The sequence below is a fragment of the Euleptes europaea genome, chromosome 21 (genome assembly GCF_029931775.1).
Source record: "Euleptes europaea isolate rEulEur1 chromosome 21, rEulEur1.hap1, whole genome shotgun sequence".
Classification (NCBI taxonomy): Eukaryota; Metazoa; Chordata; class Lepidosauria; order Squamata; family Sphaerodactylidae; genus Euleptes; species Euleptes europaea.
This window is the reverse complement of record NC_079332.1, coordinates 1,465,586-1,532,342: the sequence shown is the minus strand read 5'-3', so window position 1 is coordinate 1,532,342 and position 66,757 is coordinate 1,465,586. Positions and strand designations below refer to the sequence as shown.

General features: G+C 58.4%; 4 protein-coding genes across 4 annotated transcripts in view; 2 read left to right on the top strand and 2 right to left on the bottom strand.

Annotated features, from left to right (window-relative positions):
* The window catches only part of COG7 (component of oligomeric golgi complex 7), an 11,811-nt gene extending 4,827 nt beyond the window's left edge, over window positions 1-6,984 (top strand). Inside the window, exons 7-17 of the mRNA XM_056866427.1 lie at window positions 960-1,158; window positions 1,954-2,081; window positions 2,631-2,785; window positions 3,144-3,260; window positions 3,709-3,774; window positions 4,316-4,499; window positions 4,636-4,773; window positions 5,183-5,266; window positions 5,412-5,526; window positions 6,151-6,294; window positions 6,800-6,984. Of these exons, the coding sequence (XP_056722405.1) occupies window positions 960-1,158; window positions 1,954-2,081; window positions 2,631-2,785; window positions 3,144-3,260; window positions 3,709-3,774; window positions 4,316-4,499; window positions 4,636-4,773; window positions 5,183-5,266; window positions 5,412-5,526; window positions 6,151-6,294; window positions 6,800-6,966 (1,497 nt within the window). The 3' untranslated portion in view covers window positions 6,967-6,984. The remainder of the gene's footprint in view (window positions 1-959; window positions 1,159-1,953; window positions 2,082-2,630; window positions 2,786-3,143; window positions 3,261-3,708; window positions 3,775-4,315; window positions 4,500-4,635; window positions 4,774-5,182; window positions 5,267-5,411; window positions 5,527-6,150; window positions 6,295-6,799) is intronic.
* Window positions 6,985-9,226: 2,242 nt separating this feature from the next.
* Window positions 9,227-18,584, bottom strand: SCNN1B (sodium channel epithelial 1 subunit beta). Its single transcript, XM_056866430.1, has 13 exons — window positions 18,269-18,584; window positions 17,378-17,669; window positions 16,902-17,092; window positions 15,262-15,365; window positions 14,695-14,858; window positions 13,673-13,771; window positions 11,886-11,978; window positions 11,328-11,445; window positions 10,946-11,021; window positions 10,756-10,813; window positions 10,395-10,456; window positions 10,202-10,277; window positions 9,227-9,610 (listed from the first exon to the last, which is right to left on the bottom strand). Exons 1-13 carry the CDS (start codon window positions 18,577-18,579, stop codon window positions 9,227-9,229), a joined length of 2,028 nt encoding a protein of 675 aa, XP_056722408.1. The 5' UTR covers window positions 18,580-18,584.
* An 11,647-nt stretch (window positions 18,585-30,231) lies between these two features.
* On the bottom strand, window positions 30,232-41,280 carry SCNN1G (sodium channel epithelial 1 subunit gamma). Its single transcript, XM_056866546.1, has 13 exons — window positions 40,926-41,280; window positions 40,099-40,426; window positions 37,760-38,057; window positions 36,717-36,910; window positions 35,758-35,861; window positions 34,540-34,703; window positions 33,457-33,555; window positions 32,993-33,110; window positions 32,603-32,681; window positions 32,051-32,108; window positions 31,617-31,678; window positions 31,421-31,496; window positions 30,232-30,636 (listed from the first exon to the last, which is right to left on the bottom strand). Exons 1-13 carry the CDS (start codon window positions 41,278-41,280, stop codon window positions 30,232-30,234), a joined length of 2,340 nt encoding a protein of 779 aa, XP_056722524.1.
* A 2,140-nt stretch (window positions 41,281-43,420) lies between these two features.
* Window positions 43,421-62,404, top strand: USP31 (ubiquitin specific peptidase 31). Its single transcript, XM_056866545.1, has 16 exons — window positions 43,421-44,047; window positions 52,442-52,579; window positions 52,938-53,026; window positions 53,979-54,071; window positions 55,027-55,162; window positions 55,527-55,671; window positions 55,901-56,069; window positions 56,596-56,707; window positions 56,865-56,959; window positions 57,260-57,337; window positions 57,653-57,782; window positions 58,150-58,269; window positions 58,649-58,874; window positions 59,462-59,620; window positions 60,126-60,278; window positions 60,882-62,404. The coding sequence occupies exons 1-16, from the start codon at window positions 43,421-43,423 to the stop codon at window positions 62,402-62,404; spliced, it is 3,993 nt and encodes a 1,330-aa protein (XP_056722523.1).
* The last annotated feature ends 4,353 nt before the right edge of the window (window positions 62,405-66,757 follow it).

Here is a 66,757-nt window from a genome sequence, read left to right as displayed (position 1 = left end):
AGCTGGTGCCGCTGGGTGAAGTGGGCCTTTTTTTCTGGTGGAGGCGGGGAGGGAGGCTATTATTTCACCAGCCTGGAATGCAGAGGTTTTGTGGTGCCCACGCGTGTGGAGGGATCCCCAGTATCAGCTGACATAACAGCCAGTGTGATATTCTCACAGAGGAGGGGCTCTCGAACCAGATATTCTGGACGTCTCGGAGCCAAGTCACCGGGCTGTGCAACGGGCCGAGGAAAGTGGTCTCAGTGTTTCTTCTCACATCGGTTTGTGAGGTTGCTCCTTGGCTCTGTTCAGGGCAAGGCTCATGGGCCGTGTCCAAAGCCTTCCCCAAAAGCTGCTTGGGGAGCCTCTGGAGGGGCTGTGGCTCAGTGGTAGAGCATCTGCTTGGCATGCAGAAGGTCCCAGGTTCAATCCCCGGCATCTCCAGTTAAAGGGACAAGGCAGGTAGGTGATGGGAAAGACCTTTGCCTGAGACCCTGGAGAGCCGCTGCCCGTCTGAGTAGACAATACTGACTTTGATGGACCAAGGGTCTGATTCAGTAGAAGGCAGCTTCATGTGTTTTCATGTGTGGAGCCAGCCCCACGCCCGTCTTTGTTGCTGTGGCCCCACAATTACCTTTCAGCAACCATGCCGACTTTCTCTACCACCTGAGGAAGAATCAAACCAACTTACAATCACCTTCCCTTCCCCTCCCCACAACAGGCACCCCTTGAAGCAGGTGGGGCTGAGTCAGCTCAAAGAGAACTGTGACTAGCCCAAGGTCACCCAGCTGGCTTCGTGTGGAGGAGTGGGGGAATCAAGCCCTGTTCTGCAGATCAGAGTCCACCATTCCAAACCTAGCCTTGAAGTAGCCCTTTCCTTGGAGTCGCAGGCCCTGCGTGTGAGTCCTGATGGTGCTGCTGGTGGGCTGTGTGTCCCCCGCCCCCGATCTCATTCTTTTCCCTCTCTCTGCCTCCTGCAGGTGTTCCAGAACCCCCCGCAGGTGGTGACCGTGCTGCTGATCCAGGCACTGGGCGCTCTGGTCCCGTCCATCCCCGTCTGCCTCAGCACCGCCATGGAGCGGGCCGGCCCCGAGAACAAGCTGGCCCAGCTCCTGGGTCTGTACGTGGCCACGGCCTACTTTGCGCGGGGCCTGGAGGCGGCCCTGCAGCCCAGCTTAAGTAAGCGTCCCCTCTGGCCCTCCCTCAGGTGGAAACACCCCCCCCCCCAAGCCATGGGTTTCTGTGCGGGGGAGTTTTTACGGGAACGCCGCTGCTTGTTAGGGCAGCATTGTTGGTATTTATAGGTTACATAACATTTGTACCAAACTTTGTTTAACTTACTGTGGTGGTATTGACACAGTTCTTGGTGGTGTTTGCCGAAGTGGAACATTTCTGATACTACCTTGAGTAAATACTACTTAGCACTTCTGCTCCTTGCAAACACCGGCGACCCGGCCCCTTGGAGTCAGGAGGCGGCTCCATCGCGCCAGGCTGGGGGTGGGGAGAGCAGCACCAGTCGAACCTTCACTGAGGTCGCTTGGGGATAGGGAGGGGGGGTTAGAGGGTGCTTCCCCTGCCCGTGTTTTCATACATGGCAGCCGGCCCTCGTGTGCCTGAAGAACTCTTTTTGGGTCCTGGCAAGCAAGGCTCTGCCAGGCTTTTTTCTCAGCATGGCACGTTCAAGGAGAACGCCCGGTTGGTTCTCTGTGAAGGGATGCCCTGTGTTGGCTGCTTGGAAGTTTGGGGCGGGGTGGGGGGGTTACATCAAAGCCCCTGCTCAGAATCCATAACCTCAGCAGGGCATAAGCAGTTTTTGTCCTTAATGTTTGGGTTGACACATTATTTGTATTGCCTCGGGTCCCGGGATGCCCCGGAGAAAGACGGGCATATAAATATACTGAACCAATAAGTGTGATGAAAATGGGGAAGGCCGGCCCCTTCCCCGGTGCTGAGCATCTCTTCTTGTTCCTCGAGGGGAGTGCAACTTGGTGAAGGTGACGGAGCTGGTGGACGCCGTCTACGGGCCCTACAAGCCCTTCCAGCTGCAGTACGGGGCCCTGGAGGAAGAGAACCTCCTCATCCAGATGAGCGAGGTCCCTCTGGTAAGCGAGGCCCGGTCCAGGCGCTGGGCTTTCCGGCACGGGAGGTTACCCGAACGAGCCACAAACATTGCCAGCCAACAGGAGAGCAATAAAACCGGGCCGTCCGTGGCTTCATGCGAGCTGCAGCCAGGTGGAAATCTTTGGCCTTTGTGATGTTGCTACGGAGAGCCAGCCCCCCCCCCCCCGCTTGGCTCAGAGCAAGTGAAAGGGGAAAGCCTCCCAGGCAGCTCCCGGGCAGGGAGTAGTTGCCAGGCTGGCTTGGGTAGGCAAGACCTTCCTGGTACTGTTGCAGCCCCCGGCCGCGTTGTGCACGTGCTGACCTTTGCCCCTGAGGGCCATTTTGCAAGCGGTGGGCTCTCCTGCCTCCCGGCATCGTGCCACGTGAAGAGTCTTGCTGTTTGCGGAAGTGCCTGGAAGGCCGGCTGTAGCCAGCCTGGGGAGACCGGTTGGCGTGGGGGCCTTTGGGAGGGTGAACTGGTCCTTTCTCAGGGGGGCAGTAGGGCTGTCCGGGGGGCGGGGGCTTAAGGGCGCTTTGTGGCTCTTGCGCAGGAGCACGGCGAGGTGATGGATTGCGTCCAGGAGCTGTGCCAGTCGGTGAACAAGCTCTTCGGCCTGGCCCTGCAGGCGGTTGACCACTGCCTCAAGCTGACCGACGGCCTGGGGGTGGGCGGCCTCCTCAAGGCCCTGCGAGCCCTCTTTGGCAAGTAAGTCCCTGGCCGGGCAGGGGCATGCAGGCCTGGCCTTGGCAGTTGGCACCGGCAGGGAATTAGCAGGACATGTGGGGTGGGGGGGTTCTTACTGCTTGAGCACAGATCCACCCCCCAATGGGCCGGCAGCTCTGCTTCCTTTCTCCCCCCAAGAGAGGTGGGAGGAATGACGGGTGGGCTTTTGCCTGGCTTTCTGGGCAGCCGTGCTACAGCCCTGCCTCTGGGGAGGGGCTTAGAGCCTTTGTAAGACACAGGAGTGTGGCTGAGTCCTCCCTCGCCCCACACTTCTTCTGGACCTCTTGGGCCAGCGGTGCAGCTTCTTGGCCAGCTCCCCCCTTCTCCACTCCTCCCGCAGGTACGCCTCGGACTTCGGCAGCGCCCTACAGTCAATCCGGAAGAAGTGCAAACTGGACGAGATCTCTCCGCATTCACTCTTCCAGGAAGACTGGACGGCTTTCCAGAGCTCTGTCCGGTAAAAGCTGTGGGTGCAAACTGGGATGCATGTCCTCCCAGTCTTCTTCTGTGCCTATCGCAATGGGGGGGGATGCTGGGGTTGGGGTCCTCTCTCCCCTTTCTCCTTCCTGGATTAAGCCGAGTGGTTCCACCTGCAGCAGGTGCTGCAAGCAGAGAGCGAGAAGGTGCTTCCCGAGCGAGCGAGCCAAGCTGGGCATTTGTGGCAAGGCAGGGGCTCTTCGGGCTCCCTCCCAGCCCCGATCCCGGCATACAGGCCAAGCTCTCCCCCAGCACCCTCCCAGGGGAAATCTCATAGCCAAGACTCCTCCCATTCTGATGGTCCCGGGTGCCCCCAAGGAAGTGAAGGACGCGGGTTGGTGGTCCCTCATGAAACAGTGTGGCTGCCCTTGTGCAGGTGGTACCTGGTGGGCTCAGGGGGCTCACGGCTGCTCTTCCCTCCTCCTCAGAATCATGGCTGCCTGCGGGGAACTCCTGCGCCAGTGTGGAGACTTGGAGCAGCAGCTGGCCAACAGGTGGGGGGCCGGGAGTGGGCTGTGCCGAAGGGACAGGGTTTTTTGGGGGGGGATCTTGGACAGTGGCCGTTGGGGGCCTCTCTCGGTGCAGAGCAGATGTTTAGAGACAGAGGGGCTTAGCAAGGCCTCTAGGCTGAGAGCTGGAGGGGGGGATGACTTTCTAAAAACCAGGGCTCCATTCCAGCTCCCCGTACGAGAACCTACTATCTGAAAAAGGAGGGTGGTCCTTCATAGCCAGGAGGGAAAGCAGCCCTTTTTCTTATGTGTTTTCTTTCACCAGTATACTTTTGTTTTTAAAAAAGCCTACACCATGAGCTGAGTTTGCAGTCCACACCGCAGTTGATTAATCTGCTGGCTAAAGCCAGTTCAGCCGTTGTGGCTGCGCCTGCGGGGTCTGCTCAGCCGGGGAGGCCTCTCTGTGCCACCTGGTGTCCTGCCTGGGAAGCCTGCAGTGTGTTCATGCTGAGCCCACGGTTGGCCCTTGGGCCCTGATCCGGAGCCATGTTGAAAGCACGCCTTTCCCTCGTCCTGTTGCTTGCAGGATCCTCTCCACAGCAGGCAAGTACCTTTCGGACTCGTACAGCTCCTGCGGGCTGGGCAGCCTCCCAGAGTCTGGCTCAGAGAGGCCGAGCGCGGCAAAGAACCCCTGGCAGGAATACAACTACCTTCAGCAAGAGAGCCCTGCGGAGTATGCCACCCTCCTGGAAACCCTCTACGCCCTCAAGGTGGGCAGGTCTCCCTGGCATGGGCCGTGTTGGGTTAGGTGGCTCCTGCCTCCGAGTCTCTGCCCGGTGCTCGAAGCGATCTGCCCCCCTGTAGTCTTGCCGGGCTCCGGCCTGATGGGCGCCTTTTGCTTCCCAGGAGAAGGGGACCACCCACAACTTGCTGGCGGCCCCGCGCTCAGCCCTCACCCGCCTCAACCAGCTGGCCCACCAGCTGGCCTTCGACTCTGTCTTCCTCCGCATCAAGCAGCAGTTTCTGCAGGTGCCCAGGATGGAGGTGAGTGTCCTGGGCGGGGGCTGCCTTTGTGCAGGTGGGGGGGAGAGGTGGCCCCCAAACACCCTGCCCAGCTGACCTGCTACGCCAACGTGGTGTAGTGGTTAACAGCAGTGGCTTGGAGCCGTGGAGTCTGATCTGGAAAACTGGGTTTGATTCCCCAGTCCTCCACATGAGCGGTGGACTCTAATCTGGTGAACTGGGTTGGTTTACCCACTCCTCTGCATGAAGCCAGCTGGGTGACCTTGGGCTAGTCACAGTTCTCTTAGAGCTCTCTCAGCCCCACCTACCTCACAGGGTGTCTGTTGAGGGGATGGGGATTGTAAGCCTGTTGGATTCTTCCTTAAGTGGTAGAGAAAGTCCGCATATAAAAACCAACTCTTCTTCCTCTTCTTGTTCGTCTTCTTCAAAGGGCTGGAGCACGGCCGATCCGGGGGAAATGCTGACCGAGGAGCTGCCTTGCTTCAGCCTCACGCCTCTCGAGTACATCAGCAACGTAAGAACCACGCGGGGGGGGGCTCAGCTGTCGCTTTGCAGCACTGCCTGGGCAACCTTGCTGTCTACCCCGAATGGGGCTTCATGTCATGCCGGGCGGCAGTCTTCCCTCCAGTGCCACTGTGGTCCCCTCTGCTTCCGCCTAGATCGGCCAGTACCTGATGTCTCTCCCCCTCCACCTGGAGCCCTTTGTGGTTCAGGAGGATCCTGCCTTGGAGCTGGCGCTGCACGCCGGGAAGCTTCCCTTTCCTCCGGAGCAAGGTAGGTGGAGGCTTCGGGGGAGGTTTGCCTGTGTGGCCACCGGCCTCCCTGGGCCATTGGGCGCCCCACTGTGGCATCTTCTGCTTTGGAGCAGGGCCCCAACCCCCATTGTGCCGTCAGGATGGCAAAGAGGCACTCTTGCCCCCCCTCCGGAGGGGGGGTCTTCCAGCGTGGTGTAGTGGTTAAGAGCAGTGGTTTGGAGTGGCGGACTCTGATCTGGAGAACCGGGTTCGATTCCCTACTCCTCCACATGAGCGACAGAGGCTGATCTGGTGGATTTGTTTCCCCGCTCCTGCACACAAAGCTAGCTGGGTGGCCTTGGGCTAGTCACAGCTCTCTCAGCCCCACCTCTCTCCCAGGGTGTCTGTTGTGGGGAGGGGAAGGGAAGGTGATTGTAAGCCGGTTTGATTATTCCTTAAGTGGCAAAGAAAGTCGGCATATAAAAACCAACTCTTCTTCTGGCCTTCTTTCAGAAGAGGCGAGGGAGAAGGAATCATCCCACAAGCGGAAGCGGGTGGGGGTGGGAAGCCGCAGCTTGGCCTAGACACTGCGGGGACAGTTTCCCTACCTCCCCCCCCGGGTGCCAGCGTGACTCTCAGAGCCGTGCACTCTCTCTGCCTGCAGGGGACGAGGTGCCAGAGCTGGACAACATGGCCGACTACTGGCTGGGCTCGCTGGCCAGGGCCACCATGCAGACCTACTGCGAAGTCGTCCTGCAGATCCCAGAACTGACCCCCCACTCCGCCAAGCAGCTGGCCACGGACATTGGTGAGCCAGGAGGGAGGGGGGTTGGAGAGCCAGCATGGTGTAGTGGTTAAGAGGCGAGGTTTGGAGCTTATGCTGTCTGATTGTGTTAGAGCCAGCGTGGTATAGGGGTTAAGAGCGGTGGACTCTGATCTGGAGAACTGGGTTCGATTCTCCCACTCCTCCACATGAGCAGCGGAGGCTAATCTGGTGAACTGGGTTGGTTTCCCCCCACTCGTCCACACAAAGCCAGCTGGGTGACCTTGGGCTAGTCACAGCTCTCTCAGCCCCACCTACCTCCCAGGGTGTCTGTTGTGGGGAGGGGAAGGGAAGGTGATTGTAAGCCGGTTTGAGTCTCCCTTAAGTGGTAGAAAAAGTCGCCATATAAAAACCAACTTTTCTTCTTCTTTGTGGTGGCCCCTGCCCTTCTGGGGAGATGGCCTCTTCCACTCCTCTGGGGGCAGCAGAGCCCACGGGGGGGGGGGGCTTGGCAGCGGCTCCCTGGCTGAGTCTCTCCTCTGCTCCGCAGACTACCTGGTCAACGTCCTGGACGCCTTGGGCCTGCAGCCCTCGAGGGCCCTGCAACATACCCTTCTCCTGCTGAAGGCCAAGCCCGAGGACTACAAGCAGGCAGCCAAGCCCGTGCCCCGGCGGCTGGCCAGCACCATTGCGGCCATGCGGGGCCTGGAGCCCTGAGCCCCTGGGCCAGAACTCTGAGGGGTGGGGGGACTGCAGGGGCCCCAAGTGGCTGGAAAAGGACAGAGGACTCAATAAAAGCTTGGAGCAGGCTGCTCGTCCTTTGTGTGAAGAGGGTGCCAGGGGCTCCTGGCGGGGGTGGCATGCATGCCTGGGGGGGCCGGGGTGCAAGGAGGTCCCTGGAAAGGAGTTCTGGAGTAAAGCTGGCTTCAAATAAGCGGGGCGGGGGAGAAACAGGGCAGGCCCCCAGGCGGCCTTCTGCAACCTCGGCTGGAGAGCCCCATTGCTTGAATGTGGGCCAGTTGCAGGAGGGCTGGGACAGTCAGTCTGTGCCGGCTCTGGTGCCCGGGGCGGGGGGAGAGACTGCCTGCCCCCGCTGCCCCTTGAGCCAGGGTGTCTTTGGCCAGCATCCCGTGAGGTGCTGGCCTGCCCCGGGCAGGAAAACCTGTTCTATCAGGTGCCCCGATTGACCAATGCCCCCTCCCGTGCCGATCCTGTGAAATGGGGGCACGTCACCTGCATGTCCTCTCCTGGGGAGTGCGGCAGCTGGCTTGCCCCACGTGTGTGCTACAGCAGTAGACTGCAAGGAAAGGGCTTCTGGGAGGAGGGGGACGTGCTGCTGTCCACAGGGAGAGCATTCCAGACCTCAAGGTGCAAGTCCTCCCTAGGACAAAGGAACGGGGGTGGGTGAGCTGAGCCTGGAGGGCAGGGGCTGCTGGAGAGGCAGCCATCAGTCAGCTGTGGTGTGGTGGTGTCACCGTGGACAAAGCTGTCCCAGTTTACCAGAGATGCCCGGTGTTCAAGACGGCGCGAATGCCGTTTGAGGGTTGGCACTTCGAAAGGCCAGTTGTGGGCTGTCTCTCCCCCCCCCTCTCCTGCCCAGCAGTGCCTGCCATTTCCTTTACATAATATAAGAAAGGCCCTGCTGGATCAGACCCAGGCCTCTCAAGTCCAGCGGTCTGTTCCCACAGTGGCCAACCAGGCGCCTCTAGGAAGCCCCCAACAAGACGACTGCAGCAGCATTATCCTGCCTGTGTTCCACAGCACCTCATGTAATAGATATGCTCCTCTGATCCTGGAGAGAATAGCATCATGACTAGTATACATTTTAACTAGTAGCCATGGATGGCCCTTTCCTCCATGAACATGTCCACTCCCCTCAAGCCTTCCAAGTTGGCAGCCATCGCCACATTTTGGGGCAGGGAGTTCCACAATTTAACTATGCAGTTGTGTGAAGAAATACTTCCTTTTATCAGTTTTGAATCTCTCACCCTCCAACTTCAGCAGATGACCCCCGTGTTCTAGTATTGTGAGAGAGGGAGAAAAGCTTCTCCCTGTCCAATCTCTCCACACCATGCATAATATTATAGACCTCTATCATGTCTCCCCTTAACCGCCTTCTTCCCAAGCGAAACAGCCCTGAGCATTTTAACCATCTTACCTGAATCGAAAACTATGGGCTGATGCCAAGAAACCATTTTTTACGTCACCCGGGCTGGGCCAAACTCTTCTTGACTTTCTTAAAGAAGCAGGCACTGCCCCCATCCTTGGGGCTGTGCTCCGAAGGGTGGGCCCCGATGCTGGCCAAGCCCCCCTGCCCCTCCATACCCAAGTTTATGGAGCATTCCCCCTCCCACAGCCCCAACATAAACAGCACCACATCTCCCGCAAGAGCGCTTCCAACAACCGGCATCTTTATTGGTGCGTAGAATGCTTTTGCCAACACGCATGAAAGGGCGTGCTCTTTCCCACGGACAGCGGTGGGGAGCAGAACACAAGGACATCTTTGACTCAGCCCTATTGCTGCCTGCTAGTGGGCCGGATCCAGGAGACGCGCTGCTTCCCACCAGTGAAGGAGCAAGGCTGCGCAGGGGCGGGGGGCTTCTCCCCATTGCAAGCCCAGATCCGTTTCTGGACCAGAACACCAAAGCTCTCCCTCTGCCCCACACTCAGACCCACCCACCCAACTTCCCAAAGCCTCCACTGCTCGGCCTTTGGTTGGGGCCAACTATCTCTCTTCAAGGGTCTGATGGAAAAGCAACAAGGGGCGATTCCCCCAAAGCCCTGACCCCCCCACCCCTCCCCAGTGCCGGCCTGCAGGAGCAGAGAGCCCCGTGGAGCTCTGCTGGATCACCAACTCCAAAGCAGCTGCCCTCCCGAGAAGGAGTCAAGCAAGAGTGGACGGTTAAACCCCAAAAAGGCCTCTGGAAGACTCCCGGGCTCTTTGGCCCTGCTTCACGGAGGCAAAAAAAAAAGGCCTTTAAATTATCTTCTGGTCGGATAAGGACCCCTCCCCATCGCTCTCCAGGTCGCCCATGTCCACAGAGGAAACGCGGAGGGAGTCGTAGTTGGGCGGGGGGGTGCCCGGTTCACACGTGCCTTCGGCCTCCAGGTTCTCTGCCGCCTCCTCTTCCTGGAATGCCAGGTTGGAGTGAGCCTCCACCCTCCGTGCCACGGTGGGGACGGCATCAGCTGCCGGGGCCTCGCCCTTCCTCTGCTTCAGCCCTCTGCACCAGCCAATCAGCTTCAAGATGGTGATCCACAGGAAGTCAATGATGATCTCCCCAAACTCAATGAGGCATAGGACAGAGCCCCCCATCCAGAAGCCAAACTGGCCCCCCAGGCTCGAGAGGAGCCACACGATCTGCAAGGACAGGGAAGGTGAGGAAGCCGCCCGGGGGGGGGGGGGGAACGGCCAGCCTCCCCCGCCCCGAGCACCGCCTGCTCCCTGGACTTCTCTTGCCAAAAGCCAGCAGGCTCTCGGACTCCAGGATCGACGTCCAGGAATACGGCCATTGGGCAAACGGGTGACAACGCAGCATGTGAAATTCAAGGCTGGCAAGCGTAAGGTGATGCAAACCGGAACTACAAATCCTGACTTTAAATATAAGCCAAAGGGGTCTAAACTGGCTGAGAGGGAAAAGAGATCTTGGGGTTGTAGTGGACAACTCTATGAAGATGCTGACTCTATGCAGCAGCAGTGAAAAAGAGAAACCCTCTGCTAGGAATGATTTGGAAAAGGGCTGACCAAAAAATGGCCAAAATCGTAATGCCCCTGTGTAGATTATGGTGTGGCTTTTGCCCTGATCTCTCTCGTCTTGCGAACCCTCAACAATACACCTTACAACAGCTGTATTAACCAAAGGGTGACGAAGCAGCCCCCCCGAAAGCAGCTTTCGGCCGAGACCAGGCACCGGCGAGCCAGCCGAGGCCGGAGTCTGGCTGTGCCCCTTACCGTTGTGGCGGCTGCCTCAGAGATGGTTCGGTAGTTGTACTCTTGGAAATAGATGTTCAGCTTGATGATGCCGCTTCTGCAGGGGGTAAAAGAAGGGTCGGTAAAAGACAGAGGCCTGCCCTCCTGCGCCCTACAACCTCCCAGCTATGGGTCATCTGCCCCATGGCTCAGGGAGGAAAACGGCTTTACTCACCTGTTCAGAGTTATGGTTTCCGACCGATCCCTTTCATAGGACAAAATGCGGAAAATCCAGTCCTAGGAAAAGAAAGCAGCAGCGCTCAGGCCAACTGACGGGGGGCAGCCGGGGATGTTCTTTGGGAGGGCTTGAGCCCATGGGGGGCAGACCTGAAGAATGCCCCACTGCAGGTCGGGCTGGGAACAGAAATCTGCCTGCCCCATGGAGATTTCCCACAGTCCTGGCTGCAGGGGCTAGAACCTGCTCTTCCTTTCTCTCCAGGATTAGCCATGGGGCAGAATGAGACATGAACACCTGAAGCTGTGGTAGGGAGCCAGGACAGACTCAGAGGAGTCAAAGGGGGGGGGGTCTCACCCACCTCAGAAGCTTCGGACGGCCAGTCAGCCATGGAAATGGTCATCTTGTACTGGGTGTTGCTGCAGGGAAAGGAGGTCGAAGAAGGGGAGGGAGTCAGAACAAAGGACTTCTGCCTTGCTTGTCACCCCCCCCGCCATCTGTGTCCTTGGATCTGTGGATCTCCCCACACTTATAGCTCCCACCGGACTTACTTGCAGGTCTCCTTGCAAGACTCGATGCAAAACTGCCGGTGGCTCAAACTCCCTCGCAGGGAGGAATAGCAATAGGCTGTGGGGTGAAAGCAGAGGAGTTGGTCAGTGACGGAGGCTCCCTGCGGACTTGTTGATGGTGCTGCTGCTCTGAGGAACGTCAAGCTCCGAGTCGGAGGAAGAAGAGGCAGCCGTCTTTCCAGGGCAGCCTTGGGCTTGCCAGCTCCCACCCTAGACCCCAAGCAAAGGTTTTCCCCCAGCCAGGCTCCCCTTTCCCCACTGAAATTTAAGAGGAACACTTGCTGGGCGTTCCCACCCAGCCGAGGACCTCTGCTCTTCGCAGCCTCGGCGTACACTGGCAATGCCGACTCTGCGCCACCCTTACCCCAATCCGGATAGTCTTTGTTGTTGCAATACTCGGCTCCTTCGGGCAGAGGGAAGGCGGAGTGGCCGCACTGGCACGTGTCCACCATCTGCCGCTGGAAGCAGGAGCGAAGGCAGGCCTGGAGGGGGAGAGGATGCTGAAGGCAGGAGGCCAAGAGACAGGCCCAGGGCCAAGCCCCTCCCTCCTGCCCCATCCCCAAAGGAGAGGGCTTTTGGCGGCAGCAGTCAACACATGAACACATGAAGCTGCCTTATCCTGAATCAGACCCCTGGTCCATCAAAGTCAGTATTGGTCTACTCAGACCGGCAGCGGCTCTCCAGGGTCTCAGGCTGGGGTCTTTCACATCACCTACCTGCCTGGTCCCTTTAACTGGAGATGCCATTGGGGATTGAACCTGCATGCCAAGCAGAGGCTCTGCCACTGAGCTAAGGCATGGCAAAGCCTTTGGCGTGGCACCGCAAGAGCGTTCACCAACTGGCCCCTTCCCAGCCCCCTTCAAGCGAGTCTGGGCAAAGAGTAGCTCTTGGGGCTGTGCCCCACCCGCCCCGTGCCCCTCACCTGGATGGAATACGTAGTTCTCCGCTGGCTGTTTGCAGTGCTCCTCTGAGTGGCTTCCTCCAGCGTGCAGTTGGCACAGTTCTTCAGTTCCATCTAGAAGAAGAAGAAGAAGAAGAAGAAGACAACTTGGAGAGAGCTGCCCTCACCTGTCTTGAGGGGTCCTGCCTGCCTGCCCTTCCAGGGGGTTCGAACACTTGACATTTCCACCATCCCTCTTCTCCCCCCACCACTCCCCCCCACAACCATCTATTTTGTGCTGAGGTCCTTTCGAATGCACCCTTTTTGCATTGTAAGAACCCTGGGGTTTCCAGGAGAAGGAGGAGGAAGACGAGGAGGAGTTGGTTTTTATATGCCGACTTTCTCTGCCACTTAAGGGAGACTCAAACCGGCTTACAAACACCTTCCTTTCCCCTCCCCACAACGGACACCCTGTGAGGTAGGTGGGGCTGAGAGAGCTCTAAGAGAGCTGTGACTAGCCCGAGGTCACCCAGCTGGCTTCGAGTGGGGGAAACCAACCTGGTTCATCAGATTAGCCTCCGCCGCTCATGTGGAGGAGTGGGGAATCAAACCCGGTTCTCCAGATCTGAGTCCACCCAGTCCATAGAAGGCACATGCTGAGGGAAGCCACAAATTAGGATATGTTTGTAGAATTTATCTGGTTTCTGCCCTCCACGGGCCAGCCCTGCTGTAACAGGACGTTTTACTCCCGCATCCAGTTAGAGAATCTGGACTACCAGTTCTACAGGACTCTGCATGTTCTGCAGACGGCTCCCCTCCGGCCCCTGAACCCCTGCTAGTCCTGCTCGGCCACCCTCTGGAACTGGTGAAACTTAGGCCTTTGGGAAATGAAAGCCAAATTTCATGCCTGACCGTAAATCCCGGTTTTGTGCGCTGACTGGCATAGTGTGTGCCGTGCTCGGGAGGCACCAGAGACACCCGTGTTCTGCTCCTCTTTCTTTATCTGCTTTGCCAGTTGCGGGGCTGCTTGTTTTGTGCAACGGACAGGAATGCTGGGAAACGAGCCACGCGACTCGCTTCCCCCAGAGCAGAAGGGGAGCAAGCAAAGAACACAGCAGGAAGGGACACCCCCGGTAAACAGCCGGAACAAGGAGAGTCTGCCCTCGCCCCCGCCCCATGATCCAAACAGGCTCGCAGCCAAGCCCCTCCTTGCCCAAAACCCCCTGGAGGAGACACCTTACTTTCCCCTATGTTTTTCTTTCTCTTTTCATAGAATCATAGAGTTGGAAGGGACCACCAGGGTCATCTAGTCCAACCCCCTGCGCAATGCAGGAAATTCACAACTATCCCCACACACACACACACCCAGTGACCCACTACTCCATGCCCAGAAGATGGCCAAGACGCCCTCCCTCTCATCATCTGTTTAAGGTCACAGAATCAGCATTGCTGACAGATGACCATCTAGCCTCTGCCTAAAAACCTCCAGGGAAGGAGCTCACCACCTCCCGAGGAAGCCTGTTCCACTGAGGAACCGCTCTGTTAGAAAACTGTTAGGAGAACATTAATCCTTTCCTCCAGTTGCTTTTTGCCCTGTTTGGGGAGGGGGGGCAAAATCCAGGTACCCACAAGTGTTCTTCAGCACACTTTTCCCCCCAAGGGAGAAAGGCACACAAGTCTCCCTTCAGACACTCATGATCCACGCAGTGTGTTTGCATTTCCTGTACTTGGACAGGCGACTGAAGTTCTGCAGCTAGTGGAGAGGAAAGCGCCCCTGCCCCCCGCCCCGGCAAGAGACAGGCCACGCTCCGTGGGAGGGGCTCCATCACCTGCAGTGCCAGGTAGTTCTCATAGAGGTTCTTCACATGTATGTCGGACCCGTTCCTGGTGCAGTCGTTGTAGGGATTCCCCATCCGCTGCAGTTCATCCTGTAGAGGAAGGAGAGAGACAAGTCCTCAGGGGAGTGGATCGGGACCCCCGCACGGCTGCCGTACTCGGAAAGAGAAGCGCCAGACCTCTGGAAGGAGATGTGGGGCTTCAGCTAAGAAAAAGGTGTGTGAAGAGCAGCCCAACGGAGCAAGAAGCATCCGTGCAAACGGGGAGGAGGAAGCCAGCCACTCCGCAGGCAGCACCCGAGGAGAGTGGGGAGTGACGGGGGGGGGGGCTCCACCCAAGGCCAGCTCAAGCAAGGAACACCCGCTGCCTCCCTGCGTGCTGGCGGGGGCCACCTGAGCCCCCTCCCTCCTCACTGGGCCTCCCCAAGCAGACAGGAGTCCGAGGGAAGTAGAAGAAGAAGAAGGAGTTGGTTTTTATATGCCGACTTTCTCTGCCACTTAAGGGAGAATCAAACCGGCTTACAATCACCATTAACGCCTTAGAGGCCAAGAAGATTTTGAGGGTATGAGCTTTCGAGTCAAAGCTCACTAGCCGGTCTCTAAGGTGCTACTGAACTCAAATCTAGCTCTCTTGCCTCTCAGTAGAAAAGAGCAAGAGTCCAGTAGCACCTTAAATAACAAAATTTATGGCAGGGCATGAGCTATCTGAAGAAGTATCTGAAGAAGTGAGCTGTGGCTCACGAAAGCTCATACCCTGCCAGAAATTTTGTTTGTCTTTAGAAGAAGACGACGAGTTGGTTTTTATATGCTGACTTCCTCTACCACTTAAGGAAGAATCAAACCGGCTTACAATCCGCCCCCCCCCCCACAACAGACACCCTGTGAGGTAGGTGGGGCTGAGAGAGCTGTGACTAGGCCAAGGTCACCCAGCTGGCTTCGTGTGGAGGAGTGGGGAAACAAATCCAGTTCACCAGGGGCGGGCGATGGGCACGACCCCCTGACCCCGCTTGCCTTACCACCATCACCCCGATGGAGGTCTCGGTCCCGGCCATGGCGAAGATGCCCTCGTCTTTGAGGAAGGGGAAGCTCTTCTGTTCATGCAGCATCAGCCGGGCCCCGGCGGTCGAGGTGAGGAAGGGGAGGAAGTCCGTCTGGTTGATGTCCAGGATGAGCTTCAAGCCTGCAGGCGGGAGAGCTCAGGGTCAACCCACCCCCCAGAGGAAAGCAGTCCTCACAGGGCTCAGCGTAACCTGCCAGCGGCCAGGGGAGAGAATCCTGCCCTCCTCCTCCTCTTGGCAGAGTCGTCTCTGGAACCCTGGCTGTATGGAAGTTTGCAACAGAAAGGAAGGGGTAGCCAGGCCCCATTTGCCATGGGGTGGCGAGGGTGGCAGCAGCGGTGTGGGGTGTGTGCGCCAGGACAGTCTGCTTTGCGCGGAGCCGGCCTACAGAAGCTTCCGCGGGACCGCCAACCTTGTTTTCTCCAGCAGCCGGCTGGATCAGGGGGTCAAACGCAGCCCACGCTGGCGGTGGGCCCTCTCCCCCCTTGCACCCCCCGAGGGGCCCCGTGGTGCCAAAGTACCCACCAAACTCTGCCCCAGGATTTGAGGAGATGAGCAGCTTCTCCTCCATGCCCCAGTTGAAGATGTAACAGTTGCCGTGGTCTGGGTGGTAGAGGTGGGTGAAGTTTCTGAAGGCAGGTAGAGAAGAAGAGTTGGTTTTTATATGCCGACTTTCTCTACCACTTAAGGAAGAATCAAACCGGCTTGCAATCACCTTCCCTTCCCCCCTCCCCACAACAGACACCCTGTGAGGTAGGTTGGGCTGAGAGAGCTGTGACTAGCCCAAGGTCACCCAGATGGCTTCAGGTGTAGGAGTGGGGAAACAAATCCAGTTCACCAGATTAGCCTCCGCCGCTCATGTGGAGGTGAATCGAACCCGGTTCTCCAGATTAGACTCCACCGCTCCAAACCACCGCTCTTAACCACTACACCACGCTGGCCACAGTGCTCCCCTTTTCCTCCTCTGGCACACAGCAACGTTCCCTTTGGGCCCGGCTCCTCCGCTGCCCTATCCTGGCCCCAACCCAGTGCTCCCAATGCAGAATGGGCCAGCCGCTCAACCTCCGGAATCAGGAAGGGGCCCCGGGCAACCTGAGCCAACGGAGAGGGCCAAGAAAGAGGGATGCTGGCGAAGGGCCGCCTTTCACCCTGGGTTCGAGGGCTCTGTTTCCCAGGGCAGAATCCAGATCTCTTCAAGAGTGGAGGAACATGAACATGATGCCCCCCCCACCCCAGCCATGCGGCTGTACAAGCAAAAAACCTGCCTCTCCAAACAAACAAACTGCTGCAACATCAGAGGGCAGCCAGCCGGGCACTTCAAAGAGAGGGCTTGGAGACCGGCCGGCTGTCGGGGGGCCAGGAGCCTCCTCCTCCTCCTCCGCTCTCATACTGGAGCACCGGGCAAGTGGCTGGGCGGGGGCCGAGCGAGGGTGACTCAGTGCCCAAGGAGCGCATTCTCAAGAACCCAGGCCTGGCACCGGGAACTGGTTTGGCAGGTGAGTGGCAGCTCAGACAGAGCCCCAACCACTTCCACCCAAATTGCTCTTCCGATTAGAGGTTTACCCTGGGCCGGAAGAGCCCCATGCAGAGCGAGGCTGGCGGACAGGCAGCAGCGACAGCCCACCCCCTGGCTTCTGGCTCTCCGGATTGAATCATAGAGTTGGAAGGGACCACCAAGGTCATCTTGTCCAACTACACAATGCAGGAAATTCACAACTACCTCCCCCCACACCCCCAGTGACCCCTGCTCCATGCCCAGATGATGCCCAAGATGCCCTCCCTCTCGTGATCTGCCTAAGGTCACAGAATCAGCATTTCTGACAGATGGCCATCTAGCCTCTTCTTAAAAACCTCCAGGGAAGGAGAGCTCACCACCTCCCGAGGAAGCCTGTTCCACTGAGGAACCGCTCTAACTGTTAGAAAGTTCTTCCTGATGTCTAGACGGACTGCAGGGTTCTGGTCCCTTGGAAAGGAAGCCAGAGCTCAGTGGGGTCAGGGAGCGGGCCCTAATCCGGGGGAGCAAGGGTGTGCGCACTCATGAAAGGCTGAAGGGCCACTCCCGAGCCAGCCAGAGGAAGGCCCCTGGGAAGGCCCTCTGTGCCCCAACCCTGAGCCTGTTGTGTTCCCCACCCCGGCTGACCAGGGTGTCGATCCGGCGTACACACCTGACGTTGCAGGGCCGTGCCCCGTACAGACAAGCCAGGATCATGTCCTTGGACTGGTAGCCTGCCCTGATCTTTTCGTTCATGGACATCTGGGACAAGATGCTTGTGGACTGCAGGACGTACCACTCGGTCACCGCCTGAGCAGCGCTGGTGAAGTTCCGGTATTCACACTCGGTGCCGTTCCGGCGGCACTGGGGGGGCAACCAGAGAAGGGGAGGGGAGTGAAGGGGAGGGGAGCGATGCAGAGAGCATGTCGGCCAGGAACCGGAACCTCCTTATTCAGGGGCAGTGTACCACCAAAGTCTGGATAAGACGGGATCTGGCAGTCCTTCCCACTGCCTGCCAGGGGGCTTTTGGAGAGGGGATGCTGGAAGTTCAGCACAGAGCGAGGAGTTCCTTTCATCTGCCGCCTCTGTTGCCTGGCGGGCGGGCAGCTGCCCACCTACCCACCCCTGGGGCTCTCCCAATTAACTCACCAGTTTTACAGCCAGCTTGTACTTGGGTGCTTCCAAGGGGGCATCAGAGGAGGCGCCGGCGGGCAGCCCTCCAGAGCTGTTCCCCAGAAGGTCAATGACGACTGGATCCGCTCCCTGGCTCTCTGCGATCACCACCAAGGGAATTTGCCCCCACAGCTCCATGTTCAGCTTCCGGCTGGCATTGGCCGGGGGGCCCGCAGTCCCGTTCTGCGGCTCGGACGGCAGCAGGCGCTCCAGGGCCGCTTGGACGAGGTTGTCCAAGTCCTTCAGGCGGTTCTTCACCTTGGAATATCTGAAAGGTCGTCAGAAAGCTGCAGAATTTGGGGGCGGGGGGAGCGCAGGCCAGACACGGCCTGAGGAGGGGGCTCCAAATAGTTCCCCCTTTCCCCCTCCCTCTCTGCCCCTGGCCAGAAGGGCTCTGCACAAGCCAGGCTAAAATCAAGGCAGGGGGTGCCCTCTTGCATGGCTGCCGCTCATTCCCAGGTCTTGTGCAGGAGAACTGAACACATGAACACATGAAACTGCCTTCTACTGAACCAGACCCTTGGTCCATCAAAGTCAGTATTGTCTACTCAGACCAGTAGCAGCTCTCCAGGGTCTCAGGCAGAGGTCCTTCACATCACCTCCTTGCCTGGTCCCTTTAACTGGAGATGCCGGGGATTGAACCCGGGACCTTCTGCATGCCAAGCAGAGGCTCTACTACTGAGCCACTGCCCCTCAACTGAGTTGTGCTCTCTGTGCTGGACCCTAAAACCTGGCTTCTACAGTAACTCGGTGGTGCTTCTTTGCCCAAATTCCACCCTCCTGCCTCCACAGACGCTTGAAGCCTGAGCTCAGAGGCCACCTGGGACCAGAGCGCCTCAGCCAAGCCGGGTACCCGTGGGGACTCACTTGAAAGGGCTGGCGCTGCAGATGGTGACGGCCGGGAAGGTCATGCTCTTGAAGCCGATGGCCAAGGAGGCGGTGACGTTGTAGGAGAGGTAGGCGTTGATGAGGATGCCCCATTGCCAGACCACCAGCGAGGCGAAGAGCAACGTCAGGATGAACCAGACGAACTTCTTCTTGGGGCCTTCACGGATGATGCGCTTCGGGCCATGGGTGTTGGTGTTGTTGCAGTACCAGACCAGCAGCTCCCGGTAGGTGTAGCCGGGGCCCTTCTGGAGGCGATGCAGGGCCTTCACCAAGTACTTCTTCAGGGTCATTTTGGAACCTGCCCCCGAAAGGAAACAAAAAGTCACACCGGTCCTCAGGCCCCTCTGCAAAAAGGTGCCGCGTGCTTCAAAGTCAAGGCAGAAGAAGAGTTGGCTTTTATATGCCGACTTTCTCTACCACTTATGGGAGACTCAAACCGGCTTACAATCACCTCCCCTTCCCCTCCCCACAACAGACACCCTGTGAGGTAGGTGGGGCTGAGAGAGCTGTGACTACCCCAAGGTCACCCAGCTAGTTTCGTGTGTAGGAGTGGGGAAACCAACCCGGTTCCCCAGATTAGCCTCCACCGCTCATGTGGAGAAGCTGGGAATCAAACCTGGTTCTGCAGATCAGACTCCACCGCTCCTAACCACTACACCACGCTTGCTCTCAGGAAGAAGCCACCTCCGGCAATGGCTCTGTGGTGCTGAGAAGGGCAGCTGAGGGGGATGGGATGGCCCTGATCCAGAGCGCAGCTCCCCATCAATGCTGCCCTCAGACTCGGGGGCTTCACCAAAGGACAACTCTGAAGCGAGATGACCTACCCAGGATCTGCACAGCACTGGCTGGCTTCCGCTCCTCTCCAACTGCCCCCCCCCATTTCAGCCCCTCTGGCTGGGCAGGGACCCCCCATTTTAGGAAGCTGGCAGTTGCCTGCCTGTCCCCCAGAGACAGCTAGCTGAGGCAGCAGGAAGCCGAACTACCCGAGGGGAGTTGGGGCAGAGTAGAAGCCGTGCCGGGAGGCAACAGGTTGGCCCCAAGGCCGGTTCAAGGGACTGGGTCCCCTCGAGCAAGGCCTGCTGGCCGGATCCTATGGCAACCCTGCCAGGGCTTGCTTCGGCCTGGGCCAGTGGCAGCGTGAGCCCTGGAGGGAACGCCCATCATCTGCTGCGGGTTGCCACTGCACGGCCCGCGCTTATCTGGAGAATGCGCACACCGTCGAAACCCTCTCCCTGCTTGTGACACCAACACTCCCAAGGGGCCCAATCCATGCAGCGCCTCGCTCCCCGGCCCCACAGCCAGACTTCCCACAAGGCCTCTGGGCACCTGGGGTGTGGGCTGCCCCTGCCAAGCTGCCCGCCCTGGATCCCAGGAGTCACAGTACGGACCTCTCCCCGTATCCCGCAAGGGTATTGACGCCTTGGGTGAAGGTTGGGCAAGCAGGCTGCACACCCTGGGGGTGGGTGGGACCCCAAGGCCGCCCCCCTCCTCTTTGCTGAAGAGGGAAGATTCCACAGAGCCCGCCCCCCCACCCCTGCCTGGCAGGGACAGGACGGGAGTTTCTGTTTTCTGCATTCTTTCCTCCTCAAGATACCATCAGTACATGCTGTTCTGCGGATGGAGGGATGTGGCATAGCATTGGCCGCGCGAGCCCTAAAGAGTACATCTGCCTGCATATTTCGGAATCTTTATTTCCCCAGGCAGGCAGTGAACGCCACTGCTGTGGAGACAACGGTTCAGAAGGTTATGGTTGAGAAAGGGAAGCTCGAAGCCACCCAAGGAGCAGGGAGAGAAGCCGCTGGGGAGGCTTTCCGTCTCAGGAGCAGGGTGTCACATGAACACATGAAGCTGCCTTCTACTGAATCAGATCCTTGGTCCGTCAAAGTCAGTATTGTCTACTCAGACCGGCAGGGTCTCAGGCAGGGGTCTTTCACATCACCTCCTTGCCTAGTCCCTTTAACTGGAGATGCCGGGGATTGAACTTGGGACCTTCTGCATGCCAAGCAGAGGCTCGACCACTGAGCCACGGCCCCTCCTCTTGGCCTACCAAAGAGGGTTACTTCAAATCTGCAACCTGCGGGTGAATTCTACTCAGTAAGGCGGAGTGGTCACACATACACATGAAGCTGCCTGATACTGAACCAGACCCTCGGTCCATCAAAGTCAGTATTGTCTACTCAGACCGGCAGGGGCTCTCCAGGGTCTCAGGCCGAGGTCTTTCACATCACCCACTTGCCTAGTCCCTAACTGGAGATGCCAGAGATTGAACCTGGGACCTGCATGCCAAGCAGATGCTCTGCCACAGCCCCTTCCTCATGAACACATGGTGAACGAAGTCCTGCAAACGGGCTCCCCATCCTAATCCGAGCCCGCCTCCAACTCTGCAACTTCCCCCGAATTCTCTCTGCGCTGGAGAAACACCCGTTGCCGGAAGGAAACAGGCTGAGCGCATCCCAATTAGCCATGGCGTGTTGCCCAAGATGGAGGCTGCTGAGCCAGCCCAGCCGGCTGACAACGCAACGGCGGAGTCACGCAGGGAATTCCAGAGAACATGGCAGGAATGTTCCAGGGAAAGAAAGAGCCGCCTCCCTTCCGTAGAAGTTGACAGCCAGCCTACTGGAAGAAGCTGCTCCGATGGGCAGCTCCACACAACAGCCAGCACCCCAGAGCATGCCCAGGCGCTAGCAGGGTCCTGGGGGCGGGGGGAGAGAGAGCCTCTTCTATGACTCCTCTCTTCCCCATTCCAACCAGTTTGTGCTTTTCTTTTCTCCCAAGGAACCACGGGAAATCCAGTTCCACAAGATGCGCAGACTTCACAACACGTCCACTTCACAACACTGAATGGGGGGCAGGTCCTTTGCGTGAGAGTCACAGCAGTCATAGAAGGGGCCACCAGGGTCATCTAGTCCAACCCCCTGCACAATGCAGGAAATTCACAACTACCTCCCCCCCACACATACCCAGTGACCCTGACTCCATGCCCGGAAGATGGCCAAGGTGCCCTCCCTCTCACAATCTGCCTACGGTCATAGAATCAGCATTGCTGACAGGTGGCCATCTAGCCTCTGCTTAAAAGCCTCCAGGGAAGGAGAGCTCACCACCTCCCGAGGAAGCCTGTTCCACTGAGGAACAGCTCTGATGGTTAGAAATTTCTTCCTAATGTCTAGGCAAAAACTCTATTGACTTAATTTCAACCCATTGGTTCTGGTCCAACCTTCAGGGGCAACTGAAAACAACTCGCCACCCTCCTCTATGTGACAGCGCTTCATGGACTTGAAGAGCTTCCCATGTGCCCCCTTTCAAAGATGCCAGCCACACATGAAAGCTCAACATGTCCAGGCCAGACCTCCACCTGGGAGCAGACGGGAGCCGGGCTCGGATCTGTGGGCCGAGCTGAAGCCCTGGAAGCCGGAGGGACTTCCCTCCCGGTCCATCTCCACATGCCTTTTGTGCAACCCCTTCCTTGCTTCACCTGTGAGATGACTGCCTGGCAGCACTGACAAGAGAAGAGCAGGCAGAGCCCGCCCGCTGCCTCAGCTGCAGAGCTCTTAACCACCACCCCACGCTGGCTGGTGTCATCGGGGAGGGCTGCACTCAGACTCTTTGGCTTAGCCTCAAGTGGGTCTCCTCCACGTGGGGGGCCCAGCAAGCCTGGCCAGAAAATGGCAGGGCCCCCCTTCCCCAGTTTGTTCACAGCAGCAGCCGCAGAAGCCCATCGGTTTGCAGACGGAGCCGCTTTCTCTGCCCTTACCCGGTTCGCTCTCATCTTCTTGCGAAAGCGGCGGAGGATCCATTGTCAACTAAGCCAGTGACCCGGCGCTTGGAACGGCACAGGGAAAGCGAGACCGCTGCTGGGGCTCAGACGTTGGGCCGGGCCCCCGAGAGCCTCCGTCAACAGCCTCCTGATTGGCCTGGACCTCTCCGACCTTCACGGCGGGACAGATCAAGTGTCCGGTCTCTCGCCTGGCAAGCGCAGCCGGCTCCTGGCACCCGGCAGGCGTCTCCTGCAAGGCAGAAAGAGGACGGGCGATTGAGGGACCCTCCGAGCCCCTCGTGAGACCGTGCCACTCACGACCCAGTCGGCAAGGGCACACTGCGGCACAGTCTCGTGGGCTGCCTTTCTTTTCGAGCGGGGGACGCCCTTCTGGCAAAAGACCATTTCCCTTATGAGGCTCGCTGGTTAACTGCTGGGTTTAAGTAGCTGTGGGAAGTTCTTCGCTGCTACAAATCCCTGGATGTTGACTTCCCCTGAAAACCGTCCCCACCATGACCTTTCAGAGGAGGAAGGGCAGAAACCAATACCCAAAAACAAATAGGCAAACATTCAGTGAAGCTGAAAAGCGGCTTTACGGTTTCCTGTTTTTTCCTCCCACCTTGCGTTGCAAAAAAGAATCAGGAGAGCAGGTTCATCCGCAAGACCAGGGCATCTCCTTGCCCAGGGGTGACGCACAACCACCCTCCAGTGGCCGATGCCTCCTGTGCTGGGGCTACCCGGAGCTGCCCCCCCCCCTGGCTTCAGGCAGAACACCCAGCCCACCTTCCGCCTGCAGGAGCCCCTTCAGCTCAGAGCAGGGCACAGAGCCTCCCTGGGCATGGCCAGCCGGGTGTGGATGGCCAGCCTGGTGCCCGCTGGGGAGCCGGCCGGTGGGTGCCCAAGCCTGGCTTGGGCGTGTTCTTTGGGCAGGGCCCCTGGCAGAGATTGGCATTCGATAGCGAAGTTTATGAAGGAAGTGGAGGAAACGTCCTTCTCACCAGCACAGCCGAAGGCGCTCCAGGAGGGCCCTTTCCTTTCTCTCTGGATCAGACTCCAGATTTTGGCTGAGGGGGCGTGATGCAGCCCACCCCCTGGCTGAGGCTCAGCAGGCCAATGCCCGGAGAGGAGCCTTCCTGGGACCCAGGGCCAGTGCTACCATTAGGCGAACGAGGTGGTCGCCGAGGGCGCAAACCTCAGAGGGGTGCAGAACTGGCCCGAGGGGCCCAGTTTTCAACAGATTAGTTTCTTGGGGTGGGGAATGCAACCGACCATTTATATATTTTTATTTTAAGATAAGTACCACAACAGTGCTACGGAACAGAATTAATTAGAGCGTCTTTATAAAAAAAGTTTTGTGCTTTTTTTCTACAAGACACCTGCTTTTCAAAATTGGTTAGCAATTGGGGGGGGGGGGGCACAAGCAGTTGGCCTTGCCCAGGGCGCAAAAATGACTGGCCCCGGGTGGGACCCCTGCACCCCCCACCCCCGCAGAGGGTGCCTACTGGAATCCCATGATGGAAGTCAAGCGGGGTGCCAGCGGCATGAGCTGGAGGGTGGGCGAGTGGGTGGGCGGGCAGCCCCCTTGGGATGGGCGCCAGGGCTGCTGCAGCGGCATCCTGGGTCGCTGAAGCCAGGGTGCCCACCCCGCCCCCTTCCCCAGCCTCGCAGCCCCCCAGGCCGGCGATGTGGGGGGGGGAGCCGTGCCCCCCCGTCTCCAGACCCGTACCTGTCGTCCTCCCCCCGCCGAGCCGCGCAGCCCCCCCCCTGCCGGCCAGCCAGCCTCACCTGCGGCGCCCGTCGGCTGCGCCTTTACGCGGGGCGGGTGGAGCTCCCGGCCGGGGCTGCAGCGCCGCTCCCCCGGGGCTCTGCCGGCCGGTCCTCCGGCGGCTGAGGCGAGGCAGGCCTCCCGGTAGCCAGGAGTTCCGCGGGCGGACGAGAAGAGCCCCCAGCGCTCGGCCACTGGAGCGGGAGGCGCAGCCCGGAGCCGCGCGCTCCTCCGCGCCGCGTGCTCGGGCCGCCGGGGGCCACGCCCCCTCCGCCCGGGCCACGCCCCCTCCGCCCCGCCCTGGGGGGGCTTCGGAGGGGGCTTCGCCCTCGTGCCCGGCACCCTGGAGGAAGGGGGCTGAGGGCGGGAGGGGCCCGTGGTGGCGTGCCTCCTGCAGATGGTGAGACCTCACCTGGGGTGCTGGGCTCCGTTTCAGAAGGATGGAGACAGGCTGGCAGGTGTCCAGGGGAGCGCAGCAAAGATGGGGAGGCGCCTGGAGACCAAGTCCTAGGAGGAAAGGTCGAAGGAGCTGGGTGGGTCCAGCCTGGAGAGGAGAAGACTGAGAGGGGATACGAGAACCATCTTCAAGGACTTGAAGGGCTGTCCTATGGAGGAGGGGGCCGAGTTGTCTTCTGTGGCCCCAGAAGGTCGGACCAGAACCAACCGCTTGAAATTAAATCAGAAGAGTTTCCATCTAGACATTAGGAAAAGTTTCCGAACAGTTAGAGCGGTTCCCCATGTGGAACAGGCTTCCTCTGGAGGTGGTGGCCTCTCCTTCCCTGGAGGTTTTGAAGCAGAGGCTAGATGGCCATCTGTCAGCAACGCTGATTCTGTGACCTTAGGCAGATGATGAGAGGGAGGGCACCTTGGCCATCTTCCGGGCATGGAGCAGGGGGTCACTGGGGGTGGGGGGGGGAGGTAGTTGTGAATTTCCTGCATTGTGAAAGGGGTTGGACTAGATGACCCTGGAGGTTCCTTCCAACTCTATGATTCTGCGATTCCAGACAAGAGGGAAGGTGACGGCACTAACAAAACTCAGGCGGGAGGGTGTGACTCTTCTGCACCCACGCCTCGGCCTGCTTCTGCCATGCTGGCCTGTGATGTCACCACATCTCCTCCTAAAGAGCACCTTGGCCTGAATTTCCTCCTCCCAGGAATGTCTCTCCTCCCTCTCAGTGAGCCTGGTGTTTTGCATGAGCCAGGGAAGAAGCTGCTGCCTGGGTTTTTGTTTTCCACAGGGACATCAGAAGAGCCCTGCTGGATCAGACCGGTGAGGGGTCACCTAGTCCAGCATCCTGGCTTACACGGTGGCCAACCGGTTCCTCTGGACGTCCAACAGGACATGGAGGCTGAGGCCTTCCCCTGATGATGCCTCCTGGCACTGGAATTCAGAGGTTGACTTCCTGTGGACATGGAGGCTTCCTTTAGTCACCTTGGTTATAAGCTACAGCTGGGCCTCTCCTCCTGCATGAATCTGGCTAATCATAGAATCATAGAGTTGGAAGGGACCACCAGGGTCATCTAGTCCAACCCCTTTCACAATGCAGGAAATTCACAACTGCCTCCCCTCCACTCCCAGTGACCCCCTGCTCCATGCCTGGAAGATGCCCAAGATGTCCTTCCTCTCATGATCTGCCTAAGATCACAGAATCAGCATTGCTGACAGATGGCCATCTAGCCTCTGCTTAAAAATCTCCAGGGAAGGAGAGCTCACCACCTCCCGAGGAAGCCTGTTCCACGGAGGAACCGCTCTAACTGTTTGGAAACTCTTCCTACTGTCTAGACGGAAATTCTTTTGATTTAATTTCAACCCGTTGGTTCTGGTCCGACCTTCTGGGGCAACAGAAAGCAACTTGGCACCTCTACATGTGACTTGACAGCCCTTCAAGTATCAAAGCAATAGCTTCTGGTAGGAAGTGTCCATTGACCCCTGACCTTCTTTTTTTATGCGGCTTCTATCTAACCTTCAGTTATGGGGAGGGTGTAGCCCCAAGAAACCACAACAGTGCTGTGATTTTCCACATCGGATATCCTGGAGCTACTATTGTTTTTTGTTATTACAATAGACATGAAACAGGTTTGGGAAAGCTGGGAGGACGACTGAGGAAACACTGGAATGCCACTGGCTACAGATGACGTCATCTGGATTCTCCACGGCAGCTGTTTGTGAGTGGTGGCAATTCTGGACTGGCCTCCCTGGAGGAGGCAGCAGTGTCTTCTCTTGCACACGCAGCCTGAGTAAGAGATTAACAAGAAGTGTTGCTACGTCTCTGATTAATTCTCACAAGAAGAGCTTGTGAGTCCTTTCTTGCAACTGGGGAATTTTTCATGTAAAACGTGCCATAAGAACATGGCGACCTCTTAATAGCATAGGCTGGACTTTGGTGACGCTTCGGACCCAAACAAATCTTCAGCCCAGCATCTTCCTCGGCAAGCTCCTTTTCTCGCAGGTGAGAAAGGCCCAGGAGGAGAAAGCCCTTCTTTGGGGAACCTGGGGCTGTCAGGAGAGCTGCCAGACAAACGGCTTTGCACAATCGAAGAGCAATAATTCAGCCCTGTTTCCACAACACAACCTTAACACTTTTCAGTGAACACAATTGTTTGGGGACAAACAGGCAGTCCGCAGCTGTGTTTGTAACTGAAGCACTGGACCATTCCGGGAATGGGGTGTTCTTCAGGCGCTCCCCTGTGGGGCTTCGGCTTGGGATTTTGGGCAGGGGGGCTGCTTGGTCACCCTGGGAAAGAATTCCCCCCACCCTGCTGGTCTGCAGACTGGGCCGATCATCTTTAGGTTAGGGACAGAAAATTGCACAGAAGGGCTAATCCCCCCCCACACACACAGAGAAGGCCTCTTTCCACCAAACTGTCTTGCCAACCTGTCACAAGGGCATTCCACACCTGGATGGCGGTGCCCACTTTCTTGGGTGCCAGGAGGGGGGCTCAGAAGGAACCGATGACTGGCTGGTCCAATTCTTTGGCCAACATCGAGACCTTTGGGGCTGAAAGCTTCCCGGCGGCTGCCTCTCCTGCCCGAACCTGTAGAGGAAGGCGGTCCTGAAAGCCCAGTGGGTTGCCAAACCTGCCCTGCTCGTACCTCCCTCAGTTTCCCTTCGTATTCTGCCCAAACCTGCCTTCCTTGCTTGGCTCTGCTTGGCCGGTTGTGCCAGAGGGAGCCGGGAGTAGGCCTTCCCCTGACGTTGCCTCCTGGCGCTGGGACTCCGAGGCAGACTGCCTCCGAATGTGGAGGTTCTGTTTAGTCAGGGCAGCTAGTAGCTACTGATGAATCTGTCTAATCCCCACTTAAAGCTGTCTCTGCCTGAGGCCATCACAGCATCCTCTGGCAGAGAATTCCACATTATAATCACTCAAGAAGTTATTTCCTTTTGTCTGTCCTGAATTTACTGCCTGTCGGCTTCTTTGGATGCCCTCGAGTTCTAGTATTTTGGGAGAGGGAGAAAAAAGTTATCTTTGTCAACTCTCTCCGCTTTGTGTATACTTTTATAAACCTCTATCATATGCCCTCCCAGTCGTTTTCTGGACTGAAAAGTTGCAGACGATTTTATGTCTATTTTATCCAAGCTGGCAGCCAGACAGGTCCCACCGCCCAAGTGCTCCAGCCATCTCCCTCCCCATGTCTTAGGGTGGCAGAGCTGAGGCAGTCTGTGGCATGCATCAGGCATCTCTCTTGCAAGGGGCAGGTCAGTGGGGGAGGCATGCAGTTTTCTGCCGGAGGTGCCAAGACCGGGGGAAGGGGGGCTGCAGGACTGAGGCCTCCGGTGGCTGCTACGGGAGCAGCTTCGGACCGGTTCCAGCACGCCCTGTCTTTCCGATCTCCCTGCCTGGAACACAAATTCCTCAGGCCAAAGCTCAGAGGCAGACCGACCTCAGGTATTTCAAACAATCCCACCCTCTGCAATTATTAGAGGAACAGATCACCGAGGCACGGCCAGGGGACGTGTCCCCCCACCCTCCAGACAATGTTCCAGCCGCACGGCCGGTCTCTATCTCCCCTCCCCCCAATGACTGGCAGGCGGCGAGGGTCTTCCGCCTGGGAACGGAATGCGGATGCTGCCGGTCTGAGTAGACAATACTGACTTGATGGTCCAAGGGTCTGATTCAGTAGTAGGCAGCTTCATGTGTTCAAAGGCAGCCGGGGGTCACTCCTGGCCACCAGTTTCAAGATCAGCAAGAGGCCTCTGCTGTCAGTCACTGCCCTGTCCCCAGGATGGCAAAGCGTGACTGTTGTCCCCGTCCCCAGGATGAGTAAGAGGAGGAAGACGCTGCTGGGGGAAAAGGCCGGGCTGTCCTCTCTTGCAAATCGTGGGTTGGGGGTGGAAGTGCGGGCCAGGCCAGGTGAAGACTATTCTTCAGGGTCAGGCGCCATCTCAGCAGCTGGCAGAACCCGTCGCCCGGCCTCTTCTCCTGCAAAACAACTTTCCTCCTGGGCCAGGAGGCAATTTCCAAGAGCCTCTCTCTCTCCTCCCCCCCCCCCCATGATTTATGATGAAATGCATATTGACATTTGGTTTCTTGTCTCCATTGACTTGGGCAGGATAATGTCCCTTAAAAGAACTACCCAATAAAACCAAGCTAAAGCAGCCATTAAAATGCAAAGTACTGTTTACTAAAACGGGTTCCACCTCGACCTGCACCTGCTTAAACCCCGCAATTAAAAACCAGCCCGGACCAGAAGGGCTCCCAGCGCCTCTGGGGAAAGGCTCCAGCTTGGCCTTAGGGCTGGAGGGGGATGTGGGCCTGCCCTGGAGAAGGACCCTTCCTGCCTGGGCCCGGCGGGACGAGGGCTAGGAAAGGCAGCTGCCAGCCTGGGCCTGGAAGAGCGGAAGGAGCCCAGGCACTCCCAGACATGAGGCCAACATCTGCCAGAGGACTGGGAAGGCAAATGCCACCTTCCTCTTGCTCTGCAGTTGGCAGCAAGATTGGCAGGGATGGGGGGTGCATTGATGTACCAGTCAGTGGTGAGGGGCAAAGATCAGAGGGGACCTCCTGGCACATCTGCCTCCGTTAGCCAAGCGAGGGAATGATGCCAAAGCCCCCAGGAGGGAAGCCAGGGATGCCCCTGCCCCCCCCCCAACATACAGTGATTGCCCAGGAATTGGCCATGAGTTATGTGGCTGCCGGGAAAGAGAAAGCACCTCCACCCTCCCATACCTGCGATGGAGCCAGTGGTGGAAGCTGGGCCCTGAGCGGGCAAATATCCCCCCCTCCCCAGCCTGGCCCTGGTTGCCATTTATCAATCTTGCCAGGAGGCACTCCTAGGAAACACGCACCTGGCAAGAAGCGCCCACACCCTGGGCAAGGCATCCAGAACAATGACTGGCACAGAACCTTCCTGCAATCGGAAACTGGGCACTCGAGAGGTGCCAAGAAGGCTCCTACCCCACACACCCCGGCTGGCCGTGGCTTCCCAGTGACCCCACGGGAGCAGGGCCACCCTCGAAAGAAACCCACCCCGTGGGCCATTTGTAGCTCCAACCATGTTTCATCCTGTTTTACTCCCCCCTGGGAACCCCCAAATGGCTCATGAAACATGGCACAGCCCTGCACCACCCCCAGGGCTAGCTCTGGAGCCAGAAGCCTGGCAAAGCAGGGGCAAAGAGCTAAGGGGGAGGCGGACCCCGGCCTGGGGAGGCCGGCTGACGGGCCCTGGAGAGCTCTCCAGGGTGTGTGGGGCAGGGAGGGGGTGAAGCAACAGTTGGGCAGGGAAGTGCTTCTTCCTGGGGCGGGTCAGGCTTTTCTCTGGGGCAGAGGCAAGGGGGTCCTGGGAAGCCCCTCACCTCTCTGCCCCTTATTCTTGGGGCGCCATAGTGGAAGATATCTTTCCCTGCTCCCCATCCCCATTTTTTTTGAAGAAGGGTCAAACCTTTTATTTTTTTAAAAACCAAACGTTTATTCGAAACCTCTCCTTCCTTATACACCTTTCCAGCTTCTGTCCTCGGCGGATGTTAAATAATTCCACAGAAACAATGGCAAGACGCCGTCCCTGATGGCTGGAGGAGAACATTCCCAGAGCCCTTTCCTGTGTCCTCTACAATTCCCTCTTAGGGACCTCCCAAACCTCTCCCCACAAAAACACCTCCATGTGGCTCTTCTGTGGACGAGCCTTGCCATGGGGGAAGTCGTCCCCTCACCCACCTGTCCCCACCGGCACACCTGAAGGTGGCCGGTCCTGCCGAGGGCTTGGCCAGGAGACGGCGGAGACGGCTGTCAGCAGCCCGCGGGAAGGGGTTCCTCCCCCCAGCTTCCTACCCCCGGCCCTTGCTGCAGCTGAGCTTGGGGGCCAAGAGGGAGGCTCGCCTGGCCCTCCTGCCCTTCTGGCTCACCCTCCGGTCTGTCTGTCCCCTGCGCCAGCCCCCCTGCCGAGCCCAAGCCCCACCCAAAGCCCCGCCGTGGCCAGAGCAGTCCTCAGGGCGCCCGGCCCCCCTGGCACGTGTCGGGCATCTGCTCCCGAAAGGCACAGTCCAGGTGCAAGGTGCTGTAGGTGGGTGGGGGAGTCCGGGGGGGCAGGCCGGCCGGGGACAAGGGCAGCTGCAGGGCCGAGTTGAAGGTGGGCAGGTCGTCGTCTCCGCTGCAGGCGGGGTTGTCGTGGCCCTGGGCGCCCCGGGGCCTGTCTTCGGGGTCCGCCCCGGGCTCCAGCCCCGCCCCGGCCCTCCAGCCCTGCCACCACTTCTTGGCCTTCTGCCAGCGGCGGCGCAAGATGATGGAGAAGGTGTCGATGAAGAAGACCTCGATGATCTCAATGACACAGACCATTGAGCAGCTCATCCACAGGCCCAGCTGGCCCCCGAAGTTGGAGAGGAGGAGGACGATCTGGGGAGGAAGCAAGGAAGGGAAGGAAGGAGGAGGAAGGGAGGGTCACTCAGTCATGCAGGCACCAGGAGAGGAGTGGGGAATACCCAGAGAAAGTGAGATAGTCATAGAGAGGAGGGTGCCGACTTGTTTTCTGTTGCCCCAGAAGGTCGGACCACCAACCGGTTCAAATTACATCAAAAGAGTTTCCGTCTAGACATTAGGAAGAATTTTCTAACAGTTGGAGCGGTTCCTCAGTGGAACAGGCTTCCTCGGGAGGTGGTGGGCTCTCCTTCCCTGGAGGTTTTTAAGCAGAGGCTAGATGACCATCTGTCAGCAATGCTGATTCCATGACCTTAGGCAGATGATGAGAGGGAGGGCATCTTGGCCATCTTCTGGACATGGAGTAGGGGTCATTGGGTATGTGTGTGTGTGTGGGGGGGGAGGCAGTTGTGAATTTCCTGCATTGTGCAGGGGTTGGACTGGATGACCCTGGCGGTCCCCTCCAACTCTATGATTCTACGATTCTATGTTTCTGTGAGCTGGGCACCTCTGTGAATGTCGCCAAGTCTTAGCTGACTTACGGCAACCCCACAGGGTTTTTCAAGGCGAGAGGCTTCCAGAGGTGGCTTGCCATCACCGGCCTCTGCCCAGCGATCCTGGACTTCCCTGGGGGTCACCCCGTCCAAGAGCTAATCGGGACTGGCCATGCTTAGCTTCTGGGGTCTGACGACATCAGGCCAGCCTGGGCCCTCCCGGTCAGGGCTCACCCCTGAACTAGCCTCCTCCCCGAAGCAAAACTCACGGTATTTGCTGGGTTCTCCGAGATGAGCCTCTCGTTCAGGTCTTTGTAGAACACCATGAGTTTTGCCAGGTCTGTCCTGAGGAAAAGGGGAACAGAGAAGCTGGATCAGGGCCAGGAGAGGCAGGACTGCCCCCCGGCTTCCCTCTGGGGGTCTGTCCCCATTTTGCCCCAGTGGAGAGATGGAAGGAAGACCTACTTGTTCAAGACGGTTTTGCTGTCTTTCCCTCTGTTCCAAGAGAGGGCCCTGAGCATCCACTCCTGGGAAGAGAGAGAAGGGCAAGTGGGCAGATCTCTCCCTCCAAGCCCGGGTTCGGCCTTCTGCCTCTTCCCCTGGCTGCTCACAAAGCCCCCAGTCCCTCCTCTGCACCCCTTCCCAAGCCAGCTCCTTGCTACGGGGGCTGCCTAATGAGGAGGCCGCCAACCCCACACCCCTGGGCCTCACTGCTCCCCACCTTCGCCAAGCCAAGCCCCCGCAGCCAGTGGCAGCCCCACAAAGGAGTCCCCTTCACTTGGAGGGACAGAAGCCCTTCTTCAGCTGGCCCTGCTTCTACGCCTGGGCGCCCCCTCCCCCTTTTGAACGGTTCCATCCTCAGGATGTGACCGACTGACCGAGGCAGGACAGAGACTCACCTCGGACACAGTTGAGGGCCACTGGGCTAGGCTGGTGGTCAGCGTCCATTCCTTCAAGCTGTGGAGACAGGCAGGGAGTGGGTTCCCATTGGCCTGGCCCAGTTAGGAGAGCTCCCTCCCCGACCCTGAGCGTGGCATCCACCGCCTTCTTCCATGTTTGCAGCCTGCCCGCTAAGAGGCTCTGGGCCAGCCTGGCCTAAAGGTCGCTCAGCCAGCCTCTCATCCAGTCCCTTTGACCGCGAGTGCTGATGGAGTCTGGCTGCCAAAAGAGCCATTCAGGCAGCCCCATCTCACGTCTTACCATCCCTCAGCTGCACTGAGTGAGTTGCCTGCCCGCTGCCCAGAGACTGGGCCACCAAACAGGGCAGACACCCTGGGGCCAACCAAGCGGCATCCGAGAAGGCTCTACTGAGCTCTTGCAAGCTCAGCTTTTGGCCTCTCTCCCTCCTTCAGCAAGGACCTTGCAGAGGAGGCCATGTAGAAGGTGAAGGGACTGGCAGCGGAGAGCCCCTCCCTGGCCGAGGAGATGGGCCCAATCCAGCTGGGACCTACCTGCAGGCCTCTTTGCAAATCTGTTGGCAGCCCAGCTTCTCCTTCACAAAGTCCTTGTGGAGCTTGTAGTAGCAGTACACTGCAAGAGAGAGAGAGAGAGAGAGAGAGAGCGAGAGAGAGAGAGAGAGAGAGAGAGCGAGAGAGAGAGAGAGAGAGAGAGAGAGAGAGCGCCCCCGGGGAGGGAGTCAGAGCTACTTAATCCCCACGGCTGCACAAGGCGAGAAGACTGCAACACCCCCCACTTCCCAGCAGGATCTGGGTGGTTCTGAAGGACTCCCGGACACAAGGAGCCCCACTGGGCAAGCTGCCGGAGCGGATTTGTCCCTCTGCCCTGGTGTCTTGCTCGGACCCGAGGGAGGGAGGAGGCGGGAGCTGCCCCAGGGAACTTACTCCAATTTGGGTACTTTTTGTAGTTGCAGAACTCAGCGTTGGGGGGCAGGGGCTGAGCGTAATGGGCGCAGCCGCACCGTTCCACCATGAGCTTCTGGAAACAGGAGTGCAGGCAGATCTGCGAGGGAGGGAAGCAGACTGCTCAGGCGGGGAGGGGCTCTGGGGGCCCACACGTGGGGAGGGCAAGGCACCACCGCCAGGCACCACCGCCAAAGGCTGGAGCAAAATGTCAGCCCTGGGAACTGCAGTCTTGAGCACCCGCAGGCTGGGCAGCTGTGAAAGGCCGGCCTGCGGGAAGAGCGGCCAGACCTGCTGGCGGACCCTGGCTTTCCTGCCCTGGTCACCAAGGCTGCGGCTGCAGCTTGCAGTGAGCCACACTCCCACCCCACCCTGGGCAGAATGGTCCGGCACCCTCCAGAGCTGCCGGGCTCAGGGAGTCCCTGTGGCCGCCTGGGAAGACCCACCTGCAAAGAGTAGTTTTTGTTATACAGGTTCTCCACGGGGATGTCTGTCCCGTCCTCGGTGCAGTTGCTGTAGGGCTTGCTGAGCCGGGTGGACTTCGTCTGCAGGAGGGAAGGGGTGGGTTTGTGGGACTGCGAGGGAGCAGGGGCCCTTTGGGGTGAGAATAAGGGACACAAGGCACACAGGCAGGAATATGCCCAACCCACGGTGATCAATATGAAACTGGGGCCAGGCTTCCAAAATATAGTTTGTGTCTGATAATATTTCTAAGATCCGTCCTACAGTCAGCTTTGAACAGGTTTCGGTACTATCAAAGTGGCCTCTATAGAAGCAACTTGAAAGATCGAGCCACCCCAGTCAAGAATCTCCCTCCCTCTCTCATTATCCATCAATGACAAGATCTCTATTTCCCACAGGTGCTGAGAGGCAGTTCTGGTTCATGCAGGATGTGGCTCTGGAGGGCCAAGGCTGGGCGGGCCCTTCCTGACTGGGCACCACGCCTGTCTTTCAAATGCAGGCTGGCTTTGTGTGTGTTTGTGGGGGGGGGGGGAGAATTCACAGGCAGGTCTGGCAGACCTTTCTGTGAATTCACCCAGCCTCTCCGCTGCTGGCTCAGAAGGCAGGAATGTGTCTGGCATTTCTTTGTTAAAAAATAAATTTAAATGTTATCAACGCATTTGTCCTACAAAACAATGCAAACAAAGAGAAAAGGGCCTTCCCCTCTCTGCCCCCACCCCGCCCATGCAGAGCCCAGGGCAGCTCCTCCCATAGGTAATCACAGGTCGTTAGTGGGAAACAAAAGTACAATTGCTGGGCGGGGTGGTGGTGGTGGAGGGAGGCAGAGCCAAACCCCCTTTCCATCTCTCCCCACACCCAGGTCCAGTAGAGACACACACCCCCATTTTGGATCCACTTCCATGGCCTAAGCGGGGCAAAACACACCTTTCCCGATAGACCACTTGCCAAGGGCCCCTGCCCAGAGAGTAGAATAATAGAATAATAGAGTTGGAAGAGACCATCAGGGTCCAACCCCCTGCACAATGCAGGAAGGGGGCGCCTGTGCCCGCCTGAGCCCCGCCACTTACAAAGTGCATCCCGATGGAGGTGGCCGTGGCCGTCTCAATCTCGGTGCCGATGTCCTCGATGAAGGGGTACTCGTCTTGGTCATGGACCACGATCTTGGCCCCCGTGGAGGTCACCAGGAAGGGGTTGTAGTCACCTTCCTCGATGTACAGGATCACCTGCAGTCCTGAGCACAGGGAGAGGCAGGGGGTTGGGCTGCCCTTCTAGAAGGCACAGGAGCCACGGGCAGAGGAACTGACGCCAGGGGCCTGCCTCTTACAACAGAAGGCCTTTGAAGGGTGCAGGCCACAGAGAGGACATGGGGGTCAAAACAGCTGCAAGGCCTCATCCCTTCAACCCACATTCTCATAGAATCATAGAGTTGGAAGGGACCACCAGGGTCATCTAGTCCAACCCCCTGCACAATGCAGGAAATTCACAACTACCTCCCCGCCCCACACAGCGACCCATACTTCATGCCCAGAAGATGGCCAACGTGCCCTCCCTCTCATGACCTACCTGAGGTTATAGAATCAGCATTGCTGACAGATAGCCATCTAGCCTCTTCTTTAAAACCTCCAGGGAAGGAGAGCTCACCACCTCCCTAGGAAGCCTGTTCCACTGAGGAACCGCTCTTAACTGTTAGAAAGTTCTTCCTAATGTCTAGACGGAAACTCTTTGGATTTAATTTCAACCCATTGGTTCTGGTCCGACCTTCTTGGGCAACAGAAAACAACTCGGCACCCTCCTCCATATGACAGCCCTTCAAGTCCTTGAAGATGGTTATCATATCCCCCCTCAGTCTTCTCCTCTTCAGGCTAAACATACCCAGCTCCTTCAACCTTTCCTCATAGGACTTGGGCTCCAGACCCCTCACTATCTTTGTTGCCCTCCTCTTGACACGTTCCAGCTTGTCTACATCTTTCTTAAATTGTGTGCCAAAAACTCTAGGTGAGGTCTAACCAGAGCAGAGTAAAGCGGTAACATCGCATGATCTGGACACTATACTTCTGTTGATACAGCCCAAGATCGCATTTGCCTTTTTAGCTACCGCATCACACTGCTGATTCATGTTCAGCGTTTGGTCTACTAAGACCCCAAGATCCTTTTCGCACACACTACGGTTGAGACAAGTCTCCCCCCTTCTTTAATTATGCTTTGATCTTTCCTACCTAAATTCTGGGAAGGGTTGGCCCTGCTCAGTTCCCCAGGCCAGATTTCACACCGCCTGGACCCCTTACCATATTCGCTGCCTCCAGTGGACGTGCTCAGGATCCGATTGTCCTTCCCACTGTTGAAGGTATAGCAGTTCCCATGGAGTGGATGATGGAAGTAAGTGAAGTTCCTAACGGGGACCAAGCAGGCTTCTATTACCGGTTAGTTCCTACCTCACCTATTTCCTGCACTCTTCATATTTACTCAGAAGTGAGTCTCACTCAGTTCAACGGAGCTTGGTCCGAAGGAAGTAGACGCAGGAGTGCACCCGTAAGGCTAGAGGTGGAATTTGAATTCTGGGATGGTTAGCGATGCCCGGCTCCGGTTGGCAAAGGATGGGGTCATGGCCAAGGAGCACAAGATTCAGCAGGGCTGGTTCTAGATCAGTGGTTCTCAACCTTTTTTGCTCCATTCCCCCCTTTCACCATTGTTCAGAATATAACTCCCCCCTTCCCAAGATAGTCTAACTCAAAAATCAAACAAACTATAATTTTACAGATTGTACATAATGTACAGGACATCCCACTTTGCTGAATAGTGGTCCCAATTCCCCCCCACCCGAACCCTAAAATCCCTCTCCCGGGGGGTGGGGGGAATCCCCCCCTTGTTGAGAACCCCTGTTCTAGATGAACCCGAGGAGGGCTGATGCCAGCGAGGGCACCCAGTCGGACCTGAAGCCTGACAGCTGATCTCAGTGGCGGAGATGTGGGGCCTGATTGAGCCTCCGCTTCCCTTCCCTCGAACGTCCAACCCGAGCTGGGAACGGGTTCAAGGTGCGAAGCCAAAGCTTTTTGGAGGCAGGGCACCCTGTGCCCAAAGGCAGGCACCAGCTCTGGCTTCTCGGGAGGAAAGCCCCCTTTCCCAAGCTCACACCCCCCCCCCGGCCCTCTTCGTCTGCGTTTGGCTTTCCCCCTCCCAAAGCACGCCTCGCAGCCCCTGCTCTTCATGCCCCCCGCCCGCCTGCTCTCCCCTCCGTGGGGCCAACCTGGTGTCACAGGACATGCCGTCAAAGGAGCAGCTGAGCAGGAGCTCTTCTGCTGAGTAGCTCATCAGCTGTTTCTCCTTGGGTTTGATCTGGGCCATGATGTTCATGTAGTGCAGCTTGTACCACTCCTGGATGGCGTTCACCCCTGAGCTGAAGGTGTAGAGGACGCAGCTGCTGTTGTCGCTGGAGTCACACTGCGAAGGAGAGAGGGGCAAGGCGGGCTCAGCCAGGGAGGGGTCCTCCCCACAGGCGAGCCGCCTGGGGTGCTTGAGGCAGGGGAGGAGAGGCCTCAGCCTGGAATTCGCACGCATCCCTCCCCAGGGCCACACGCCGCTCAAAGCCGCAGCAGGCAGTTTTCAGTGGGGGAATGGCAGAGGGGCAAAGGCCGAGAGCTGCATCCACGGTCAACATCAGCTGGACTAAAGCAAACCTCCACATTCAGGGGCAGTCAACCTCTGAATTCACAAGAACACATGAAGCTGCCTTATACTGAATCAGACCCTCGGACCAGCAAAGTCAATATTGTCTACTCAGACCAGCAGCAGCTCTCCAGGGTCTCAGGCAGGGGTCTTTCCCATCACCTACTTGCCTGGCCCCTTTAACTGGAGATACCGGGGATTGAAACTGGGACCTTCTGCGTGCCAAGCAGACGCTCTACCGCTGAGCCACGGCCCCTCTCTATGGCTCTCCAGGGTCTCAGGCAGAGTTCTTTCTCATCACCTACCTGCCTAGTCCCTTTAACTGGAGATGCCACTGGGGATTGAACCTGGGAACTTCTGCGTGCCAAGCAGAAGCTCTACCACTGTGCCACGGCCCCTCCCAGGAGGCAGCATGAGGAGAAGGCCTCAGCCTCTATGCCTTGTCGTTGGCCCTCTGGAGGAACCGGTTGGCCGCTGCACGAGGCAGGATGCTGGACCGGATGGACCCTCGCTGGTCTGATCCGGGAGGGCTCTTCTGAGGTGCCTGTGAGGGGCTCCGGCTCTGTGTGCCCCCTGCCCGGTACCCTTTGACCCGCAGACCTCTCCCCTCCATGGCAGACTCACCAGCTGAAAGCCCACAATGTCTTTGGGATTCTTCACCATGGTGGATCCTTCTGGGCTAACCACGGTGCCGGCAATCCGCCGCCGGTGCCCTGTGGAGAGTTCGGTGCCCATCTTGGCCCGGAGGCTCTCGAGCTTCAGCAGAGGGAAGCGCTGGAGCTCTTTGTTCTTCCCAGCAGGCTCAGTGCCTGCCTCGCGCCGGGCCCGGAGGGTGGGGCTGCCCGAGAAGTCGTACAGGGACTCAAGGGCCTCCATGGTCTGCTTGTCCAGCTCCTCCAAGTGCCCCTTGATGGCACTGTACCTGCAGCAGGAAGGGAGACCGAGGCTCTTTTTGGGGGGGGGGGGGGACAGGCCAGGACGGCTGCACGGGCACACCCTGGCTGCCCCCGTCTCTGGCACGCAGCTCTGCCCTAGACTTGGCACAAGAGCTCGTGGGTATTCTGTGGGGGGAGGGTGGGATCTGAAAAGCTCAGAAAAAAACTTAAAGATTCTGGATTCAAACCCAAATCCTGGGCAGAGTTGTCCCTTGAGGGCTCTAAATGCCCAAAGGAGCCAGGGGAATGGGGTGTGGCAAGGGAGTCGCAGCCTCTTGGTAAAAGGGTGAAGAGGTAGGGATGGGTGGGGGCCTGATAGTGGGGGAGAGGAGATTTTTCCTAGGGAGGCAGGGGGCACAAAGGGGGCGGCTGGGTCTCCCCAGCCAAGGCAGACAGCTTGGGGAGCCCCTGCTCCTTCTCACATCCCGAGCGTTTTGGCTTCATCACTTCAGACTTCCCTTTCGGACACACACACACACACACCCGGGGCTGGGAGAAGAGATTGGTGCGTTCCCAAAGCTTGTGGGTGCCAGCCAGGGAGGCCCAGGTGCGAACCTCGCCTCAACAGTGAATTCTCGAAGACGCTGTTTCTTGGATTTATTTTAAGATCTGTATCCTGCCAACCGTGCTTCATACAGTGACTAATAAATGTGTACTAGAACTCCAGCAAAAAAAAATATAAATGTTTGATTTAGATGTTTGTACTGTGCTTTACTCCCTAATGGGGACTAGAAGTGGATTCTCCCCTCCTCTGTTTTCTCCTCCCAACAACAACTGTGTGAGGTAGGTTGGGCAGGGAAAGGGAAAGAGAGAGGTCATCCAGCAAGCTTCCATGGCAGAGTGGAGATTCAAACCCGGCTCTCCCTGATCCTAGTCCAGCAGCCTAATCACCGTGCCACGCTGGCTCTCTATGCAGACGCCCACGAAAATTGCAGCGACCAGGGAAACCACACAGCCACCGAATAATAACAAGACGAGTCGATCAGCTTTCCAGGCCAGCCAATAACAGCCCTGGCCTACCTCGCAGGGTTGTCATAGAGGTTTCTGGTTCTGATTGTTGTGGCTATGACTGGTGATGCGAGTCTACCTCATTTCCCAGCAATGCCCTCCGAGCGGCTGACACAACACACCCACAATTACCAGAACAGAAAAATCTTCATGCCAAACTGCCGAACACCATGGGCCTCTCAGAGCCTATGTATCTGTGGGGCCGCTCCAGAGGACCTAGCTCATTACACCTTATTCTGTCCTCTTTATACAGAGCCCAGACTCAAATTCCTCGGGGCGATTCTAAAGGGCCTAAATCTTTCTCCAGATCCAGAGAAGCTGCACTTTCTCCTATCAGACACCAATCCTGATGTTTCCTACAAAGTGTCACTCTTTGCTTTAGCAGCTGAGAAAATCCAAGCTAAAGTTGTTTTTAATCAGGGAACTTAAGAAGGAGGAGGAGTTGGTTTTTATATGCCGACTTTCTCTCCCACTTAAGGGAGACTCAAACCAGCTTACAATCACCTCCCCTCCCCCTCCCCACAACAACCTACCCTGTGAGGTAGGTGGGGCTGAGAGAGCTCTAAGAAAGCTGTGACTAGCCCAAGGTCACCCAGCTGGCTTCATGTAGAGGGGCGGGGAATCAAATCCAATTCTCCAGATCAGACTCCACCACTCCAAACCACCGCTCTTAACAGCTACACCACGCTGGCTCTCCATATTTAAATACTAGCTTCTTGTGGGTCAGACTGTTTTAAAGTTATTTTAATGTTATTTTATGATATTTTAATGTTTTGCATGGTGGATTGTGATGGCCTTTGGCCGCAGACAATAAACCTTATCACTCACTCACAACTGGTTCATGCCAAAACCCACATGCCCTCTAAGCCACAGGGGGAATTACAGACTTGTAGAACAAGTGGCTGGGCACCAGGTCAGGGGGCAGCCCTCCTGCATGGGGGAGGGGATTCCAGGTGAGGGGTTAAGCTGCCCTGCCCCAGCCCAGCCAGCCAGCCCCCTGAGCCCGGAGGGTCTGCTTACTTGTAGGGGTTCATGTTGCAGATGGTGACGGCGGGGAAGGGCAGCTTGTGGAAGCGGACGGTGACGGAGACGGAGGCCACGTAGTAGTTGAGGATGAGCTGGGCGCAGTACCACAGGATGAGGCCCACAGCCGCCAGGGTGAGCAGGATCCAGAGGAGGCGACGCAGACGGCCCCGCGAGACCACGATGCGCCGGCAGCCGTGCGTGTTGGTGTTCATGCAGTACCAGCGCATCAGCTCGCGCAGGGTGGGCGCCTGCGGTCCGGTCACCGGCAGGGTCTTCTTCAGCTTGGCCTTGATCTTCTCCGCCGGAGCCAGCCCACCTGCCTCTGTGGGGAGGAGGAGGGGAGGGAGAGGTCAGGAGCTGCCCGGGGCACCCACCGGCCGGGGAGGGACGGAGGGAGAGCCTCCCCAGCCGGCCAGCTTCCCCCCTACCCTCCAGTGCCAAGTTCCGCCTGAAGTTGCCTCTGGACATGGAGCCCCCCCCCCCCCCAGACATGGAGGGTGGACCTCTCCTCCTGCATGAATCTGTCTAATCACAGAGTTGGAAGGGACCATCAGGATCATCTTCTAGTCCAACCCCCCTGCACAATGCAGGAAATTCCAAACAGCCTCCCCTCCCCACCCCAGTGACCCCTACTCCATGCCCAGAAGATGGCCAAGATGCCCTCCATAGAATCGTAGAGTTGGAAGGGACCACCAGGGTCATCTAGTCCAACGCCCCCCCTGCACAATGCATGCAATTCAAAACTACCTCCCCCAACCCACACCCCCAGGGACCCTCTACTCCATGCCCAGAAGATGGCCATGATGCCCTCTCTCTCTCACCCGGGGGGCCGCCGTGGGCACAGGGAGCCGGCTGGAGCTGCATGCTGCTGGCCCAGGGGGAGCTGCTCCTGCTTGCTGCTGCTTCTGCCGCCGCTCGACTCCGGCGCTTGCCGGCTGCCCGCTCCCTCCCTCCCTCCCTGCCGGCTGGACCGCCCCGCGCCTCCGCCCCTGGCCCGCCCCCGCCGGGCTGGCAAGCCGCCGCCTGCCCTGCAGCGTTCCCTGCCGGCCCGAGAGGGCACTCGCCGCCGGTCCCCGGGCTGGCCTGATTGACAGGGGGTGGGTCGGGGGTGGTGGTGGTGGGGGGCGCGAATCTGCGCAGTTGAAGGGTTCTTATCCAAAAACTGGATGCATGCATTCAAGGGGAACCGTTGAAAGCCCCCTTGCGATTTCTTCTTTCTAATGCAAGCCCCTGCGTTACTTCACATGGACACATGAAGCTGCCCTAATACTGAATACTGTGTTCAGTTCTGGTCGCCACCCCTAAAAAAGGATATCGCAGAGCCTGAGAAGGTGCAGGAAAGAGCAACCCAAATGATCAGGGGGCTGGAGCAACTGCCCTGTGAGGAGCAGTTAAAACTCTTAGGGCTGTTTAGCTGGGAAAGGAGGCGATTAAGGGGAGACAGGACAGAGGTCTATAAAACGATGCATGGTTTGGAGAGCGTGGACAGGGAGAAGCTTTTCTCCCTCTCTCAAAATACTAGAACACGGGGGTGGGGGGTCATCTGCTGAAGCTGGAGGGTGAGAGATTTAAAACTGATAAAAGGAAGTATTTCTTCACACAATGCAGAGTTCAGTTGTGGATCTTCCTGCCCCAGGATGTGGGGATGGCTGCCAACTTGGAAGGCTTGAAGAGGGGAGTGGACCTGTTCATGGAGGAAAGGGGTATCCATGACTACTACTCAAAATGAATACTAGTCATGATGCATACCTATCCTCTCCAGGATCAGAGGAGCATGCCCATTATATGAGGCGCTGTGGGACACAGGCAGGACGGTGCTGCTGCAGTCGTCTTGTTTGTGGGCTTCCTGGAGGCACCTGGTTGGCCACTGTGTGAACAAACTGCTGGACTTGATGGGCCTGGGTCTGAGCCAGCAGGGCCTTTCTTAGGCTCTTAGAGAATTCATCCAGTCGAAGGCCAACGAAAGAGCCCTGCACAGGACTGCCCCACAGTCAGGGGTGTTGATGGAACTCCGCTTCAGCCAGAGTCCCGGCAGCCCTCCACCATGAGCTCTCCCCCCCCCCCCCACATTGGCTTATGAGTGGGCCACAGTCTTCTCTCGGGCAGGGGCTGTGGCTCAGCGGCTGGCGTGCAGGACCCGTGGCATCTTGCAAGGACAAGGGGCTGGAGACACCCCACCCTCTCTGCACGAGCCCCACAAGAGCTGCAGGGGAAGGGGCACTGAGGCAGGCAGGCAGCAGCTATAAGGGGTGGTTCCCAGTCCCCTTTGCCTGCTTTGGGGGCAGCACAACCACCAGGAGGCCAGTGCACACCCCACCCCCTGGCTGGCCTGGTGGCAAGAGAGCCCCCTGCCTGCTGGGCCCTGGGCTCCCTGCAGGGGAGGGGCTGTGGCTCAGTGTTAGAGCCTCTGCTTGGCACGCCGAAGGTCCCAGGTTCAATCCCCAGTGGCATCTCCGATTAAAGGGACTTGGCAGATAGGTGATGTGAAAGACCCCTGCCTGAGACCCTGGTGAGCCACTGCCGGTCTGAGTAGGCAATACTGACTTTGATGAACCCTCAAAGGGACTGGTTCAGTAGAAGGCAGCTTCATCAGTTGGGAAGGGGCCGTGGCTCTGTGGCTGAGCCTCTGCTTGGCACGCAGAAGGGTCCCAGGTTCAATCCCCAGTAGCATCTCCAGTTAACGGGACCAGGCAAGGAGGTGATGGGAAAGACCTCCGCCTGAGACCCTGGAGAGCCATGGGGAACGGCTGTGGCTGAGTGGTAGAGCCTCTGCTTGGCACGCAGAAGGTCCCAGGTTCAATCCCCGGTTAAAGGGACCGGGCAAGGAGGTGATGGGAAAGGCCCTTCTCGTCTTGCTTGGGGGCTTCCTAGAGGCGCCTGGTTGCCCCCTGTGTGCACAGACTGCTGGCCCTGATGGGCCTGGGCCTGAACCAGCAGGGATCCAGCAGGGCCTCTCTTATGTTCTGCCTGGGACCCTGGAGAGCCGCTGCCGGCCTGGGCAGACCAACACGGCCTGGGCTGGACCCTCGAAGGGGCGGGCCCGGTCTCAGGCCAGCGCCCCGCGTCCCCCTGGGGCTAGGCCCGGCCTTTGCCAGGAGCCAAGATGGCGGCCGGGCGCCGGCGCGAGGCGGGCGGCTGCCCTGCTCCGGCATGGCGCCGCCGGCTTCGCGCGCCGCCGCCCTGCGTGCGCCGGCCCCTCCTCCCGCTCAGCTGGTCCCCGGGCGGGCTGGCGGGCGGGCTGGCGGGCGGGCGGGCGGCGAGGAGGGGAGCGCGGGCTAGGCCGCGGCGGGGCCAGGCCTGCTCCTCCTCGTCCGCCATGTCGGCGGGGCCCTGTCCGGCGGCCTCGGCCAAGGAGAAGCGCTCCTTCAGCAAGCGGCTGCTGTTCCGGGGCCGGGCGGGGGGCGGCGGCGGCGGGGGAGGGGGCTCGGGCTCCGGGGGGGCGCGCTCGCTGGGCGGCCTCATGAGCCGCGTGCTGCGGACCCTCTCCACCCTCTCGCACCTGGGACCCCCGCCCCAGCCCCCCGCCGCCCCCCCGGAGCCCGAGCCCCCCCGGCAGCCCCCCACCCCGCCGCCCCCGCCGCCCCCCACCCCGCCGCCCCCCCTGCTGCTGCTGCCCGGGCCCGGGCCCGTGCCCGGCGTGGCGGGGCTGCGCAACCACGGCAACACCTGCTTCATGAACGCCGTCCTGCAGTGCCTGAGCAACACAGAGCTCTTCGCCGAGTTCCTGGCCCTCCAGCACTACCGGCGAGGAGGAGGAGGAGGAGGAGGAGGAGGAGGGGGCCCCCCCAAGCCCCTGGCCGGAGGAGAGGAGGAAGACGACGAGGAGGAGGAGGTGGAGGCGGCGGCGGCGTCACCCCACGGGGAGGTGACCGAGCAGCTGGCCCAGCTGGTGCGCGCCCTCTGGACCCTCGAGTACACCCCCCAGCACAGCAGGCACTTCAAGGTGGGTGGAACACCCTGCGACACCTGGACACCCCCTCCCTGCCACACCTGGAGCTGCCTTATGCTGAGTCGGTATTGTCTGCTCGGACCGGCAGCGGCTCTCCAGGGTCTCAGGCACGGAGGTCCTTCACATCACCTCCTTGCCCGGTCCCTTTAACTGGAGATGCCACTGGGGATTGAACCTGGGACCTTCTGCGTGCCAAGCAGAGGCACTACCACTCAGCCACAGCCGTTCCCCATGGCTCTCCAGGGTCTCAGGCAGAAAAGGGTCTTTCACATCACCTACTTGCCTGGTCCTTTTAACTGGAGATGCCACTGGGGATTGAACCTGGGACCCTTCTGTTTGCCAAGCAGAGGCTCTGCCACTGAGCCACAGCCCCTCCCTATAGCTCTCCAGGGTCTCAGGCAGAGGTCTTTCACATCACCTACTTGCCTGGTCCTTTTAACTGGAGATGCCACTGGGGATTGAACCTGGGACCCTTCTGTTTGCCAAGCAGAGGCTCTGCCACTGAGCCACAGCCCCTCCCTATAGCTCTCCAGGGTCTCAGGCAGAGGTCTTTCACATCACCTCCTTGCCCAGTCCTTTTAACTGGAGATGCCACCGGGGATTGAACCTGGGGCCTTCTGCATGCCAAGCAGAGGCTCTACCACTCAGCCACAGCCCCTCCCTATAGCTCCCCAGGGTCTCAGGCAGAGGTCTTTCACATCACCTCCTTGCCCGGTCCCTTCAACGGGAGATGCCCCTAGGGATTGAACCTGGGGCCTTCTGCGTGCCAAGCAGAGGGTCTGCCACTGAGCCACGGCCCCTCCCCAAAGAACATATTCTGGCAGCGGTGGGATTCGAACCCACACCATCGAAATGACTGGAGCCTAAATCAAGCTCCTTAGACCACTTGGCCACTCTACCGCTTAGAAAGCTAGCAGGCAAGGAGCCAGGTCACTGCCTCTCACCCCCAGGGACACCCCTGCTTTCATCTCCGTTTTATTGCATTCATTGGTGTGCTGCCTTTCTCCCCAAAGGGGCTTTTCACACCCTTCTCCTCTCCTCCGGTTGGTCCTCGTGACAACAACCCTGCGAGGCAGGTCCGGCTGAGAGAGTGTGGCTGTCCCCAGGTCACCCAGCCAGCCTCCTGGCACGAGTGGGGATTTGAACCTGGGGCTCCACTAGTTCGGCACTCTTAACTATTACCCCGTACTGGCTCTCCAGCATATTTGAGGAGAGCTTCAGCGGGGGGGGGGGAGCATGAAAAAGGCGTTCCCCCACCACAGTCTGAAGTGGTGCAGCCCATTTGACACCCCCACACACACATTCTGCATCCCCGGCAGCCCAGAGCGAAGGCACTGGGAAAGCCCCCCCCACACTCCATTCATTCTTAGGGGGCTCCCCACTGGTCTGGCCTGCTGTGATGCCTTCAACTGGAAGGGGATGCATGACATTCAGTCGGCAAGTGCCGCTTTCCTTGCTGGCTCTGGCGGTCCTTCAAGGCAGAGGAGCTGGGGACAGGAGGAGACGTTGGCAATCCTATTCTTAGCAGGCTCTCAGACTGGCTGTGGCCTGGTGTCTCCTCTTGCCCGGTGGGGCACTAAAGGCATCCTGCCCCCCCCCCCACTACCCTTTGCCTTGTAGATTTGGTACCTTGGGGAGCTCCAGCAGGGATCCTGCGGAAGTTTTCTGTCCCTGGAACATTACTTCCTGACCTGCCCAGCCCCCAAATGCTCCTGATGCAGGGATCCCTAAGAACAGCTTCGGGGGAGGTAGGGGGGGCAGCAGAAATCATCCCTTCCATCTTCTGAATTCCTCTGCTGGGTCCAACCCTTTGTAAGCAATCAGGAGCGCTGCTTGCAGGTCATTAACTGTAAATAGGCCAGGAGGTGCCAGATTTCTCCTTTGCACAAGGGTGCAGGTGTTGAGGTCAGGCCCTGGGAACCGGAGACCTTGGCTCCCATTGATCCTTGTACGAAACTGAAGCTTCCTGTTATCAATCAGGATTTAGCCAAAGCAGGGTTTTCACTCGGTACTCGCTTGTCTGAGCAGATGCAGAGCGTGGCATGGCCTTCCCAGTTTTCTAGGGCCGAATCCTGGCTTTAAAGTTGCATTTTGCGGCTGGTTCTTGGAGCCGTGGTTATATTAAGCATTGCACATAGAAGGTTATGTAACACCTGAAGATGTATGAATGGATCTTCAACTTAGGGTACCATTAGTTTATGATTTAGTGCTTGGGATGATGGTGAAAATTGCCTTGTTTTTAAATGTCTTGGTAAGGAGAATACAGAACGCTTTCAGCCGAACCATGTTTCCTTTTCAGTCTTGCCGAGACAGGTGTAGGATGCTCACTGTTTATAGAGGTTTTGCCCTCACCGGCTTGGTGACAATTAGTTGCTTTCACAAAATTTTGATGGTTCAGAATTCCTATATGAGCATGTCTTTCGAAGTAAGGGCGAGCTGAGAGCCTGTGGTGGTTGAGTAAAGGGAGCCGGCGTGGTGTAGTGGTTTAAGAGAGGTCTGTTGTGGGGAGGGGAAGGGAAGGTGGTTGTAAGCCGGTTTGAGTCTGCCTGAAGTGGTAGAGAAAGTCGGCATATCAAAACCAACTCTTCTTCTCTGTGGGATGCCTTTTCCAGGTGAAAATGGCCACGGTCGGCCCAAAGGGGGGGAAGGGCGCCTTGTTGCTTGAGGGATGTAGGTCACTGGTTCAAGCAGCTTTCCCTCCCCTTTCGGCAGATGCCGCCTAGGGCCAACGGATGCCCACTGATGGAGGGCTTTTCAGAATGCTGCTTTGCTTGCAAAGAAGGAGTCCTGTCCCCGCGAGGAGGATGTGACACATGAGCACATCTTTCAAGCAAACCTTAAAAAACACATTTTTTGTCATGGTCTTAAGTCGCAAGCGCTTACTTGGCATTTGGGGGCAGTATCTCCCCCAAAGCGTTGGGAGCTGTCAGTGAGTGTTTTCTCAATCCACGTGCGACTTTCCTGCGTTCTCTTTCTTTCTCTCCGCTCTTCTGTGGGTGGGAGGAATCCCCCAAGATATTGTGCGGCCTTTTTGCCGTGCGGAGAAACTTTCACGCCATCGCATGCAAACACATCCTGATTGGTTTTGAGACTGTCTATTCGCAGATCTTTGGGGAAGAATTTTACAGCTCTTGACAAACCTGAAGTATTTTGTAGTTTCCCTTTTTTTTTTTTTTTTGAGAGGGTGCGCTCTAGGATTCCAGCCTGTGGCAGTAAGTACAGCTGGCAACCCTGCCAGCCCCCAGGTATAACAGTGCCCCATAAGAAACCAAATGAGCCAGCATGGTGTAGTGGTTAAGAACGGTGGTTTGGAGCGGTGGACTCTGATCTGGAGAACCGGGTCTGATTCCCCACTCCTCCACATGAGCGGCGGAGGCTAATCTGGTGAACTGGGTTTGTTTCCCCGCTCCTCCACACGAAGCCAGCTGGGTGACCTTGGGCTAGTCACAGCTCTCCCAGCCCCACCTCCCTCACAGGGTTGTTGTGGGGAAGGGAAGGTGATTGTAAGCCGGTTTGAGTCTGCCTTAAGTGGTAGAGAAAGTCAGCATATAAAAACTAACTCGTCTTCTTTTGGATAGCCCGTGCAGAACCTCCCAACATGGTTCACCTTTCTCCGCGTGGACGCAGGTGTTGAGTTCCTGGCCTCCTCCTTCACGGGCCTTGTTGCCATTGGTGGTGCCTGGAGAGGTGGGCAGGTGGCTTTGCTGTAAGTAAGTGGGCTGGCCAGCGAGTTTTTACCCCGTGCATCGTGCTTGTGAGAGAGTCAATTTTCTCCAGTGCTGCTGCACAGCTTCTCTGTGCCAGATGAGGTGGTTTTAATCGCCTTGGTCGTCAGCTGTTTCCGTCAACTGCGTTCTGCCCACCTCAGCACTTTCCCCGGCTGTTTGAGTGGATACAGAATAGGTGCCGATTCATGCCCTGGATTTGTCAATAACAGAGGCTTGTTGAAATACTTGTGTCTTTGTACTCTAGAATGGGCTGCTGGGGTGGGAGTTCCCTGTATCTTCCATGTCAGCAATCTGCACCGGTACCCGTGTGGATTAAAGGTACTGTGGGAAATAATAATAATAAATAAGTAATACTTTATATTTTTGGTACCTCACCTTAATCACTAAGATTCCTCGACTGCCTCTTATCTCAAAAGTTCCTTGTGTGACCTCTCATCCATCTTTTTAAAACTTGCTTAGGCCAGTTTTTTGAGGACTCTTTGAACTGAGGTTGGCCTATAAACGTACTCTACTTTGGGATTTCTTTCTGTAGTTTTGTATTTTTTAGTTTGTTTTATACTTATCTAGTTTTATTAACTGCCTTCGTCTGGGTGGGGGTGTCCTTGCGTGGGAAACAGAGGTGAATAGGGGGTGCAGGAAGCAAAAGCCGTGTGGGAAGGAGGAATACATACAAAGGAGCCCCTGAAATGAATATTTTTTAAAGTTTCAGGTTTCCCCTCTCACTCCACGTCTTTAGGATGTCAGTTTGCAGCTGCGAAAGGGTATGATTAATTCTGCTTTGGGCCAAATTTCATGCTCAAGATAACTCCCGATTGTTTTAATGGGGTTAACAGTATAAACCGTTTGACCCGGCGCATTAACTGCCCTAAATTGCTACTGAGTACTCTGAGTTAATGAGATTATTAGTTTATTGACAGATTAGCAGAACATTGTTTGAAACGTCTATAAACATCCTTGTGTCCAGTTAATGTGGAGAAGGTGGACCGTGCGGGCAGAGGAAGCTATTGAATTGTTTGACAATACCTGTTACCGATGAAGCGGCATCCCCCACCCCCCATTATTTTCTTCTTTCCCATGTGGCCTGCGAGCCTCTTTCTGGGTGGGAAAGAGAATCTGCCTGCAGCTTCATCCCTGTTCTCTCTCTCTGCCCTCCCACCCACCCAGTGTCTCCCAAAGAGCTCCAGAAATCCTTGCAGAACAAATGGGCGATTTTGCCCTGCTGCCCTGACGGACAACAGGTGTAGCCCTGCTGTGTTGGGTTTGGAGTGGAAGGTCAGGTATAAGGCAGCTTCGGGTGTGTTCATGTGAAGAGCGTCTGCTGTGGTCTCTGCTGAGAATTCGGGTGGGGCACTGCCCGTATACCCTTCTGGGCGGGCGCCCATTTGCCAGGCCTCTGTATGTCCCCAGATGTCTGTTAAATGGTTAAGGAACCTGCCCGCCGGCTACCCCCCTCTTCGCTGGCAGCCTTTGCCACTTGTCAGGCTACAGGGACGCTTTACCTCCCAGAGAGTAGGGCGATGCATGTGGATGTGTCTTCCTGCCCTGCACTGCCCCACTCTCTTTTTAGCACATTGCCCGACTCGGCCCCGCCAGCTGGCATCTACAGGCAGCTCGGCGCATGTGTCTGTACGTGCCTCAGGTGCCCTTTTCCCTGCCGGGCGGTGCTGCTCGCAAGCAGCTTGAAGCAGGGCAGAGCGTGCCGCAGCCAGGGCGGACGGAGCGTTTGTGTTACCCGGTAAAATAACCACAGGAAAAATGGGGGCAACCTGGCAGCAGCTTTGAAAATCCCCCCGCCTCCGCCTTAATTCTCCTCGGCCTGACCTACATTGGGGCTGGTTATTCTGCCTGCTTGGGGGGCCCCTTCGAGCGGCTCATGCTTCTGTGTCACGAAATGGAGACATCTGTCGTTCTGCAGGGGTCCCCGGAGCAGAGAGGGCAGGGGGTGTAGGGCTGCCTTTGACCCCTTGAAGACAGCTTCTTTTAATAATGTGGTCTTTAGGTCGCTGCTGGCCTCGGTCTGTAATTTGGAACACCAACGGTAGCCGGGCTCTGGCTCAGAACAAACAGCTCCAGTGGTCTTGGGAATCCTGCTGCTGCTCTCCCACCCCTTGGGGGCCTGTTGCTGTCACCAAGTGATGAGTTTAATGCAAGCACATCATGGGCTGGGGGGGGGTGCTGCTCTTTGGCTGATACCTCCCCTTGTTCAGGCGTGTTGCTGAGGTGGTTGCAGCCGTCCCTTGAGGAGAAAGCCAGCTTCGTTGGCTTTCCTAAATAGGCCTAGGGGGTTGGTCAGTGTTTTTCGAACCACAGCCCTTTTGCCTTCTGGCTGCCGTGAGGAGGGCAGGTTTCCTCCTCCTCTGCTCTGCCAGGGTGTCGCTTGGTTGTCATAGAATCATAGAGTGGGAAGGGACCACCAGGCTCATATAGTCTAACCTCCCTGCACAATGCAGGAAATTCACAATTACTTCCCCCACCACACCCTAAGTGACCCCTACTCCATGCTCAGAAGATGGTCAAGGTGTCCTCCCTCTCATGATCTGCCTGAGGTCACAGAATCAGCATTGCCGATAGATGGCCGTCTAGATTCTGCTTGAAAACCTCCAGGGAAGGAGAGCTCACCACCTCCCGAAGAAGCCTGTTCCTCTGAGGAAACGCTCTAACTGTTAAAAAATCCTTCCTAATGTCTAGACGGAAACTCTTTTGATTTAATATCAACCCGTTGGTTCTGGTCCAACCTCCTGGGGCAACAGAAAACAACTTGGCACCATCCTCTCTATGTGACAGCCCTTAAAGTCCTTGAAGATGGTTATCATAACCCCTCTCAGTCTTCTCCTCTCCAGGCCAAACACACCCAGCTCCTTCAACCTTTCCTCATAGGACTTGGTCTCCAGGCCCCTCACCATCTTTGCTGCCCTCCTCCGCACACGGTCCAGCTTGTCTACGTCTTTCTTAAATTGCTGTGCCCGAAACTGATTGTCCCCTCGGCTCAAGCGTCTGCTCTGTCTCAGGAGCAGCTGGTCCTTCTCTGGGGGGCCCTTCCTGCGTTTGCACCCGTGGATGAGATGGTGCCGGCCACAGTCCTTGGTTTCAATGAGAAAGGGGGGAGGGTGCGTGTGACCCCTTGGAAAGCCCCAACTGGTGCTGGGCACACTCCGTTTCGGAGGGTGGGGCTGTGGGTCTGGCGGGCGTCTCCCAGAAACAAATGGAAGCGTGTGAGGATTGCCAGGGAGCAGGAAGCAAAGGGAAATCGATGTGTTGGAGGGTTGTGGCCGGCCGCTTCTGGCCCAGAGAGGCCTAAAAGCTTTTTGCTAATGAGGCCTGCCGTCTCGGGGGTGGGGGTGGGGGGCTCTGAACTGCAGCTGAAGCCGCCTGTTCCGGCAGCCGAGGCACGGCCTTCTGCCTCCTCTCGATACACAGCCCACACTTAGCACAACCAGGTGAGGGAGACCCGCCTCAGGGACCGGACTGAACCTTAAAAAAAAAAAACCCTCCTTTCAACACGTTCTGGATTGGACTTTGCCTGCAGCCTCCGGGAGCCAATCTCAGTTTAGCTTTCGCAGGGCCCTTCTCTCCCTTGAGGAGTCTTCGCGCCAGCTTTGGGCTGCTGGTTTCTTTGTAAAGGCAAAGGCCAAGCAAGCCTTGCCGCCCAGGATTAGCTGGGGAGGGGGGCCGCAAAGTGACCTTTCGGCTCCCACGCTTCTTCTGGCATCTGATGACATTCTCTTCCTCTGTCTGTGTCCCCGGCCTGCTTATTTTTCTCTGGGTAAGCAGACTTGTCTGCTTCGGCTCTGGCGGCGGCCTCAGGCCTCGCTCGCACGCTCGGGAGATCTTGGGTGTCAGCGTTATCATCCCATTAGATGCACCGATACTGGAAGAGGCGAGCAGAAATTGCTGGCGCGGACCGCTGGGTATCAGTTTCCTTTTTTGGGAGGCAGCCTCTTTCTGGTAGCAGAAGGAGAAACTTCGCCAATACAGCTCGTGTCTTGGAAACTGGGAGATGTGTACAGTGGGCAAAAATCCTACCTCTGGGGTTGTTGTGGAAATTGCCCGATTGGGTGTTTGGCGAAGGGAACGGGGCAGGGGGGAGGCATCCCGCCACCAAAGAGTGGCAGTCCCACCCCTGTCGTTCCTCTACTCGGTCCTTTGCTTGTCGACTTAACACATTTTCCCCAGCCCTTTTGGCAGGCTCCATCTTGCTGGCAGTAAACAAATCATGTTTGCCCAAAAGGGACTTGGGGCTTCTTATTTTCTCTTTGGTTTTAGGTGTGGATGTTTGAACTGTTGTTGTCAGCCGCCTCGAACCCAGAGGAAAGGCCAAGTATAAATGTTTAAAGAAACGATAAATAAATAAAATAGAAAGCTGTTTTAACAACCGCAGTAATTGACAACAGGTCCGGCTTCCAGAGGGAGGCGGTGGCTGGCCCTTCCCTAGTGCTGAGGAGGGCCAGAAGCAAACTCACCACCTTGCATTTGGTGCCCGTCTCCTGGCAGCGGGCGAGGGTGGGCACTGCTTCGCAGTGGTGACTGTTCCGGCAGGCACACAGGCCTCAGGGCCACCCCTGGCCATCTGGGGTTGGAGAGCCTCCTGGGGAAGCCACGGAGGGTTGTGGGGGACACATGTGCTTCGGGGGCTCAGTGGCAGTGGTGTTTTTCTCCCCAGAGCATCGTGTCCAAAAATGCCCTGCAGTACCGCGGCAGCTCCCAGCACGACGCTCAAGAGTTCCTTCTCTGGCTGCTGGACAGAGTCCATGAGGACCTCAACAACCTGGTGAAGAACAACGGCAGCCCCCCTCCGAAGGTAAGGCTGGATGTGGCCCAGGCAGCGCTTCCGTGGCTGACTAGGAGGGAGAGCCAAACCCTGGGCTGTGACTACCCGTCCCGGCTGCTTGTCTTTCCACAATCACTGGGCGAACTCCTGGATCGTCCGTGCAAGCTGCAGAACTCTCCTTGTTAGGGTGCATTCAGCTTACTTTGGGCGGGGTTTTCATTGTTAAGAGGGGTTTACCCTAGAAAGCTATGGAAGCTGGAAGGACTGCTTCTCTCGGACTGCCCTCGTAGCCTCAGCTCAAAAGATTCCTTCCAGTTCAGTTCATGACAGCTGCAGAACATCTGGGAGCGCATCCGTCTGTCCGACTGCAATGCCTTTTCCTCCCTAGCCCCCTTTAGAAGAGCCCGTGTTGATCGAGGGACCAGCGTTTCCAATAAACAGCTCTTTCGTCCAGGAGCTCTTCCAGGCCCAGTACAGGTATGGAGCCCCTCGGGCAGGGTTAGGTTTGGTGCCCGGTTCCTGGCAGAGGGATTCTGGCAAGGGGTCCTTTTCCTCAGGGAAGGAGAAAACCTCTCTGTGCTTTCAAAACGGGCCGTCTGCATTTGAGCGATTGTCTGGTTTGCCCCTTGATCCAGCATGTCTGTGGTGGGATTTATAGGCACTTCCTCCTACAGATGGGAAACGAGGCATCTCCTGGTGTGAGGGGCGGGGGTCCGCTTTCTCACAAGCCGCAGAAGTCTCTGGACTGTACCAATTCAGAGTGAGGGTGAGGACCCACCTTAAAAACCAGCGTGGTGTAGTGGTTAAGAGCGGTGGTTTGGAGTGGTAGAGTCTGATCTGGAGAACCGGGTTCGATTCCCCACTCCTCCACATGAGTGGCGGAGGCTAATCTGGTGAACTGGATTTGTGTCCCCGCTCCTACACACGAAGCCAGCTGGGTGACCTTGGGCTAGTCACAGCTCTCTCAGCCCCACCTACCTCACAGGGTGTCTGTTGTGGGGAGGGGAAGGTGATTGTAAGCCAGTTTGATTCTCCCTTGAGTGGTAGAGAAAGTCGGCATATTAAAAAAAAAACAAAAAAACCAACAATTCTCTCCATAGAAAACTGGCATATTGAGAAAGCTCAGCTAGAATCCTGCCCCAACACTCATAATTTTTGTCTTGCATTGGGAAACGGTTTTTAGCCCTGTGCGTCTGTACCTGTGCACTGAAGTGGTTTGGTCAAGAAAGAGGTTTCCTTCCTCCTCTGCCACTCATCAGCACTAGGCGGGGTCACCTCTCGCTTGTTTGCAGGAGGTGGTTTGGGGAGCGGAGGCAGCGAGCGTTCCCAGGCTCTGATCCCAGGGAGACGAGGGGTGGGTGGGGGCTCTTCTGCCTGCTGCTGCTCTTGTCAAGGAATGCTCCCTCCCTCCTGCTGGTGTGCTTGCCAGGTCCTCGTTGACGTGTCCTCATTGCCAGAAGCAGAGCAACACCTTCGACCCATTCCTGTGCATCTCTCTGCCCATCCCGCTGCCTCACACACGGTAGGTGTCATGGCGGGAGGGGACGGTGACGCTTGTGCCCCCCCCGGTTCTTCCAGATTCTCACAGGAGAGAGGCTGAGGTGGACGGGCGGGCGGCTGTGCCTGAATGCCCCTTGAGCCTGCTAGGGAGAAGGACCATGAGGTGCGGCTGAGAGTCCTCTGGGGGTGGGTGGGGGGTGCTGGGTACGTTTGAGCCCGTATGTGGACTCAGAACAGTGCCAGACGGAAAGGTTGGTGGGGCATGGTGGAAATGGCAGCCAGCGTTTCTGAGAGAGAGAGAGGAGAAGCCCTGCCATGAAAGTCTTTCTGGGTTGCCCTTTTCTGCCCCCCAGCTGGACCAAAGCAGGAGGGGGCAAGTGGTGTTTGGGTGCAGCCTGAGGCACTTGGGTGTAGCTGCATCCTTTGCCAGCGTGGTGTAGTGGTTAAGAGCGGTGGTTTGGAGCTGTGGACTGTGATCTGGAGAACCGGGTTCGATTCCCCACTCCTCCACATGAGCGGCGGAGGCTGAACTGATGAACTGGATTTGTTTCCCCACTCCTACATACAAAGCCAGCTGGGTGACCTTGGGCTACTCACAGCTCTCTCAGCCCCACCTACCTCCCAGGGTGTCTGTTGTGGGGAGGGGAAGGGAAGGCGATTGTAAGACAGTTTGATTCTCCCTTAAGTGGCAGAGAAAGTTGGCATATAAAAATCAACTCTTCTTCTTTGTCGTCTACTCTTGAGCTTAAACTTTAATTAGGGTGTTTTTTTATTGTCTTGCGATTTGAAGTAGAGGAAAGGGCTTCAGTAGGCAGGCGCGTGGTGTGAATGGGGGGTCCCTGACACTGGAGCAGCGGGGAGGGGGAGGGGGCCTGACAGTGTCTTGGGACAGTCAGTTCCGTGCTCCAGTGCTGGTGCTGCAGGGCCTTGGCCGTGCGGCCCCAGCCTCCCGCAACTGTCTCCTGTGCCCTCTGCAGACCGCTGTACGTCACCGTGGTGTACCGAGGGAAGTGCTCGCACTGCATGCGCATTGGGGTGGCCGTGCCCCTGTCTGGCACAGTGGCCAGGCTGAGAGAAGCCGTATCCAGAGAAACCAAAATCCCCACCAAGCAGGTAAGTAAAAGGGCCAGGATCGAAGGCCGGTGCTCTTAGCTGGACCCAACCGGCTTTCTGCTAAGCTGCTGCGTTCTGCACCCTGATGCTTTGGCGTGTGCACAAATTTCTCCCAGGGTGACCAGTCCATGGGGGCCTGGCTCCCCTCTTCCCTCCCTCTCTCCCTCCCGGGTGAATGAGGAAGGCTGCTCAGGGAGCTGTCAGGGCCCAGGGTTGCTGCTGGCATGTGCGGTCTCCGGGAAGCCGCTGCGGCTCCTTGGCTGGGGGGGCCTCCTGGGGGCGGCTCTTGGTCCCTGCTGGGCGGGGGCTGCGCATGAGTGGTGTTTCGAAGCTTTGCCTGACGGGCCCTCCTGGCCTCCCCCAGATCGTGCTGACCGAGATGTATTACGATGGTTTCCATCGCTCCTTTTCTGACACGGATGACCTGGACTCGGTGCAAGAGAGCGACTGCATCTTTGCCTTCGAGACCCCGGAGATCTACCGGCCGGAGGGCATCCTGAGCCAGAGGGGTCAGTCGGGCTGGCCTCCAGGCCTGGGGAGTCCCGTGGGGCTCTGGGGCCATGTCGTGGCCCTTCTGGCTGTGAGCGTGGAGCAGGGGGTCAGGAGCCCCAGCTGCAAGCCCGATGGGCGGGCGGGTGCTCGCCATGTTGTCTGGACCTGCCGTTCCTGCAACCAGGCTCCAGCTGGTGGTGTCTCCAGGCTGCTGGCCGGGCTGACACCTCTTCCTTGCCGTTCCAGGAATCCACTTGAACAGCAACCTGAACCACTTGAAGTACAGTGCCGACCATCTCAGGACCTCTCCGTATACTCAGGGGAGGCTGGAGAACTCCAACCCCCGGGGGGCAGCCAGCGACAAGATTGTGGTCTTGGTGTGCAACCGAGCCTGCACCGGGCAGCAGGGAAAGAGGTAACGGCTGCCTCGGAGGAGAGCGCTCAGCTTAGGTGGGGCCCTCTGCCCCCCTTCCCCCCATCCTGTGCTCTCTCTGGCTCAGCCCTTCATCGCTTCCCAAGTGGAGCAGGATGTCAAAGTGCCTATTCAGAGAAAGAGCAGGGCCATCAACAGCTTTGTTAGTTCTTGGGGCGGGGGGAGTCTTGGTGAATTTCTTGCGAGTTCCTCTGAGGAGCCCTTTTCTGGGAAGGAAGTTTTGTGGCGCTGCAGGAGAGCCGCCCCAGGGAAGGAGAGGGTGTGCACTTCTTGTTTTGCACCTTGACAAATGCGGGGGGGCAGATCCTCCTGCATGCCGGGTGTTGCTGGGGAAAAGCTGCTCCTGGCCACAGCTTGGAGCCCAGGTCGGTTTTCTCTGAGGCAGGCAGGTGGCACAGTTGCCGCTGCCACTGAGGTTGTGGGAAACGCCATGTCTCCGAGAGCAGGAAGCGGGGCTGTGGGGCCGCCAGCCCCGTGGGTTCTCAAACGGCCCCGCTCCTCTCCATAGGTTTGGCCAGCCCTTCGTGCTACATTTGGAGAAGACAGTTCCCTGGGACATCCTGCAGAAGGAGATCTTGGAGAAGATGCAGTATTACCTTCGGCCCTCGGCCTGCGTGCAGGTAAACCCCGGGTGTGCGTGCCCGCAGGCCAGAGCCTACCGGCTCAGGGCATTGTGTGCCCAGAAAGATTCTGTGTGTGTGTGTGGGGGGGATCTCCCCTTCTGTGGCTCCATCCCTCCAGAGTCCCCCCGTCTTCTTCTCCTTCCGCTGACTGCAGGTCTGCCCCTTCAGCTTGCGGGTGGTCAGTGCGGTGGGCATTACGTACCTCTTGCCTCAGGAGGAGCGACCCCTCTGCCACTTGATGGTGGAACGGTGAGGAAGGCCTCTGTGTTGTTTGGGGGGGGGGTGCAAGTGTGGGTGGGCAGGCGTGGGTGTCCCGCAAGACTGCACAGGATTGTGGTTTCTCCTGCAGCAGCTGAGCTGTTCTTCCCGGCCGGCTTCTGGCTCCCTTGCAGAGAATGCAAGATGGCCGTGTGGGATCTGAGCAGGGGCACCTCCGGGCCCAGCTGGGTTCGTGCTGTGTGAGCCTGGTTGGCACGTGGGGGTGGGGGTGATTCTGCCATTTGGCAGGGGCTGGCACTCTCTTCAGCTGCTGCGGTGTTCTCCCTGCAGGGCTCTGAAGTCATGTGGTCAAGGTGGAACCCCGCACGTGAAGCTCGTGGTGGAGTGGGACAAAGAGACGAAGGATTAGTAAGTGGTGTCCCCGGCGTGCCGTCTTTGCGGGGCTGGGAAAGTGTCTCTCTGGCACCTCCCTGGCAGGGAGGGGGGCAGCTGCAGCAATCCCGTTCCTGGAAGAAATCCCTGCTCTGCTCCTGGCCATGCTGGCTTCTTGCAGGGCTCCGGCCTCCCCTTGTGGTGGGGATGGCTCGGGGGCCGCTCCTGGCTCAGGCTCGCGCCCAGCTGGCCTTCCGCAGCCGGATTTTCCAGCCGATGTGCCCTGCCCGGCCAGCGGACCGGACTCTGCAGGGGGGCAGGGCCTCAGCGCAGCGGCTTCCCTCCCTGCAGTCTGTTCGGCAACACGGAGGATGAGTACGTCCCTGATGCTGAGAGCGTCCACCAGCAGAGGGAGCTCCACCGCCAGCCGCAGTGCTGCACCTTGGCTCAGTGTTTCCAGCTGTACACCAAAGAGGAGCAGGTGAGAGGCGGAAGCGGCGGGGGGGGGGGGGCATTCTCGGCCTGGCATGTGCCACACTGCTCTCTTCTGGATGTTGCCTGGATGTGCAGGAGGGTGCCAGGGGGCAGCGGGCACATGGCAGAGCTGTTTCGCCTGCTGACTTCATCCAAATGCAAATCTGCTTAGGATCTATGATGCTGCACCTTTGCTCTGGGTTTCACAAACTGCACATTTCAATCTTGAGCTGCTATTCGAGTTGTGGGGTCTCCTGGCAGGTGCCTTCCCCCGCATTCCCCTTCCCTGTGCTTTTGAGGAGGAGATCTTGGCCATGCCTCATGTCCCGGGGGGCACGCGCGCATGTATCTAAGGGCAGCTTCTCTGCTTGCAGCTGGCACCGGATGACGCCTGGCGCTGCCCCCACTGCAAGCAGCTGCAGCAGGGGAGCATCACTCTCAGCCTCTGGACCCTGCCAGACGTCCTCATCATCCACCTGAAGCGCTTTCGACAGGTAAAGGTGGCCTCTCTTGAGGAGGGCCTGCCTTGTGGCCAGCGTGAGCGGGCGCTCTGCCTGTGTGGCAGCGATCCGGTGCCCTCCTGCCACCAGGGCATTCTCTCTGCACGCAGGGAGTAGTCTCGCTCTCCCCACTCGGCCTGTATATGCAGGCCAGGTGTTCGGGGGCCAGTCCCCCATCTGCTGGTCAGATCCTCAGCGTCCGTGTGTTGCGGCCTGAGCAAAGGGAGTTGTGGTGCCCTTTCCTCTGGCGTGCGGTCAGTTGCCTGCCTGGCCAGGCCTCTGGCTGCCCACAGGGCCTCTTCCCAGGCACGGCCAGGTCCTGTGGTGCGCTTGCCTCTGCCAGTCACCTGACCGGCTCTTCCTACCCAAACAGGAAGGAGACAGGAGGATGAAGCTTCAGAACATGGTCCGGTTCCCCCTGACTGGCCTGGACATGACGCCGCACGTGGTCAAGCGCAGCCAGAGCAGCTGGAGCCTGCCGTCTCACTGGTCCCCGTGGAGGCGGCCCTACGGCCTGGGCAGGGACCCCGAGGACTTCATCTACGACTTGTATGCCGTGTGCAACCACCATGGCACCATGCAGGGCGGGCACTACACGGGTGAGCGGGCTGCCTTCCCCCACACACCCCTTCTGTTTCCCCTTGCCTGCGCCCCCCCCGGCTTCTGCTTCCTCTCCTCTGGGGAGGGGGCTAACAAAGAGCCACAGGAGGGGGGTCTGAGTTTTTTCTGCCCTGCCCAACTGAGCACCCTCCTCCATTGGCATGGCTTCCTGGGGATCTCTTTTTGGGAGGTGCAGTGGCTCAGTGGTAGAGCATCTGATTGGCGTGCAGAAGGCCCCAGATTCAGTCCCTGGCATCTCCAGTTAAAGGGACCAGGCAAGTAGGTGATGTGAAAGACCCCTGCCTGAGAGCTGCTGCCGGTCTAAGTAGACAATACTGACTTTGATGGACCTTGATGGTCTGATTCAGTAGAACGCTGCTTCATACGTTCATGTTTTTGTGGGCCTTTCTACAGTGTGTTCAGCAGCACCCGGCAATCCCTGTTCTCCCCTGCCTTCTGGGGGAAGTGAAGTAAACCTGGGAGGAAGTGGTTCTGGCTGGGTGGTTTGCTGGGCCTGCCAGCTGGCCCTGCAGTGCAGGCCTTGTTTCCCGCAGCTCGCGGGTCTCACGTGTGCCTCCTCTCGCAGCCTACTGCAAGAACTCCATCGACGGCCTGTGGTACTGCTTCGACGACAGCGAGGTGCAGCAGCTGGCCGAGAATGAGGTGTGCAGGAACACGGCCTACATCCTCTTCTATCAGCGGCGGACCGCCATCCCTTCCTGGTCGGCCAACAGTTCGGTGGCAGGTACGGCTCCGCCGTTAGCCTGGCTGCCAGGGCTGTGGCTCGGGGTGCCCAGCTGGAAAAGTGGGGGGAAGGGCGTGTGAAACCTCTTGTCTGCCCCTCCTGCTGAATTCCCTACTCGGTTCCCACCCTCTCCTGTGCTCTTAGAGTCATAGAATCACAGAGTTGGAAGGGACCACAAGGGTCATCTAGTCCAACCCCCGGCAAAATGCAGGAGATTCACAACTACCTCCCCCTCCTGTGTCCCCTTCCCCCTGCTGACCTGCTGGATTCCCCTCCTCCCACCCCACACCCCACACTCTCGCACTCCTTGGATGCAGCAGGCCGGAACGCCCTTCCTCCTCCTCCTCCTCCTTGTTCAAGGGTCTCTCCTGCGCTGGTCCATGGCTTGGAAGTGGAGCGTGACCTCTCCCGAGAGCACCGCCCAGGGCGCTTGTCTCATGTGGCTGCGCCATCAGGTCCCTCCCTCACTGGCTTTCCTCTCTTTTCCCCCCCTCCCACCCTGCAGGCTCCACCAGTTCCTCCTTGTGTGAACACTGGGTGAGCCGCCTCCCCGGCAGCAAGCAGCCCAGCATCGCCTCCGCTGCCTCCTCCCGGCGCACGTCTCTGGCTTCCCTCTCGGAGTCGGCGGAGCTGACGGGGGAAAGGAGCGAAGACGACGGTAGGTCTGATTTGGGGGGGCCCTCAGCTCTGGCTGTGTCCCATCTGGAAGGATCCAGGGAAGGGGCCTTGTGAGCCGCTCGGGATCACCAGTGGGTTCCCCCCTTTCCCTCTTCCTGTCTTCGTTCAGTGAGTAGTTCTCATGTCTGTGGTCAGTGGCGCTGGGGGGCAAGTGCCCTCTCCTGGAGCGGGGGTGGTCCCTCGTCTCTCTGTCTTTGGGGCACAGTACTTGCTGGGGGGCCGTTCTGCGTGTCGTTTCTCAGGAGCTTTCCTGGGGCTAGCAGCAAATTCACACGGGCCTTTTGCAAAGGACAGCTCTCTTTGGTCTGCGGCGGGCATTACCCCGCCCCCACCGGGGCTCAGCTTGTCGGAGGCGTATCTGCTTTGGAGTGGTCCTTCCTTTCCCAGATCAAGGCTTTGGAACTGCTCTTGGCCAAGTGCTGGCAGTGAGCCGAGAGGTTTCCCCCGTGGTGTGTCTGTCAGGTTGCCTTGTGGGTGCCCGCAGGTGCCTGGTTGGCTGTGTCCTGGAGGGGGGCAGGCGAAGGGGTTGGGGGGCGCCTGGCTCCCCCGTTCACCTCCTTTTCATGCCCACTTTCTCCCGCAGGTGGCTTTTCGACCCGGCCCTTTGTGAGGAGCGTCCAACGGCAGAGCTTGTCTTCCCGCTCCTCCGTGACTAGCCCCTTGGCGGTGAGCGAGAACGGGATCCGCCCCTCGTGGTCCCTGTCGGCCAAGCTGCAGATGCGTTCCAGCTCCCCCTCCCGCTTCCCCGGGGACTCCCCCGTGCACAGCGCGGCTTCCACCCTGGAGAGGATCGGGGAGTCCGCGGACGACAAGGTCTCCACCTCCTGCTTTGGCAGCCTGCGGAGCCTTTCCGCCGGTGACAGTGGCAGCCGGCAGGAGCACCGGACTATGGGTAGGGCCCCCCTGGCCGTCATGGAGGGGGTCTTCCGAGACGAGGCATCCGTGCAGAAGCTGAGCGTGGGCACGGACCCCTACGGCAAGAACTCCCTGCCCGTGGACCGGAACGGCCCCGCCCTGCACCCCTTCGACAACAACAACCAGATCGCCTTTGTGGATCAGAGCGATTCGACGGAGAACTCGCCCGTCAAGGAGGGCCAGGACTTTAGTGGGCTGGGCCTGGCCCCTACCAAGGCAGACACCCCCCCGCCAAAGGCAGCCGCTTCCAAAGACGCCATCGAGGCAGATAAAAACACGAGGAAAGGAAGGACCCTTCTCTCCAGCCCGGATTCCCTGACGTCTCCCCAATCTGCTGCCTCGCCCCCTCCTTCCAAGAACTTGTCAAAGGTCCCCCGCTCGCGGAGCAAGCTGGATTCTTGCCGGGCAAGCGGGAGGCACGGCTCTCCCGCCTCCAGGCACAGGCCAAAGGAAGCCGGCTCCAGGGCCCACGACGCAGCCACCTCCTCCGGGCAGCAGAAGCAGAAGCCGCTCTCCTCCTCCTCTGCCGCTGCTCGGCGCAACTCCTCAGGCACCTCTGCGCGAGGTGCCGCCCCTGCTGGGAAGAGCAGGACCTCCGACCGCAGCCTCAGCAGGGAGGGCTCCAAGCTGAGTCTGGGCTCTGAGAAGGCCGCTGTCCCCGCGGGCTCGCGCACAAACTCCCCACGGATCAGCCAGTCCCAGAGCGAGGGGCAGGCGGCGCAGAGCAAGCACGTGCGCAGCTCCTCCACGGCCAGTCTGCGGTCGCCCTCGGCCGTCCCCCGCTCCGGTCTGAAGAGGGACAGCAAGTCGGAGGACAAAGGCCTGTCCTTCTTCAAATCCGCCCTGCGCCAGAAAGAGACCCGCCGCTCGACTGACCTGGGCAAGACCACCATGCTCTCCAAGAAGGCGTCTGCCGGCTCCGCCAAGGCGGTTGGCAAAGGCCTGCCAGAAGAGAAGCTCAAGCCGGAGAAGAGCAGCCCCCAGCTGGCCCGGCCTCCCTCCTGCCCCAGCCCGGCCGCCAAGGAGGCCTCTCCGGCCAAGCACTCCCTGCTGCTGACCCGCAAGTCCAAGTCTTCCCAGGCGGAGGCCGCCTCCCCGCCCCCTGGCAAGCAGGCCCCTGACAAGGCCTCGCGCAAGCCCCCTTCCAGCATGCCCTCCTCTGCACGGCCCGCCGCCTCGAAATCTCCGTGAGGATCTGCTGCAACCCGCAGGGTTGGTTATCTCCCGCTGAGAAGCACGTTTATCGGAGCCCCTCTGGCGTCGCTTTTCTGTTCTTGTGCCTGACGCGCGCGAGGAACCCTGACTTTCGTCCAAGCGCCTTCTGATTCCGCCATCATACCAAATAACTGCAGGCAGCCGCTGGCCATGGGGCCACTGAAGGACACTTTCTCCCCCAGCCACAGCCCCAGGACTCTGTACAGAAGCCTTTTTCAGGGCCCACACACACACACTTTCCCCTCCAGCGAGCTGCTTTGGCGCTTGTAAATGGCTGGCTGCGTAGGCGTGGCGATGCTTTGGGGAGTAGCCTGGCTCTGTGAGCTACGAGAGGAAGGAAGGAAGAGCTGCTAAGGAAAACTGTGAAAGACAGTGGCTTCATTTTACCACCCCCACTTCCCCCCCCCCACCCCGCTCCCATTTCCCAGGCTTCTTAAAGGGCAATATCTCAACGCTAATGTTGTGGTTTCTCAGGTAAACGTTCAGCCAGTCCTGGGGGGGGGGGGAGGGAACGGAGGACTGTAGAAAAAGGTGCGTCCTCCCTCGTCGAGGGCCATGTGGGTGGGTGCGTGCGCGTGCGAGGATGTCTGTTGGGAAAAGCCTGTTTGCGCTGCTTGTGGTTTTGTTCATTTGCTGTTCTTCGAGTCTGTCCTCCTGGGCTCCTCGGTGGCTGTACTGGTTGGGACCGTCTCCTCTCTCACCCGTAGTGTCCGCCCTGACCAGGGACCACTGTCCAGTGGCTCTGAAGGTGGCAGAGGTTCTGGGCTAGAGAGCCTGGTGTTTTCTCCTGCAGGACAGAGTCTGAGTGCCACCTGCCACCGTTGGGGTGTTCTGAAGGGGCGTTCTGTCTGCCCTTTCCTGGCCTGGGCCTTCCTCCCGTCCTTTTGTTCTCACTCTTCTTCTGGCAACTTCATTTTGTGTGGTTTCGGCAACAGACGGCCACTCTAAAAGGTGCTTTTGGGGGGGGGCACATTCCTAGCAGAGCCCCCGGCCCTGGGGGTTCCCTGAGCCCCGCCTGTCTCCCCCTCTGGCCACAGCCTCCTGCCTCTTGCACGGAAGGGATCTCTGCTCAAGCGGCTCCTTTGTCATTTGCATGCTGGGGGGCAGGCACCTTCCTTCCCCAAGGGATGTCACCCCCCCTGGTGCCTGGAGCTGACCTGTCCCCCCCTCCGCCAAACCTGCTTTGGAGCTCCTGGCAGCCAGGTCATCTGAGCCAAGCAGCTCCTGGTTCTCTCCCCACTGCTGCATCGTCGGGTGTGATGCCAGCCTGCCTGCTTGCCTTCTCCTGCCCCCATCAGGTCTCGCCCTCTTGCTTTGGCCCCGCTGGCTGCTCACAGCACAGGCGGCCTGAGCGGCTGCTCGGGGCCTCATCTGGCATGGAAGCGTTTCTGGTGGTGGAGCTCCAGAAGGCCAGAGTCTTGGCGGCTCTTGGTTCCCCATCCTTGCAGGCTGCCTCCCAGGGCATGCAAGGAGGAGCTTTGGCTCCTGGGGTCACGTCCCTAAACCCAGCAGCCAGAGGGAGGGCCTCGGAGACCATCTAGGCCAGTATTGCACAAGGGGGGGGGGAGCTGGGGGCTTGGCCTGGAAGGTCCCCTCCCTCCCTGAGGTCTCCAGGTCTGCCGTTCCCTCCAGCCAGGACCTCAGCCCTCCTCTTCCCCTAAGCACCCCCCCCCCCGTCCCTCTGTCTGTCTGAAAGAGTGCCAAAGGCCAGGACGGGTGAAGCTGTCCCAGGGGAGGTGCCCCAAGACCCATGTGGCTTGGCTGCGGTTGGCTTTGCCACCAGGGACGGGAGTTGCTAAATGTGTCCACGCCGGGAGAAGCCATGGCCTCACCCCCCCTGGGGCCTGCCTCCCTCCACCTGGGGGTGGACTTTCCCTCTGGCACCCCCTCACCCAACAGTTCTCATCTCATGCAAGAAGGGAAGTTCTCCTTCGGGGAGGGGCCTCGAGCAGATGCCTGCATCCTGGGCACTGAACCTGCCCGGGCCCTCCGGCTGGGTGCCCATGGCTCTCGCGTCTGGGTGAGCCCGCTGGGGAAGGCCCGGCCGCCTTTGAAGAGGGGAAGGAGATGGGGCCCACCCTCACCCCGTAAGCAGCGTTGTGTCCCATATCCTGGACTGGCCTCTTTCTTCCGTGCCCAACAGCGAGCCTGGCCTTTGGCCCACCCAAGAGTTGAATTCACCCCCGAAAAGGCGTGTGTCCCCCTCCCGCTCTGTTGAGGGCTATATTTTTGGCTAGTGCCATATAGGAGGTAAATTCCAGGAATTTGTATTATGTTTTGCACACCTTCCAGGAATCTGTGTTGTTGAAGCCCTCTGGCCTTGGGGTTGCTTTCATTTGTCCTGCCAAGAGCAGCCCTTTTGGTCCCCAGGCTGAGCCCCGCCTGGCATGCCTGCCTGTCTTCCAGATGTTTTGGTCGGAGCAGCCCTCCGTGGCACAAGCGCCCCCCCCCCCCCAGTATTCTTACATTGACTCTTCCTTGCATGGCCGTTGCAGCCAGAGCTCTGAGCGGGGCCAGCCCCCCCCCCCCAAACACCGAAGATCGCTTGCATGGCCTTGATCTCTTGCTGCCTCTCCCCCCCTTGCCCCCACATCCTCTTAACTATGCAAACTGCTCTCCCAGTAGACCAGGCCGCCCTGTAACTGCTGCCTGGTGCGACCAGGGTGGGGCTGGACTTCTCAGCCCTTCCTAAAAGCCTATAGGCCCAGTTCTTGGCTTTTGTTTTGCACTCTTCTTTCCTCGGTTCCTTTCCTTCTTTACTGGTTTCTGGGTTTAGGGGTGACGGCGGAGAGCTGAAATGACTTGAGCGTTGAAGAGGGCCGACATGTATTTTTGTGGCTCTTTGTGCCCGGACAAAAACAGCTTGAGAAAAGGAGTTCCCGGCCACCGGAGGGCTGCTGTGACCCTCTGGCAGAGAGCCTCCAGGTCCCGCGGTGTGTGTGTGGGGGGGGTTGCCGTCTCCTGCCCCACCCTTCAGCGCTGGCACCTCAGACCGGGGAGGCAGGACTTCTCCGGCCTTGGTCGTGTCCTGACTTGGACTCCTGAGGAGACAGGAAGGAGAGAGCTGGCTGTGGAAGGCCAGCCCGGTAGAGGGCCATTGCAAGGTGGGACCCTGCCGGTCAGGCCCCGCCTCATGCCCTCCGGCTCTGCCCAAGACAAGGTGGGCATTCAACCCCCTTCTCTGTGTCCTTGGGCCTCCTGGGAGCTCTCCTGTGCCGCTGCCGGTGGTTTTGTGTTAACATGACATTCCCAATCATGCTATCGGCAGCCCTCTGCGGAGGCTGGCTGTTATGTGCTTGCTAATCCGCAGCGGCTTGGCAGGGGCTGACGTGAGCGGAAAGTTTGGTTTGAATCAGCGGTGAGATGGAAGCGCTACGTGTTGGGGCTTTTCACCCCTGAATTTTAAAAACATCCATTCGTGTCGGGAGTTGAATTTGGCAGAATTCAGGGCAAAAAATGGCAGTGCGTTGTCTGTCGCCGCTGTCGCGTGGCCAAGCGTCACCCAGCCCAGTTTTGAGCGTTGAGGGTTCGAGTTCCTCTTTGTGCCCCAGACCTATTCCCAGCGGCTGAGGGGTTGCCGAAGCTGCCCCCCCCAACGGGTAGTTTGGCCCTTTTGTGCCCTTGAGCCGCACGTGGCACCTTCTGCCGGGACATCCGTTCCAGAGGCCTCCTCGGCTGTGGTTGGAGCTTTCATTCCTGTTCCTGAAACACTGGAGCTGCCCCTCTGTACGAGGAGCTGTAGCTGACCTTTACTGGATGCTTTGTGTTCTCGCGCCTCCCCCCCCCCACCCCAGCACCATTTGATACTGCTGTCAGAATTTTAAAATTGGGGAGGGGGGGTTATATCTCAACACTACTCTGGGAAGGGCGGTGGTGTTCCTCTTGGGGCCGAACTGTTGTACCATAAAGGGTTTTAACTTATTTGAGGGCAAGCGCATGAGAGTGTCAAGGCCTTTTATTTATTTGTATGCACTTTTAATATGCAGAATTTATATTTTTATGTTTTAAAAAAAATCATTTCCTTTCCGAAAAGAGAGTTTGGATACAAAGGGGTATTGGACGATTAAAAGTGGAAAACGTAATAAAAGTGCAGTATGTTTATTCCAGGGCGCGGGATCTTGGGGGGCTGACGCTGCGCGGTTCCTTCAGGCACCCCCATTGCGCTCCCATGTTCTGGACGGCATTGGCTGCCCCTTGCCAAGAGCCCCTCCCCCCCGGTCTCCTTGCACAAGAGGGGAGAAAAGGGTCTTGCCCGCTGGTGCTTCGTGCTTCTTCTGCCAGGAGTCCTCGGACCAGCTCCATTAACACAAAGCTGGGGTGAGGATATTT

Excerpts from the sequence above, each read along its gene's own strand:
- SCNN1B (XM_056866430.1), bottom strand. The coding sequence starts at position 18,579 with ATGACCCTGAAGAAGTACTTGGTGAAGGCCCTGCATCGCCTCCAGAAG. Across the intron at positions 11,022-11,327 it reads CAAAGACTATCCGGATTGGG|CCTATTGCTATTCCTCCCTG; the intron begins GTAAGGGTGGCG and ends TTCACCCCACAG. Across the intron at positions 10,814-10,945 it reads TCTTGCAAGGAGACCTGCAA|CAACACCCAGTACAAGATGA; the intron begins GTAAGTCCGGTG and ends CTTTCCCTGCAG.
- SCNN1G (XM_056866546.1), bottom strand. The coding sequence starts at position 41,280 with ATGCATGCATCCAGTTTTTGGATAAGAACCCTTCAACTGCGCAGATTC. Across the intron at positions 35,862-36,716 it reads GGCATGTCCTGTGACACCAG|GAACTTCACTTACTTCCATC; the intron begins GTTGGCCCCACG and ends GGTCCCCGTTAG. Across the intron at positions 31,497-31,616 it reads AGCAAAACCGTCTTGAACAA|GACAGACCTGGCAAAACTCA; the intron begins GTAGGTCTTCCT and ends CCTTTTCCTCAG.
- USP31 (XM_056866545.1), top strand. The coding sequence starts at position 43,421 with ATGTCGGCGGGGCCCTGTCCGGCGGCCTCGGCCAAGGAGAAGCGCTCC. Across the intron at positions 56,708-56,864 it reads GGCCCTCGGCCTGCGTGCAG|GTCTGCCCCTTCAGCTTGCG; the intron begins GTAAACCCCGGG and ends CGCTGACTGCAG. Across the intron at positions 58,270-58,648 it reads ACCTGAAGCGCTTTCGACAG|GAAGGAGACAGGAGGATGAA; the intron begins GTAAAGGTGGCC and ends CTACCCAAACAG.